At 43.2% G+C, this 72,089-nt stretch overlaps 2 protein-coding genes and 1 non-coding gene across 4 annotated transcripts; 1 reads left to right on the top strand and 2 right to left on the bottom strand.

Annotated features, from left to right (window-relative positions):
• Positions 1–36,517: 36,517 nt before the first annotated feature.
• On the bottom strand, positions 36,518–44,537 carry LOC127920355 (zinc finger protein 189-like). Of its 2 annotated transcripts, none has more exons than XM_052504423.1 (2): positions 43,755–44,537; positions 36,518–37,526 (listed from the first exon to the last, which is right to left on the bottom strand). In XM_052504423.1, exons 1-2 carry the CDS (start codon positions 44,254–44,256, stop codon positions 37,252–37,254), a joined length of 777 nt encoding a protein of 258 aa, XP_052360383.1. In that variant the 5' UTR covers positions 44,257–44,537; the 3' UTR covers positions 36,518–37,251. The 2 variants fall into 2 exon arrangements, with proteins under 2 accessions (XP_052360383.1, XP_052360384.1); XM_052504424.1 differs by having other exon boundaries at positions 43,751–44,535.
• A 16,756-nt stretch (positions 44,538–61,293) lies between these two features.
• On the bottom strand, positions 61,294–64,213 carry LOC127920354 (uncharacterized). Its single transcript, XM_052504422.1, has 4 exons — positions 63,280–64,213; positions 61,959–62,056; positions 61,463–61,643; positions 61,294–61,355 (listed from the first exon to the last, which is right to left on the bottom strand). Exons 1-4 carry the CDS (start codon positions 63,779–63,781, stop codon positions 61,294–61,296), a joined length of 843 nt encoding a protein of 280 aa, XP_052360382.1. The 5' UTR covers positions 63,782–64,213.
• Positions 64,214–64,249: 36 nt separating this feature from the next.
• trnal-aag (transfer RNA leucine (anticodon AAG)) lies at positions 64,250–64,331 on the top strand. The gene has a single exon. It is a non-coding gene; the product is annotated as a tRNA-Leu (tRNA).
• Positions 64,332–72,089: the final 7,758 nt, after the last annotated feature.

Raw genomic sequence — 72,089 nt, 5'->3', positions numbered from 1 at the left:
AGTTGATGACCTGGATGGAATCATGTGATACCTCCTTAACCAATGGGAAAGTCCCACCCAGTTGATGACCTGGATGGAATCATGTGATACCTCCTTAACCAATAGGAAAGTCCCACCCAGTTGATGACCTGGATGGAATCATGTGATACCTCCTTAACCAATAGGAAAGTCCCACCCAGTTGATGCCCTGGATGGAATCATGTGATACCTCTTTAACCAATAGGAAAGTCCCACATAGTTGATGACCTGGATGGAATCATGTGATACCTCCTTAACCAATAGGAAAGTCCCACCCAACCAATTGATGACCTGGATGGAATCATGTGATACCTCCTTAACCAATAGGAAAGTCCCACCCAGTTGATGACCTGGATGGAATCATGTGATACCTCCTTAACCAATAGGAAAGTCCCACCCAGTTGATGCCTGGATGGAATCATGTGATACCTCTTTAACCAATAGGAAAGTCCCACATAGTTGATGACCTGGATGGAATCATGTGATACCTCCTTAACCAATAGGAATGTCCCACCCAGTTGATGACCTGGATGGAATCATGTGATACCTCCTTAACCAATAGGAAAGTCCCACCCAGTTGATGACCTGGATGGAATCATGTGATACTTCCTTAACCAATAGGAAAGTCCCACCCAGTTGATGACCTGGATGGAATCATGTGACACCTCCTTACCTCCCACCCAGTTGAACCAATGGGAAAGTCCCACCCAGTTGATGACCTGGATGGAATCATGTGATACATCCTTAACCAATAGGAAAGTCCCACCCAGTTGATGACCTGGATGGAATCATGTGACACCTCCTTAACCAATGGGAAAGTCCCACCCAGTTGATGACCAGGATGGAATCATGTGATACATCCTTAACCAATAGGAAAGTCCCACCCAGTTGATGACCTGGATGGAATCATGTGATACTTCCTTAACCAATAGGAAAGTCCCACCCAGTTGATGACCTGGATGGAATCATGTGATACCTCCTTAACCAATGTGAGGAAAGTCCCACCCAGTTGATGACCTGGATGGAATCATGTGATACCTCCTTAACCAATAGGAAAGTCCCACCCAGTTGATGCCCTGGAAATCATGTGATACCTCTTTAACCAATAGGAAAGTCCCACATAGTTGATGACCTGGATGGAATCATGTGATACCTCCTTAACCAATAGGAAAGTCCCACCCAGTTGATGACCTGGATGGAATCATGTGATACCTCCTTAACCAATAGGAAAGTCCCACCCAGTTGATGACCTGGATGGAATCATGTGATACTTCCTTAACCAATAGGAAAGTTCCACCCAGTTGATGACCTGGATGGAATCATGTGATACCTCCTTAACCAATAGGAAAGTCCCACCCAGTTGATGACCTGGATGGAATCATGTGACACCTCCTTAACCAATGGGAAAGTCCCACCCAGTTGATGACCTGGATGTAATCATGTGACACCTCCTTAACCAATGGGAAAGTCCCACCCAGTTGATGACCTGGATGGAATCATGTGATACATCCTTAACCAATAGGAAAGTCCCACCCAGTTGATGACCTGGATGGAATCATGTGACACCTCCTTAACCAATGGGAAAGTCCCACCCAGTTGATGACCTGGATGGAATCATGTGATACATCCTTAACCAATAGGAAAGTCCCACCCAGTTGATGACCTGGATGGAATCATGTGATACTTCCTTAACCAATAGGAAAGTCCCACCCAGTTGATGACCTGGATGGAATCATGTGATACTTCCTTAACCAATAGGAAAGTCCCACCCAGTTGATGACCTGGATGGAATCATGTGATACCTCCTTAACCAATGGGAAAGTCCCACCCAGTTGATGACCTGGATGGAATCATGTGATACCTCCTTAACCAATAGGAAAGTCCCACCCAGTTGATGACCTGGATGGAATCATGTGATACCTCCTTAACCAATAGGAAAGTCCCACCCAGTTGATGCCCTGGATGGAATCATGTGATACCTCTTTAACCAATAGGAAAGTCCCACATAGTTGATGACCTGGATGGAATCATGTGATACCTCCTTAACCAATAGGAAAGTCCCACCCAGTTGATGACCTGGATGGAATCATGTGATACCTCCTTAACCAATAGGAAAGTCCCACCCAGTTGATGACCTGGATGGAATCATGTGATGGAAAGTCCCACCCAGTTGATGACCTGGATGGAATCATGTGACACCTCCTTAACCAATGGGAAAGTCCCACCCAGTTGATGACCTGGATGGAATCATGTGACACCTCCTTAACCAATGGGAAAGTCCCACCCAGTTGATGACCTGGATGGAATCATGTGATACATCCTTAACCAATAGGAAAGTCCCACCCAGTTGATGACCTGGATGGAATCATGTGACACCTCCTTAACCAATGGGAAAGTCCCACCCAGTTGATGACCAGGATGGAATCATGTGATACATCCTTAACCAATAGGAAAGTCCCACCCAGTTGATGACCTGGATGGAATCATGTGATACTTCCTTAACCAATAGGAAAGTCCCACCCAGTTGATGACCTGGATGGAATCATGTGATACCATCATGTGATACTTAACCAATAGGAAAGTCCCACCCAGTTGATGACCTGGATGGAATCATGTGACACCTCCTTAACCAATGGGAAAGTCCCACCCAGTTGATGACCTGGATGGAATCATGTGATACATCCTTAACCAATAGGAAAGTCCCACCCAGTTGATGACCTGGATGGAATCATGTGACACCTCCTTAACCAATGGGAAAGTCCCACCCAGTTGATGACCAGGATGGAATCATGTGATACATCCTTAACCAATAGGAAAGTCCCACCCAGTTGATGACCTGGATGGAATCATGTGATACCTCCTTAACCAATAGGAAAGTCCCACCCAGTTGATGACCTGGATGGAATCATGTGATACTTCCTTAACCAATAGGAAAGTCCCACCCAGTTGATGACCTGGATGGAATCATGTGATACCTCCTTAACCAATAGGAAAGTCCCACCCAGTTGATGACCTGGATGGAATCATGTGATACCTCCTTAACCAATGGGAAAGTCCCAAGTTGATGACCTGGATGGAATCATGTGATACCTCCTTAACCAATAGGAAAGTCCCACCCAGTTGATGACCTGGATGGAATCATGTGATACCTCCTTAACCAATAGGAAAGTCCCACCCAGTTGATGCCCTGGAAATCATGTGATACCTCTTTAACCAATAGGAAAGTCCCACATAGTTGATGACCTGGATGGAATCATGTGATACCTCCTTAACCAATAGGAAAGTCCCACCCAGTTGATGACCTGGATGGAATCATGTGATACCTCCTTAACCAATAGGAAAGTCCCACCCAGTTGATGACCTGGATGGAATCATGTGATACCTCCTTAACCAATAGGAAAGTCCCACACAGTTGATGACCTGGATGGAATCATGTGACACCTCCTTAACCAATGGGAAAGTCCCACCCAGTTGATGACCAGGATGGAATCATGTGATACTTCCTTAACCAATAGGAAAGTCCCACCCAGTTGATGACCTGGATGGAATCATGTGATACATCCTTAACCAATAGGAAAGTCCCACCCAGTTGATGACCTGGATGGAATCATGTGACACCTCCTTAACCAATGGGAAAGTCCCACCCAGTTGATGACCAGGATGGAATCATGTGATACATCCTTAACCAATAGGAAAGTCCCACCCAGTTGATGACCTGGATGGAATCATGTGATACCTCCTTAACCAATAGGAAAGTCCCACCCAGTTGATGACCTGGATGGAATCATGTGATACCCTTAACCATGGATTATTATTATATTATTATATTATGGAATCATGTGATACTTCCTTAACCAATAGGAAAGTCCCACCCAGTTGATGACCTGGATGGAATCATGTGACACCTCCTTAACCAATGGGAAAGTCCCACCCAGTTGATGACCTGGATGGAATCATGTGATACCTCCTTAACCAATAGGAAAGTCCCACCCAGTTGATGACCTGGATGGAATCATGTGACACCTCCTTAACCAATGGAAAGTCCCACCCAGTTGATGACCTGGATGGAATCATGTGATACATCCTTAACCAATAGGAAAGTCCCAAGTTGATGACCTGGATGGAATCATGGATACCTCCTTAACCAATAGGAAAGTCCCACCCAGTTGATGACCTGGATGGAATCATGTGATACCTCCTTAACCAATAGGAAAGTCCCACCCAGTTGATGACCTGGATGGAATCATGTGATACTTCCTTAACCAATAGGAAAGTCCCACCCAGTTGATGACCTGGATGGAATCATGTGATACCTCCTTAACCAATGGGAAAGTCCCACCCAGTTGATGACCTGGATGGAATCATGTGATACCTCCTTAACCAATGGGAAAGTCCCACCCAGTTGATGACCTGGATGGAATCATGTGATACCTCCTTAACCAATGTAAAGTCCCACCCAGTTGATGACCTGGATGGAACACCTCCTTAACCAATCCCACCCAGTTGATGACCTGGATGGAATCATGTGATACATCCTTAACCAATAGGAAAGTCCCACCCAGTTGATGACCTGGATGGAATCATGTGATACCTCCTTAACCAATGGAAAGTCCCACCCAGTTGATGACCTGGATGGAATCATGTGATACATCCTTAACCAATAGGAAAGTCCCACCCAGTTGATGACCTGGATGGAATCATGTGATACCTCCTTAACCAATAGGAAAGTCCCACCCAGTTGATGACCTGGATGGAATCATGTGATACTCCTTAACCAATAGGAAAGTCCCACCCAGTTGATGACCTGGATGGAATCATGTGATACTTCCTTAACCAATAGGAAAGTCCCACCCAGTTGATGACCTGGATGGAATCATGTGATACCTCCTTAACCAATGGGAAAGTCCCACCCAGTTGATGACCTGGATGGAATCATGTGATACCTCCTTAACCAATAGGAAAGTCCCACCCAGTTGATGACCTGGATGGAATCATGTGATACCTCCTTAACCAATAGGAAAGTCCCACCCAGTTGATGCCCTGGATGGAATCAGTTGATGACCTGTTGATGGAATCATGTGATACCTCCTTAACCAATAGGAAAGTCCCACCCAGTTGATGACCTGGATGGAATCATGTGATACCTCCTTAACCAATAGGAAAGTCCCACCCAGTTGATGACCTGGATGGAATCATGTGATACTTCCTTAACCAATAGGAAAGTCCCACCCAGTTGATGACCTGGATGGAATCATGTGATACCTCCTTAACCAATAGGAAAGTCCCACCCAGTTGATGACCTGGATGGAATCATGTGACACCTCCTTAACCAATGGGAAAGTCCCACCCAGTTGATGACCTGGATGGAATCATGTGATACCTCCTTAACCAATAGGAAAGTCCCACCCAGTTGATGACCTGGATGGAATCATGTGATACCTCCTTAACCAATAGGAAAGTCCCACCCAGTTGATGACCTGGATGGAATCATGTGATACCTCCTTAACCAATAGGAAAGTCCCACCCAGTTGATGACCTGGATGGAATCATGTGATACCTCCTTAACCAATAGGAAAGTCCCACCCAGTTGATGACCTGGATGGAATCATGTGATACCTCCTTAACCAATGGGAAAGTCCCACCCAGTTGATGACCTGGATGGAATCATGTGATACCTCCTTAACCAATAGGAAAGTCCCACCCAGTTGATGACCTGGATGGAATCATGTGATACCTCCTTAACCAATAGGAAAGTCCCACCCAGTTGATGACCTGGATGGAATCATGTGATACCTCCTTAACCAATAGGAAAGTCCCACCCAGTTGATGACCTGGATGGAATCATGTGATACCTCCTTAACCAATAGGAAAGTCCCACCCAGTTGATGACCTGGATGGAATCATGTGACACCTCCTTAACCAATGGGAAAGTCCCACCCAGTTGATGACCTGGATGGAATCATGTGATACCTCCTTAACCAATAGGAAAGTCCCACCCAGTTGATGACCTGGATGGAATCATGTGATACTGGAAAGTCCCACCCAGTTGAACCTGGATGGAATCATGTGACACCTCCTTAACCAATGGGAAAGTCCCACCCAGTTGATGACCTGGATGGAATCATGTGACACCTCCTTAACCAATGGGAAAGTCCCACCCAGTTGATGACCTGGATGGAATCATGTGATACATCCTTAACCAATAGGAAAGTCCCACCCAGTTGATGACCTGGATGGAATCATGTGACACCTCCTTAACCAATGGGAAAGTCCCACCCAGTTGATGACCTGGATGGAATCATGTGATACCTCCTTAACCAATAGGAAAGTCCCACCCAGTTGATGACCTGGATGGAATCATGTGATACCTCCTTAACCAATAGGAAAGTCCCACCCAGTTGATGACCTGGATGGAATCATGTGACACCTCCTTAACCAATAGGAAAGTCCCACCCAGTTGATGACCTGATGACCTGGAAAGTCCCACCCAGTTGATGACCTGGATGGAATCATGTGATACCTCCTTAACCAATAGGAAAGTCCCACCCAGTTGATGACCTGGATGGAATCATGTGATACTTCCTTAACCAATAGGAAAGTCCCAGTTGATGACCTGGATGGAATCAGTTGATGAACCAATGGAATCATGTGATACCCTTAACCAATAGGAAAGTCCCACCCAGTTGATGACCTGGATGGAATCATGTGACACCTCCTTAACCAATGGGAAAGTCCCACCCAGTTGATGACCAGGATGGAATCATGTGATACATCCTTAACCAATAGGAAAGTCCCACCCAGTTGATGACCTGGATGGAATCATGTGATACCTCCTTAACCAATAGGAAAGTCCCACCCAGTTGATGACCTGGATGGAATCATGTGATACTTCCTTAACCAATAGGAAAGTCCCAACCTGGATGGAATCAGGAAAGGAAAGTCCCACCCAGTTGATGACCTGGATGGAATCATGTGATACCTCCTTAACCAATGGGAAAGTCCCACCCAGTTGATGACCTGGATGGAATCATGTGATACCTCCTTAACCAATAGGAAAGTCCCACCCAATTGATGACCTGGATGGAATCATGTGATACCTCCTTAACCAATAGGAAAGTCCCACCCAGTTGATGCCCTGGATGGAATCATGTGATACCTCCTTAACCAATAGGAAAGTCCCACCCAGTTGATGACCTGGATGGAATCATGTGATACCTCCTTAACCAATAGGAAAGTCCCACCCAGTTGATGACCTGGATGGAATCATGTGACACCTCCTGGATGGAATCATAACCAATGGGAAAGTCCCACCCAGTTGATGACCTGGATGGAATCATGTGATACATCCTTAACCAATAGGAAAGTCCCACCCAGTTGATGACCTGGATGGAATCATGTGACACCTCCTTAACCAATGGGAAAGTCCCACCCAGTTGATGACCTGGATGGAATCATGTGACACCTCCTTAACCAATGGGAAAGTCCCACCCAGTTGATGACCTGGATGGAATCATGTGATACATCCTTAACCAATAGGAAAGTCCCACCCAGTTGATGACCTGGATGGAATCATGTGACACCTCCTTAACCAATGGGAAAGTCCCACCCAGTTGATGACCTGGATGGAATCATGTGATACATCCTTAACCAATAGGAAAGTCCCACCCAGTTGATGACCTGGATGGAATCATGTGATACTTCCTTAACCAATAGGAAAGTCCCACCCAGTTGATGACCTGGATGGAATCATGTGAACCTCCTTAACCAATAGGAAAGTCCCACCCAGTTGATGACCTGGATGGAATCATGTGATACCTCCTTAACCAATAGGAAAGTCCCACCCAGTTGATGACCTGGATGGAATCATGTGATACCTCCTTAACCAATAGGAAAGTCCCACCCAGTTGATGACCTGGATGGAATCATGTGATACCTCCTTAACCAATAGGAAAGTCCCACCCAGTTGATGCCCTGGATGGAATCATGTGATACCTCTTTAACCAATAGGAAAGTCCCACATAGTTGATGACCTGGATGGAATCATGTGATACCTCCTTAACCAATAGGAAAGTCCCACCCAGTTGATGACCTGGATGGAATCATGTGATACCTCCTTAACCAATAGGAAAGTCCCACCCAGTTGATGACCTGGATGGAATCATGTGATACCTCCTTAACCAATAGGAAAGTCCCACCCAGTTGATGACCTGGATGGAATCATGTACCTCCTTAACCAATGGAAAGTCCCAGTTGATGACCTGGATGGAATCATGTGATACCTCCTTAACCAATAGGAAAGTCCCACCCAGTTGATGACCTGGATGGAATCATGTGACACCTCCTTAACCAATGGGAAAGTCCCACCCAGTTGATGACCTGGATGGAATCATGAACCTCCTTAACCAATGGGAAAGTCCCACCCAGTTGATGACCTGGATGGAATCATGTGATACATCCTTAACCAATAGGAAAGTCCCACCCAGTTGATGACCTGGATGGAATCATGTGACACCTCCTTAACCAATGGGAAAGTCCCACCCAGTTGATGACCAGGATGGAATCATGTGATACATCCTTAACCAATAGGAAAGTCCCACCCAGTTGATGACCTGGATGGAATCATGTGATACCTCCTTAACCAATAGGAAAGTCCCACCCAGTTGATGACCTGGATGGAATCATGTGATACTTCCTTAACCAATAGGAAAGTCCCACCCAGTTGATGACCTGGATGGAATCATGTGATACTTCCTTAACCAATAGGAAAGTCCCACCCAGTTGATGACCTGGATGGAATCATGTGATACCTCCTTAACCAATAGGAAAGTCCCACCCAGTTGATGACCTGGATGGAATCATGTGATACCTCCTTAACCAATAGGAAAGTCCCACCCAGTTGATGACCTGGATGGAATCATGTGATACCTCTTTAACCAATAGGAAAGTCCCACATAGTTGATGACCTGGATGGAATCATGTGATACCTCCTTAACCAATAGGAAAGTCCCACCCAGTTGATGACCTGGATGGAATCATGTGATACCTCCTTAACCAATAGGAAAGTCCCACCCAGTTGATGACCTGGATGGAATCATGTGATACTTCCTTAACCAATAGGAAAGTCCCACCAGTTGATGACCTGGATGGAATCATGATACCTCCTTAACCAATAGGAAAGTCCCACCCAGTTGATGACCTGGATGGAATCATGTGACACCTCCTTAACCAATGGGAAAGTCCCACCCAGTTGATGACCTGGATGGAATCATGTGACACCTCCTTAACCAATGGGAAAGTCCCACCCAGTTGATGACCTGGATGGAATCATGTGATACATCCTTAACCAATAGGAAAGTCCCACCCAGTTGATGACCTGGATGGAATCATGTGACACCTCCTTAACCAATGGGAAAGTCCCACCCAGTTGATGACCAGGATGGAATCATGTGATACATCCTTAACCAATAGGAAAGTCCCACCCAGTTGATGACCTGGATGGAATCATGTGATACTTCCTTAACCAATAGGAAAGTCCCACCCAGTTGATGACCTGGATGGAATCATGTGATACTTCCTTAACCAATAGGAAAGTCCCACCCAGTTGATGACCTGGATGGAATCATGTGATACCTCCTTAACCAATGGGAAAGTCCCACCCAGTTGATGACCTGGATGGAATCATGTGATACCTCCTTAACCAATAGGAAAGTCCCACCCAGTTGATGACCTGGATGGAATCATGTGATACCTCCTTAACCAATAGGAAAGTCCCACCCAGTTGATGCCCTGGATGGAATCATGTGATACCTCTTTAACCAATAGGAAAGTCCCACATAGTTGATGACCTGGATGGAATCATGTGATACCTCCTTAACCAATAGGAAAGTCCCACCCAGTTGATGACCTGGATGGAATCATGTGATACCTCCTTAACCAATAGGAAAGTCCCACCCAGTTGATGACCTGGATGGAATCATGTGATACTTCCTTAACCAATAGGAAAGTCCCACCCAGTTGATGACCTGGATGGAATCATGTGATACTTCCTTAACCAATAGGAAAGTCCCACCCAGTTGATGACCTGGATGGAATCATGTGATACCTCCTTAACCATCCTTAACCAATAGGAAAGTCCCACCCAGTTGATGACCTGGATGGAATCATGTGACACCTCCTTAACCAATGGGAAAGTCCCACCCAGTTGATGACCTGGATGGAATCATGTGATACATCCTTAACCAATAGGAAAGTCCCACCCAGTTGATGACCTGGATGGAATCATGTGACACCTCCTTAACCAATGGGAAAGTCCCACCCAGTTGATGACCAGGATGGAATCATGTGATACATCCTTAACCAATAGGAAAGTCCCACCCAGTTGATGACCTGGATGGAATCATGTGATACCTCCTTAACCAATAGGAAAGTCCCACCCAGTTGATGACCTGGATGGAATCATGTGATACTTCCTTAACCAATAGGAAAGTCCCACCCAGTTGATGACCTGGATGGAATCATGTGATACTTCCTTAACCAATAGGAAAGTCCCACCCAGTTGATGACCTGGATGGAATCATGTGATACCTCCTTAACCAATGGGAAAGTCCCACCCAGTTGATGACCTGGATGGAATCATGTGATACCTCCTTAACCAATAGGAAAGTCCCACCCAGTTGATGACCTGGATGGAATCATGTGATACCTCCTTAACCAATAGGAAAGTCCCACCCAGTTGATGACCTGGATGGAATCATGTGATACCTCTTTAACCAATAGGAAAGTCCCACATAGTTGATGACCTGGATGGAATCATGTGATACCTCCTTAACCAATAGGAAAGTCCCACCCAGTTGATGACCTGGATGGAATCATGTGATACCTCCTTAACCAATAGGAAAGTCCCACCCAGTTGATGACCTGGATGGAATCATGTGATACCTCCTTAACCAATAGGAAAGTCCCACCCAGTTGATGACCTGGATGGAATCATGTGACACCTCCTTAACCAATGGGAAAGTCCCACCCAGTTGATGACCTGGATGGAATCATGTGACACCTCCTGAAAGTCCCACCCAGTTGATGACCTGGATGGAATCATGTGATACATCCTTAACCAATAGGAAAGTCCCACCCAGTTGATGACCTGGATGGAATCATGTGACACCTCCTTAACCAATGGGAAAGTCCCACCCAGTTGATGACCAGGATGGAATCATGTGATACATCCTTAACCAATAGGAAAGTCCCACCCAGTTGATGACCTGGATGGAATCATGTGATACTTCCTTAACCAATAGGAAAGTCCCACCCAGTTGATGACCTGGATGGAATCATGTGATACCTCAACCATGTGATACTTCATGTGATACTTAACCAATAGGAAAGTCCCACCCAGTTGATGACCTGGATGGAATCATGTGACACCTCCTTAACCAATAGGAAAGTCCCACCCAGTTGATGACCTGGATGGAATCATGTGATACCTCTTTAACCAATAGGAAAGTCCCACATAGTTGATGACCTGGATGGAATCATGTGATACCTCCTTAACCAATAGGAAAGTCCCACCCAGTTGATGACCTGGATGGAATCATGTGATACCTCCTTAACCAATAGGAAAGTCCCACCCAGTTGATGACCTGGATGGAATCATGTGATACTTCCTTAACCAATAGGAAAGTCCCACCCAGTTGATGACCTGGATGGAATCATGTGATACCTCCTTAACCAATAGGAAAGTCCCACCCAGTTGATGACCTGGATGGAATCATGTGACACCTCCTTAACCAATGGGAAAGTCCCACCCAGTTGATGACCTGGATGGAATCATGTCACCTCCTTAACCAATGGGAAAGTCCCAGTTGATGACCTGGATGGAATCATGTGATACATCCTTAACCAATAGGAAAGTCCCACCCAGTTGATGACCTGGATGGAATCATGTGACACCTCCTTAACCAATGGGAAAGTCCCACCCAGTTGATGACCAGGATGGAATCATGTGATACATCCTTAACCAATAGGAAAGTCCCACCCAGTTGATGACCTGGATGGAATCATGTGATACTTCCTTAACCAATAGGAAAGTCCCACCCAGTTGATGACCTGGATGGAATCATGTGATACTTCCTTAACCAATAGGAAAGTCCCACCCAGTTGATGACCTGGATGGAATCATGTGATACCTCCTTAACCAATGGGAAAGTCCCACCCAGTTGATGACCTGGATGGAATCATGTGATACCTCCTTAACCAATAGGAAAGTCCCACCCAATTGATGACCTGGATGGAATCATGTGATACCTCCTTAACCAATAGGAAAGTCCCACCCAGTTGATGCCCTGGATGGAATCATGTGATACCTCTTTAACCAAGGAAAGTCCCACATAGTTGATGACCTGGATGGAATCATGTGATACCTCCTTAACCAATAGGAAAGTCCCACCCAGTTGATGACCTGGATGGAATCATGTGATACCTCCTTAACCAATGGAAAGTCCCACCCAGTTGATGACCTGGATGGAATCATGTGATACCCTTAACCAATAGGAAAGTCCCACCCAGTTGATGACCTGGATGGAATCATGTGACACCTCCTTAACCAATGGGAAAGTCCCACCCAGTTGATGACCTGGATGGAATCATGTGACACCTCCTTAACCAATGGGAAAGTCCCACCCAGTTGATGACCTGGATGGAATCATGTGATACATCCTTAACCAATAGGAAAGTCCCAAGTTGATGACCTGGATGGAATCATGTGACACCTCCTTAACCAATGGGAAAGTCCCAGTTGATGACCTGGATGGAATCATGTGATACATCCTTAACCAATAGGAAAGTCCCACCCAGTTGATGACCTGGATGGAATCATGTGATACTTCCTTAACCAATAGGAAAGTCCCACCCAGTTGATGACCTGGATGGAATCATGTGATACCCTTAACCAATAGGAAAGTCCCACCCAGTTGATGACCTGGATGGAATCATGTGAAAAGTCCCACCCAGTTGATGACCTGGATGGAATCATGTGACACCTCCTTAACCAATGGGAAAGTCCCACCCAGTTGATGACCAGGATGGAATCATGTGATACATCCTTAACCAATAGGAAAGTCCCACCCAGTTGATGACCTGGATGGAATCATGTGATACCTCCTTAACCATGTATTATTATTATATTATTATATTATGGAATCATGTGATACTTCCTTAACCAATAGGAAAGTCCCACCCAGTTGATGACCTGGATGGAATCATGTGACACCTCCTTAACCAATGGGAAAGTCCCACCCAGTTGATGACCTGGATGGAATCATGTGATACATCCTTAACCAATAGGAAAGTCCCACCCAGTTGATGACCTGGATGGAATCATGTGACACCTCCTTAACCAATGGGAAAGTCCCACCCAGTTGATGACCAGGATGGAATCATGTGATACATCCTTAACCAATAGGAAAGTCCCACCCAGTTGATGACCTGGATGGAATCATGTGATACCTCCTTAACCAATAGGAAAGTCCCACCCAGTTGATGACCTGGATGGAATCATGTGATACTTCCTTAACCAATAGGAAAGTCCCACCCAGTTGATGACCTGGATGGAATCATGTGATACTTCCTTAACCAATAGGAAAGTCCCACCCAGTTGATGACCTGGATGGAATCATGTGATACCTCCTTAACCAATGGGAAAGTCCCACCCAGTTGATGACCTGGATGGAATCATGTGATACCTCCTTAACCAATAGGAAAGTCCCACCCAATTGATGACCTGGATGGAATCATGTGATACCTCCTTAACCAATAGGAAAGTCCCACCCAGTTGATGCCCTGGATGGAATCATGTGATACCTCTTTAACCAATAGGAAAGTCCCACATAGTTGATGACCTGGATGGAATCATGTGATACCTCCTTAACCAATAGGAATGTCCCACCCAGTTGATGACCTGGATGGAATCATGTGATACCTCCTTAACCAATAGGAAAGTCCCACCCAGTTGATGACCTGGATGGAATCATGTGACACCTCCTTAACCAATGGGAAAGTCCCACCCAGTTGATGACCAGGATGGAATCATGTGATACATCCTTAACCAATAGGAAAGTCCCACCCAGTTGATGACCTGGATGGAATCATGTGATACTTCCTTAACCAATAGGAAAGTCCCACCCAGTTGATGACCTGGATGGAATCATGTGATACCTCCTTAACCATGTATTATTATTATATTATTATATTATGGAATCATGTGATACTTCCTTAACCAATAGGAAAGTCCCACCCAGTTGATGACCTGGATGGAATCATGTGACACCTCCTTAACCAATGGGAAAGTCCCACCCAGTTGATGACCTGGATGGAATCATGTGATACATCCTTAACCAATAGGAAAGTCCCACCCAGTTGATGACCTGGATGGAATCATGTGACACCTCCTTAACCAATGGGAAAGTCCCACCCAGTTGATGACCAGGATGGAATCATGTGATACATCCTTAACCAATAGGAAAGTCCCACCCAGTTGATGACCTGGATGGAATCATGTGATACCTCCTTAACCAATAGGAAAGTCCCACCCAGTTGATGACCTGGATGGAATCATGTGATACTTCCTTAACCAATAGGAAAGTCCCACCCAGTTGATGACCTGGATGGAATCATGTGATACCTCCTTAACCAATGGGAAAGTCCCACCCAGTTGATGACCTGGATGGAATCATGTGATACCTCCTTAACCAATAGGAAAGTCCCACCCAATTGATGACCTGGATGGAATCATGTGATACCTCCTTAACCAATAGGAAAGTCCCACCCAGTTGATGCCCTGGATGGAATCATGTGATACCTCTTTAACCAATAGGAAAGTCCCACATAGTTGATGACCTGGATGGAATCATGTGATACCTCCTTAACCAATAGGAATGTCCCACCCAGTTGATGACCTGGATGGAATCATGTGATACCTCCTTAACCAATAGGAAAGTCCCACCCAGTTGATGACCTGGATGGAATCATGTGACACCTCCTTAACCAATGGGAAAGTCCTTGATGACCAGGATGGAATCATGTGATACATCCTTAACCAATAGGAAAGTCCCACCCAGTTGATGACCTGGATGGAATCATGTGATACTTCCTTAACCAATAGGAAAGTCCCACCCAGTTGATGACCTGGATGGAATCATGTGACACCTCCTTAACCAATGGGAAAGTCCCACCCAGTTGATGACCTGGATGGAATCATGTGACACCTCCTTAACCAATGGGAAAGTCCCACCCAGTTGATGACCTGGATGGAATCATGTGATACATCCTTAACCAATAGGAAAGTCCCACCCAGTTGATGACCTGGATGGAATCATGTGACACCTCCTTAACCAATGGGAAAGTCCCACCCAGTTGATGACCTGGATGGAATCATGTGATACATCCTTAACCAATAGGAAAGTCCCACCCAGTTGATGACCTGGATGGAATCATGTGATACCTCCTTAACCAATAGGAAAGTCCCACCCAGTTGATGACCTGGATGGAATCATGTGATACTTCCTTAACCAATAGGAAAGTCCCACCCAGTTGATGACCTGGATGGAATCATGTGATACCTCCTTAACCAATAGGAAAGTCCCACCCAGTTGATGACCTGGATGGAATCATGTGATACCTCCTTAACCAATAGGAAAGTCCCACCCAGTTGATGCCCTGGATGGAATCATGTGATACCTCTTTAACCAATAGGAAAGTCCCACATAGTTGATGACCTGGATGGAATCATGTGATACCTCCTTAACCAATAGGAATGTCCCACCCAGTTGATGACCTGGATGGAATCATGTGATACCTCCTTAACCAATAGGAAAGTCCCACCCAGTTGATGACCTGGATGGAATCATGTGATACTTCCTTAACCAATAGGAAAGTCCCACCCAGTTGATGACCTGGATGGAATCATGTGACACCTCCTTAACCAATGGGAAAGTCCCACCCAGTTGATGACCTGGATGTAATCATGTGACACCTCCTTAACCAATGGGAAAGTCCCACCCAGTTGATGACCTGGATGGAATCATGTGATACCTCCTTAACCATGTATTATTATTATATTATTATATTATGGAATCATGTGATACTTCCTTAACCAATAGGAAAGTCCCACCCAGTTGATGACCTGGATGGAATCATGTGACACCTCCTTAACCAATGGGAAAGTCCCACCCAGTTGATGACCTGGATGGAATCATGTGATACATCCTTAACCAATAGGAAAGTCCCACCCAGTTGATGACCTGGATGGAATCATGTGATACCTCCTTAACCAATAGGAAAGTCCCACCCAGTTGATGACCTGGATGGAATCATGTGACACCTCCTTAACCAATGGGAAAGTCCCACCCAGTTGATGACCTGGATGGAATCATGTGACACCTCCTTAACCAATGGGAAAGTCCCACCCAGTTGATGACCTGGATGGAATCATGTGATACATCCTTAACCAATAGGAAAGTCCCACCCAGTTGATGACCTGGATGGAATCATGTGACACCTCCTTAACCAATGGGAAAGTCCCACCCAGTTGATGACCTGGATGGAATCATGTGATACATCCTTAACCAATAGGAAAGTCCCACCCAGTTGATGACCTGGATGGAATCATGTGATACTTCCTTAACCAATAGGAAAGTCCCACCCAGTTGATGACCTGGATGGAATCATGTGATACTTCCTTAACCAATAGGAAAGTCCCACCCAGTTGATGACCTGGATGGAATCATGTGATACCTCCTTAACCAATGGGAAAGTCCCACCCAGTTGATGACCTGGATGGAATCATGTGATACCTCCTTAACCAATAGGAAAGTCCCACCCAATTGATGACCTGGATGGAATCATGTGATACCTCCTTAACCAATAGGAATGTCCCACCCAGTTGATGACCTGGATGGAATCATGTGATACCTCCTTAACCAATAGGAAAGTCCCACCCAGTTGATGACCTGGATGGAATCATGTGATACTTCCTTAACCAATAGGAAAGTCCCACCCAGTTGATGACCTGGATGGAATCATGTGACACCTCCTTAACCAATGGGAAAGTCCCACCCAGTTGATGACCTGGATGGAATCATGTGACACCTCCTTAACCAATGGGAAAGTCCCACCCAGTTGATGACCTGGATGGAATCATGTGATACATCCTTAACCAATAGGAAAGTCCCACCCAGTTGATGACCTGGATGGAATCATGTGACACCTCCTTAACCAATGGGAAAGTCCCACCCAGTTGATGACCAGGATGGAATCATGTGATACATCCTTAACCAATAGGAAAGTCCCACCCAGTTGATGACCTGGATGGAATCATGTGATACTTCCTTAACCAATAGGAAAGTCCCACCCAGTTGATGACCTGGATGGAATCATGTGATACCTCCTTAACCATGTATTATTATTATATTATTATATTATGGAATCATGTGATACTTCCTTAACCAATAGGAAAGTCCCACCCAGTTGATGACCTGGATGGAATCATGTGACACCTCCTTAACCAATGGGAAAGTCCCACCCAGTTGATGACCTGGATGGAATCATGTGATACATCCTTAACCAATAGGAAAGTCCCACCCAGTTGATGACCTGGATGGAATCATGTGACACCTCCTTAACCAATGGGAAAGTCCCACCCAGTTGATGACCAGGATGGAATCATGTGATACATCCTTAACCAATAGGAAAGTCCCACCCAGTTGATGACCTGGATGGAATCATGTGATACCTCCTTAACCAATAGGAAAGTCCCACCCAGTTGATGACCTGGATGGAATCATGTGATACTTCCTTAACCAATAGGAAAGTCCCACCCAGTTGATGACCTGGATGGAATCATGTGATACTTCCTTAACCAATAGGAAAGTCCCACCCAGTTGATGACCTGGATGGAATCATGTGATACCTCCTTAACCAATGGGAAAGTCCCACCCAGTTGATGACCTGGATGGAATCATGTGATACCTCCTTAACCAATAGGAAAGTCCCACCCAATTGATGACCTGGATGGAATCATGTGATACCTCCTTAACCAATAGGAAAGTCCCACCCAGTTGATGCCCTGGATGGAATCATGTGATACCTCTTTAACCAATAGGAAAGTCCCACATAGTTGATGACCTGGATGGAATCATGTGATACCTCCTTAACCAATAGGAATGTCCCACCCAGTTGATGACCTGGATGGAATCATGTGATACCTCCTTAACCAATAGGAAAGTCCCACCCAGTTGATGACCTGGATGGAATCATGTGATACTTCCTTAACCAATAGGAAAGTCCCACCCAGTTGATGACCTGGATGGAATCATGTGACACCTCCTTAACCAATGGGAAAGTCCCACCCAGTTGAACCTGGATGTCCCCTCCTTACCAATGGGAAAGTCCAGTTGATGACCTGGATGGAATCATGTGATACATCCTTAACCAATAGGAAAGTCCCACCCAGTTGATGACCTGGATGGAATCATGTGACACCTCCTTAACCAATGGGAAAGTCCCACCCAGTTGATGACCAGGATGGAATCATGTGATACATCCTTAACCAATAGGAAAGTCCCACCCAGTTGATGACCTGGATGGAATCATGTGATACTTCCTTAACCAATAGGAAAGTCCCACCCAGTTGATGACCTGGATGGAATCATGTGATACCTCCTTAACCATGTATTATTATTATATTATTATATTATGGAATCATGTGATACTTCCTTAACCAATAGGAAAGTCCCACCCAGTTGATGACCTGGATGGAATCATGTGACACCTCCTTAACCAATGGGAAAGTCCCACCCAGTTGATGACCTGGATGGAATCATGTGATACATCCTTAACCAATAGGAAAGTCCCACCCAGTTGATGACCTGGATGGAATCATGTGATACCAATGGGAAAGTCCCACCCAGTTGAACCAGGATGGAATCATGGAAATCCTTAACCAATAGGAAAGTCCCACCCAGTTGATGACCTGGATGGAATCATGTGATACCTCCTTAACCAATAGGAAAGTCCCACCCAGTTGATGACCTGGATGGAATCATGTGAACTTCCTTAACCAATAGGAAAGTCCCACCCAGTTGATGACCTGGATGGAATCATGTGATACTTCCTTAACCAATAGGAAAGTCCCACCCAGTTGATGACCTGGATGGAATCATGTGATACCTCCTTAACCAATAGGAAAGTCCCACCCAGTTGATGACCTGGATGGAATCATGTGATACCTCCTTAACCAATAGGAAAGTCCCACCCAGTTGATGCCCTGGATGGAATCATGTGATACCTCTTTAACCAATAGGAAAGTCCCACATAGTTGATGACCTGGATGGAATCATGTGATACCTCCTTAACCAATAGGAAAGTCCCACCCAGTTGATGACCTGGATGGAATCATGTGATACCTCCTTAACCAATAGGAAAGTCCCACCCAGTTGATGACCTGGATGGAATCATGTGATACTTCCTTAACCAATAGGAAAGTCCCACCCAGTTGATGACCTGGATGGAATCATGTGATACCTCCTTAACCAATAGGAAAGTCCCACCCAGTTGATGACCTGGATGGAATCATGTGACACCTCCTTAACCAATGGGAAAGTCCCACCCAGTTGATGACCTGGATGTAATCATGTGACACCTCCTTAACCAATGGGAAAGTCCCACCCAGTTGATGACCTGGATGGAATCATGTGATACATCCTTAACCAATAGGAAAGTCCCACCCAGTTGATGACCTGGATGGAATCATGTGACACCTCCTTAACCAATGGGAAAGTCCCACCCAGTTGATGACCAGGATGGAATCATGTGATACATCCTTAACCAATAGGAAAGTCCCACCCAGTTGATGACCTGGATGGAATCATGTGATACCTCCTTAACCAATAGGAAAGTCGCACCCAGTTGATGACCTGGATGGAATCATGTGATACTTCCTTAACCAATAGGAAAGTCCCACCCAGTTGATGACCTGGATGGAATCATGTGATACTTCCTTAACCAATAGGAAAGTCCCACCCAGTTGATGACCTGGATGGAATCATGTGATACCTCCTTAACCAATGGGAAAGTCCCACCCAGTTGATGACCTGGATGGAATCATGTGATACCTCCTTAACCAATAGGAAAGTCCCACCCAATTGATGACCTGGATGGAATCATGTGATACCTCCTTAACCAATAGGAAAGTCCCACCCAGTTGATGCCCTGGATGTAATCATGTGATACCTCCTTAACCAATAGGAAAGTCCCACCCAGTTGATGACCTGGATGGAATCATGTGATACCTCCTTAACCAATAGGAAAGTCCCACCCAGTTGATGACCTGGATGGAATCATGTGACACCTCCTTAACCAATGGGAAAGTCCCACCCAGTTGATGACCTGGATGGAATCATGTGACACCTCCTTAACCAATGGGAAAGTCCCACCCAGTTGATGACCTGGATGGAATCATGTGATACATCCTTAACCAATAGGAAAGTCCCACCCAGTTGATGACCTGGATGGAATCATGTGACACCTCCTTAACCAATGGGAAAGTCCCACCCAGTTGATGACCTGGATGGAATCATGTGACACCTCCTTAACCAATGGGAAAGTCCCACCCAGTTGATGACCTGGATGGAATCATGTGATACATCCTTAACCAATAGGAAAGTCCCACCCAGTTGATGACCTGGATGGAATCATGTGACACCTCCTTAACCAATGGGAAAGTCCCACCCAGTTGATGACCAGGATGGAATCATGTGATACATCCTTAACCAATAGGAAAGTCCCACCCAGTTGATGACCTGGATGGAATCATGTGATACTTCCTTAACCAATAGGAAAGTCCCACCCAGTTGATGACCTGGATGGAATCATGTGATACTTCCTTAACCAATAGGAAAGTCCCACCCAGTTGATGACCTGGATGGAATCATGTGATACCTCCTTAACCAATGGGAAAGTCCCACCCAGTTGATGACCTGGATGGAATCATGTGATACCTCCTTAACCAATAGGAAAGTCCCACCCAATTGATGACCTGGATGGAATCATGTGATACCTCCTTAACCAATAGGAAAGTCCCACCCAGTTGATGCCCTGGATGGATTCATGTGATACCTCTTTAACCAATAGGAAAGTCCCACATAGTTGATGACCTGGATGGAATCATGTGATACCTCCTTAACCAATAGGAATGTCCCACCCAGTTGATGACCTGGATGGAATCATGTGATACCTCCTTAACCAATAGGAAAGTCCCACCCAGTTGATGACCTGGATGGAATCATGTGATACTTCCTTAACCAATAGGGAAATCCCACCCAGTTGATGACCTGGATGGAATCATGTGATACCTCCTTAACCAATAGGAAAGTCCCACCCAGTTGATGACCTGGATGGAATCATGTGATACCTCCTTAACCAATAGGAAAGTCCCACCCAGTTGATGACCTGGATGGAATCATGTGATACCTCCTTAACCAATAGGAAAGTCCCACCCAGTTGATGACCTGGATGGAATCATGTGATACCTCCTTAACCAATAGGAAAGTCTCATCCAGTTGATGACCTGGATGGAATCATGTGATACCTCCTTAACCAATGGGAAAGTACCACCCAGTTGATGACCAGGATGGAATCATGTGATACCTCCTTAACCAATAGGAAAGTCCCACCCAGTTGATGACCTGGATGGAATCATGTGATACTTCCTTAACCAATAGGAAAGTCCCACCCAGTTGATGACCTGGATGGAATCATGTGATACCTCCTTAACCAATAGGAAAGTCCCACCCAGTTGATGCTTTTTAATGGTGGAAACCCTCAATGTTCATGCCAAAATGTGTTCCATGCGTCTTAGAGTCCGACATCTCACTCTGTTTCTCATCTCTCTTCCCCAATTTAGATCAATTAGTCCTCTGTGTTTAGTTCACATAATATCATTTAAAAGTTTGCGTGAAGGTGTCTGTGATAGAATACAACAAATGTAGACATGAATAAATACATTTCTATAGCTTCCTAAATAGTTTTTAGAATGGTAGTGGAGTACCAAAATGGAGGCGCAGTGGCTTCAAAACAGCACCCCATTCTTCTCATCTAGTGTGTATGTATATATATATATATATATATATATAGATATATATAAATCATTGGTACCAACCCCCTCCCCCCAAACACACATTTCTCAACTAACCCGAGCCAACCCCCCTCCCCCCTGTTCTATTACCCAGGTCTGGTATTGGAGGTCATTCCACACTCTGTGTTCTACTACCCAGGTCTGGTGTTGGACATTCCCCTCTCTGTGTTCTACTACCCAGGTCGGTTGTTGGACATTCCCCTCTCTGTGTTCTACTACCCAGGTCTGGTGTTGGAGGACATTCCCCTCTCTGTGTTCTACTACCCAGGTCTGGTGTTGGAGGACATTCCACTCTCTGTGTTCTACTACCCAGGTCTGGTGTTGGAGGACATTCCCCTCTCTGTGTTCTACTACCCAGGTCTGGTGTTGGAGGACATTCCACTCTCTGTGTTCTACTACCCAGGTCTGGTGTTGGACATTCCCCTCTCTGTGTTCTACTACCCAGGTCTGGTGTTGGACATTCCACTCTCTGTGTTCTACTACCCAGGTCTGGTGTTGGACATTCCACACTCTGTGTTCTACTACCCAGGTCTGGTGTTGGAGGACATTCCATTCTCTGTGTTCTACTACCCAGGTCTGGTGTTGGAGGACATTCCATTCTCTGTGTTCTACTACCCAGGTCTGGTGTTGGAGGACATTCCACTCTCTGTGTTCTACTACCCAGGTCTGGTGTTGGATATTCCACTCTCTGTGTTCTACTCCCCAGGTCTGGTGTTGGAGGTCATTCCACACTCTGTGTTCTACTACACAGGTCTGGTGTTGGACATTCCACTCTCTGTGTTCTACTACCCAGGTCTGGTGTTGGAGGACATTCCACTCTCTGTGTTCTACTACCCAGGTCTGGTATTGGACATTCCACACTCTGTGTTCTACTACCCATGTTTGGTGTTGGACATTCCACTCTCCGTGTTCTACTACCCAGGTCTGGTGTTGGAGGACATTCCACACTCTGTGTTCTACTACCCAGGTCTGGTGTTGGAGGACATTCCACACTCTGTGTTCTACTACCCAGGTCTGGTGTTGGATATTCCACTCTCTGTGTTCTACTACCCAGGTCTGGTGTTGGACATTCCACACTCTGTGTTCTACTACCCATGTTTGGTGTTGGACATTCCACTCTCTGTGTTCTACTACCCAGGTCTGGTGTTGGAGGACATTCCATTCTCTGTGGATCTACTGTGTGCAGGTCTGGTGTTGGATCATATCTCATTCTCTGTGGATCTACTTCTGCATTTTCACAGTGATGTTTAATCAGATCTCTTAAATCAGAGCAAAACTCTTCCCACATTGATAACAGCTATAAGGCTGCTCTCCTGTGTGAGTTCTCTGGTGTGATATCAGGTTATTTGACTGAGCAAAACTCTTCCCACATTGATAACAGCCATAAGTTTTCTCTCCTGTATGAATTCTCAGGTGTGATTTCAATGAATGTGATCTGGAGAAAGTCATGCCACACTGTGAGCAGCGATAAGGTTTCTCTCCTGTGTGGATTCTCTGGTGTATTTTAAGTTCTGACGAAGAGGTGCATCTCTTCCCGCATTGATCACAGTTGAAAAGCTTCTCACCTGTGTGAATTCTCAGGTGTAATTTTTGTGAATCTGATCTTGAGTAACTCTTCCCACATTGATCACAGTTGAAAAGCTTCTCACCTGTGTGAATTCTCAGGTGTAATTTTAGTGAATCTGATCTTGAATAACTCTTCCGACATTCAGAGCAGCGGAGTGGTTATTTCCTGTAGGTGTCCGCTGGTGTTTAATGAGGTGTTCTGATCTGGAGAGGCTCTTCTCTGCTTCCTCAGAATCAGGATGTTGTTGAGGCTCCCGGATGATCCACGGTAGTCATGTCTCTCTCCTGTGTGAACGACAAAGTCAGACGGTCAATGGAGTGAATGGTTAAATTATTTTACAAACTTTGGACAATTGTCTTCTAAGTATTTTTGGGGGGGTTCGCTTTTGGTCCACCAGTCACCGTGGCAGGCAGATTGGGAGGAAAACAAACGACCATCCAAAATATTTTCTTCCGATATGACTACAAAATAATAAATAAAAATGAATAAGCAATTCTTTGTCATTGTTGTAAAAACAAGAAATGTAAGTATGAAGTAATGTGGTATGTTAGTCAATGTCATTTTATTTTTAATGATATGAGTCTTTTAACCAATGTGGGTTAAAATAATTAATTTGGACACAATAGTAATGATGAACAGTTCACCAAGTGAACATCAAAAATCAGCAAAGTGCCTCCATATCACTACACACCACACTGTCCCGACAGATACATATCACTACACACCACACTGTCCCGACAGATACATATCACTACACACCACACTGTCCCGACAGATACATATCACTACACACCACACTGTCCCGACAGATACATATCACTACACACCACACTGTCCCGACAGATACAATGCTGATTGGTGCAGTTCTATAGTTCTATAGTTCTATAGTTCTTATAGTTCTATAGTTCTTATAGTTCTATAGTTCTATAGTCCTGACAGATACATATCACTACACACCACACTGTCCCGACAGATACATATCACTACACACCACACTGTCCCGACAGATACATATCACTACACACCACACTGTCCCGACAGATACATATCACTACACACCACACTGTCCCGACAGATACAATGCTGATTGGTGCAGTTCTATAGTTCTTATAGTTCTATAGTTCTATAGTTCTATAGTTCTATAGTTCCGACAGATACATATCACTACACACCACACTATCCTGACAGATACAATGCTGATTGGTGCAGTTCTATAGTTCTATAGTTCTATAGTTCTTATAGTTCTATAGTTCTTATAGTTCTATAGTTCTATAGTCCTGACAGATACATATCACTACACACCACACTGTCCCGACAGATACATATCACTACACACCACACTGTCCCGACAGATACAATGCTGATTGGTGCAGTTCTATAGTTCTTATAGTTCTATAGTTCTATAGTTCTATAGTTCCGACAGATACATATCACTACACACCACACTATCCTGACAGATACAATGCTGATTGGTGCAGTTCTATAGTTCTATAGTTCTATAGTTCTTATAGTTCTATAGTTCTTATAGTTCTATAGTTCTATAGTTCTATAGTTCTTATAGTTCTATAGTCCTGACAGATACATATCACTACACACCACACTGTCCTGACAGATACATATCACTACACACCACACTGTCCCGACAGATACATATCACTACACACCACACTGTCCCGACAGATACATATCACTACACACCACACTGTTCCGACAGATACATATCACTACACACCACACTGTCCCGACAGATACAATGCTGATTGGTGCAGTTCTATAGTTCTTATAGTTCTATAGTTCTATAGTTCTATAGTTCTATAGTTCCGACAGATACATATCACTACACACCACACTATCCTGACAGATACAATGCTGATTGGTGCAGTTCTATAGTTCTATAGTTCTATAGTTCTTATAGTTCTATAGTTCTTATAGTTCTATAGTTCTATAGTTCTATAGTTCTTATAGTTCTATAGTTCTATAGTCCTGACAGATACATATCACTACACACCACACTGTCCTGACAGATACATATCACTACACACCACACTGTCCCGACAGATACATATCACTACACACCACACTGTCCTGACAGATACATATCACTACACACCACACTGTCCTGACAGATACAATGCTGATTGGTGCAGTTGACTTATTATTATAGTTCTACGCTGACATGTATTACAAGGAGCACATGTGATCCTACGTTTATAGTTAGGAGCACAAAAAAATAGTTAGGAGCACACAAATATATTTAGGAGCACACAAATATATTTAGGAGCACATGTGATCCTACGTTTATAGTTAGGAGCACACAAATATAGTTAGGAGCACACAAATATATTTAGGAGCACAACTAAAGTATGAGTCTTTTAATGACATGTTTTTTTTTGTTGGGGTGATCCAGTTTCAGTGAAGCACATTTTCCCCTCAAATAGGTGTCATTAGGATAGACCAAAAATGTTCAACTGTCCCTTTAAGGTGTGGTCCGATACCGTGGTAACAGGGTACTGGGTGTGTCTTTAACTGATAGATGAGGATGGTGATCTCTGATGTCTCTTCAATGGGAGCAAACTAACTAACATTGAATGATAACCTCTGTTGTCTCTTCAGTGGGAGCAAACTAACTAACATTGAAAAGGCTGGGTATCTGTAGAAGCACTTTGTGAGATGTTATACGTGTTTGTTTCTACATCGTTGGTCTGAGGTTTTAGGTATCTGTAGAAGCACTTTGTGAGATGTTATAAGTGTTTGTTTCTACATGGGCATCGTTATTTTAGGTATCTGTAGAAGCACTTTGTGAGATGTTATAAGTGTTGGTTTCTACATGGGCATCGTTGGTCTGAGGTTTTAGGTATCTGTAGAAGCACTTTGTGAGATGTTATAAGTGTTTGTTTCTACATGGTTGGTCTGAGGTTTTAGGTATCTGTAGAAGCACTTTGTGAGATGTTATAAGTGTTGGTTTCTGAGGTTTTAGGTATCTGTAGAAGCACTTTGTGAGATGTTATAAGTGTTGGTTTCTACATGGGCATCGTTGGTCTGAGGTTTTAGGTATCTGTAGAAGCACTTTGTGAGATGTTATAAGTGTTTGTTTCTACATCGTTGGTCTGAGGTTTTAGGTATCTGTAGAAGCACTTTGTGAGATGTTATAAGTGTTTGTTTCTACATCAGCATCGTTGGTCTGAGGTTTTAGGTATCTGTAGAAGCACTTTGTAACACTTGCTGATGTAAAAAAAAATAGCTTTTTAAAATAGATTTGATTGATTGATGTCTTTAGAAAACATTACTTAGTGTATTAAAGTAGTCAATTTTTATTTTATTTTACCTTTATTTAACCAGGCAAGTCAGTTAATTAAGAACAAATTCTTATTTTCAATGACGGCCTAGGAACAGTGGGTTAACTGCCTGTTCAGGGGCAGATTTGTACCTTTTCAGCTCGGGGGTTTGAACTCGCAACCTTCCGGTTACTAGTCCAATGCTCTAACCACTAGGCTACCCTGCCACCCCTACACTCTACCCTGCTTGTGACTCTTTAAAGTTGTTGCACTTTCAGTTTGTTTTGGTTGTGTTTCGGTTTGACGTTTTTTATGCTGATAAGGACTGAATGGTAAATCATGTTGTTTTTATGCTGATAGGGACTGAATGGTAAATTATGTCGTTTTTATGCTGATAGGGACTGAATGGTAAATCATGTCGTTTTTATGCTGATAGGGACTGAATGGTAAATCATGTCGTTTTTATGCTGATAGGGACTGAATGGTAAATCATGTCGTTTTTATGCTGATAGGGACTGAATGGTAAATCATGTCGTTTTTATGATTATAGGGACTGAATGGTAAATCATGTTGTTTTTATGCTGATAGGGACTGAATGGTAAAATCATGTTGGGTTTTATGCTGATAGGGACTGAATGGTCAATCATGTTGTGTCATTTTGGAGTCTCTTTTCTCATTGGAAGTAAAAATGGAAGCAGCACTGAACATAAATCTAATCACGACATGTAAAGTGTTAGTGCCGTGTTCCATGAGACTATAATGTAAAGTGTTAGTGCCGTGTTCCATGAGACTATAATGTAAAGTGTTAGTGCCGTGTTCCATGAGACTATAATGTAAAGTGTTAGTGCCGTGTTCCATGAGACTATAATGTAAAGTGTTAGTGCCGTGTTCCATGAGACTATAATGTAAAGTGTTAGTGCCGTGTTCCATGAGACTATAACGTAAAGTGTTAGTGCCGTGTTCCATGAGACTATAATGTAAAGTGTTAGTGCCGTGTTCCATGAGACTATAATGTAAAGTGTTAGTGCCGTGTTCCATGAGACTATAATGTAAAGTGTTAGTGCCGTGTTCCATGAGACTATAATGTAAAGTGTTAGTGCCGTGTTCCATGAGACTATAATGTAAAGTGTTAGTGCCGTGTTCCATGAGACTATAATGTAAAGTGTTAGTGCCGTGTTCCATGAGACTATAATGTAAAGTGTTAGTGCCGTGTTCCATGAGACTATAATGTAAAGTGTTAGTGCCGTGTTCCATGAGACTATAATGTAAAGTGTTAGTGCCGTGTTCCATGAGACTATAATGTAAAGTGTTAGTGCCGTGTTCCATGAGACTATAACGTAAAGTGTTAGTGCCGTGTTCCATGAGACTATAATGTAAAGTGTTAGTGCCGTGTTCCATGAGACTATAACGTAAAGTGTTAGTGCCGTGTTCCATGAGACTATAATGTAAAGTGTTAGTGCCGTGTTCCATGAGACTATAATGTAAAGTGTTAGTGCCGTGTTCCATGAGACTATAATGTAAAGTGTTAGTGCCATGTTCCATGAGACTATAACGTAAAGTGTTAGTGCCGTGTTCCATGAGACTATAATGTAAAGTGTTAGTGCCGTGTTCCATGAGACTATAATGTAAAGTGTTAGTGCCGTGTTCCATGAGACTATAACGTAAAGTGTTAGTGCCGTGTTCCATGAGACTATAATGTAAAGTGTTAGTGCCGTGTTCCATGAGACTATAATGTAAAGTGTTAGTGCCGTGTTCCATGAGACTATAATGTAAAGTGTTAGTGCCGTGTTCCATGAGACTATAACGTAAAGTGTTAGTGCCGTGTTCCATGAGACTATAACGTAAAGTGTTAGTGCCGTGTTCCATGAGACTATAATGTAAAGTGTTAGTGCCGTGTTCCATGAGACTATAACGTAAAGTGTTAGTGCCGTGTTCCATGAGACTATATGTATGTAAAGTGTTAAAGTGTGTGCCGTGTTCCATGAGACTATAACGTAAAGTGTTAGTGCCGTGTTCCATGAGACTATAATGTAAAGTGTTAGTGCCGTGTTCCATGAGACTATCATGTAAAGTGTTAGTGCCGTGTTCCATGAGACTATAATGTAAAGTGTTAGTGCCGTGTTCCATGAGACTATAACGTAAAGTGTTAGTGCCGTGTTCCATGAGACTATAACGTAAAGTGTTAGTGCCGTGTTCCATGAGACTATAACGTAAAGTGTTAGTGCCGTGTTCCATGAGACTATAATAAGAGGCCGGTGAGATTTTCCATACGCACAAAAGAAAAAGCTTATTTCTCTCAAATTTGTTTACATCCTTGTTAGTGAGCATTCCCTCTTTTGCCAAGATAATCCATCAACCTGACAGGTGTGGCATTTCAAGAATCTGATTTAACAGCATGATCATTACACAGGTGCACCTTGTGCTGGGCCACTCTAAAATTAGCAGTTTTGCCACATCAACACAATGTCACAAGTTTTGAGGGAGCGTGCAATTGTCATGTTGACGGCAGGAATGTCCACCAGAGCTGTTACCAGAGAATTGAATGTTCATTTCTCTATGATAAGCCACCTTCAATGTTGTTTTAGAGAATTTGGCCTCGCAACCTCAAACCACATCTTTGGCGGCAGGTGGGTGAGTGGTTTGTTGATGTCAACGTTGTGAACAGAATGCCCTATGGTGGCGGTGGGGTTATGGTATGGTGTTATTATGGTATGGTGTTATTATGGTATGTTATTATGGTTTGGTGTTATTATGTTATTATGGTATGGTGTTATTATGTTATTATGGTATGGTGTTATTATGGTATTATGGTATGGTGTTATTATGGTATGGTGTTATTATGGTATTATGGTATGGTTTATTATGTTATTATGGTATGGTGTTATTATGGTATGGTGTTATTATGGTATGGTGTTATTATGTTATTATGGTATGGTGTTATTATGGTATTATGGTATGGTGTTATTATGGTATTATGGTATGGTGTTATGGGCAGGCATAAGCTACGGACAACTGACACAATTGCATTTTATCGATGGCAATTTAAATGCACAAAAATACTGTAACGAGATCATGAGGTCCATTGTTAGGCTTCTTTTTTTTTAAAGGTATCTGTGACCAATAGATGCACATCTGTATTCCCAGTCATGTGAAATTCATAGATTAGGACCTAATTCATTTATATCAATTGACTGAAACTGTTGCATTTTACGTTTATATTTTTGTTTAGTATAAATAACGTTCACTTCCAGCCATGAGACTATAATGTAAAGTGTCCCGTTGCCATGAAGAGGGGACAGTGGACGGTCCTCGCCTTGCTGTGTTCCTAGACTATAATGTAAAGCTGTTAGCTCCGTGGTGATGGCACCATACTGCAATGCTGCATTCAACTGCACCGGTGAAACATTAACTGTTAGTAGCTACCGTATAGCTGTGCTCCGTGGTGATGGCACCATGTAAGTGCTGCATTCAACTGCACCGGTGAAACATTAACTGTTAAGTGCTACCGTTAGCTGTGCTCCGTGTGGTGATGGCACCATAATGTAAAGTGCTGCATTCAACTGCACCGTGAAACATTAACTGTTAGTAGCTATAATTAGCTGTGCTCTGTGGTGATGGCACCATACTGCGATGCTGCATTCAACTGCACGGTGAAACATTAACTGTTAGTAGCTGTTCCGTTAGCTGTGCTCGTGGTGATGGCACCATAATGCGATGCTGCATTCAACTGCACCGGTGAAACATTAACTGTTAGTAGCTACCGTTAGCTGTGCTCCGTGGTGATGGCACCATACTGCGTTATGCTGCATTCAACTGCACTATAACGTGAAACATTAACTGTTAGTAGCTACCGTTAGCTGTGCTCGTGGTGATGGCACCATACTGCGTGCTGCATTCAACTGCACCGGTGAAACATTAACTGTTAGTAGCTACCGTTAGCTGTGCTCATGGTGATGGCACCATACTGCGATGCTGCATTCAACTGCACCGGTGAAACATTAACTGTTAGTAGCTACCGTTAGCTGTGCTCCGTGGTGATGGCACCATACTGCGTGCTGCATTCAACTGCACAGATGAAACATTAACTGTTAGTAGCTACCGTTAGCTGTGCTCCGTGGTGATGGCACCATACTGCGATGCTGCATTCAACTGCACCGGTGAAACATTAACTGTTAGTAGCTACCGTTAGCTGTGCTCCGTGGTGATGGCACCATACTGCGTGCTGCATTCAACTGCACCGGTGAAACATTAACTGTTAGTAGCTACCGTTAGCTGTGCTCCGTGGTGATGGCACCATACTGCGATGCTGCATTCAACTGCACCGGTGAAACATTAACTGTTAGTAGCTACCGTTAGCTGTGCTCCGTGGTGATGGCACCATACTGCGATGCTGCATTCAACTGCACCGGTGAAACATTAACTGTTAGTAGCTACCGTTAGCTGTGCTCCGTGGTGATGGCACCATACTGCGATGCTGCATTCAACTGCACCGGTGAAACATTAACTGTTAGTAGCTACCGTTAGCTGTGCTCCGTGGTGATGGCACCATACTGCGATGCTGCATTCAACTGCACCGGTGAAACATTAACTGTTAGTAGCTACCGTTAGCTGTGCTCCGTGGTGATGGCACCATACTGCGATGCTGCATTCAACTGCACCGGTGAAACATTAACTGTTAGTAGCTACCGTTAGCTGTGCTCCGTGGTGATGGCACCATACTGCGATGCTGCATTCAACTGCACCGGTGAAACATTAACTGTTAGTAGCTACCGTTAGCTGTGCTCCGTGGTGATGGCACCATACTGCGATGCTGCATTCAACTGCACCGGTGAAACATTAACTGTTAGTAGCTACCGTTAGCTGTGCTCCGTGGTGATGGCACCATACTGCGATGCTGCATTCAACTGCACCGGTGAAACATTAACTGTTAGTAGCTACCGTTAGCTGTGCTCCGTGGTGATGGCACCATACTGCGATGCTGCATTCAACTGCACCGGTGAAACATTAACTGTTAGTAGCTACCGTTAGCTGTGCTCCGTGGTGATGGCACCATACTGCGATGCTGCATTCAACTGCACCGGTGAAACATTAACTGTTAGTAGCTACCGTTAGCTGTGCTCCGTGGTGATGGCACCATACTGCGATGCTGCATTCAACTGCACCGGTGAAACATTAACTGTTAGTAGCTACCGTTAGCTGTGCTCCGTGGTGATGGCACCATACTGCGATGCTGCATTCAACTGCACCGGTGAAACATTAACTGTTAGTAGCTACCGTTAGCTGTGCTCCGTGGTGATGGCACCATACTGCGATGCTGCATTCAACTGCACCGGTGAAACATTAACTGTTAGTAGCTACCGTTAGCTGTGCTCCGTGGTGATGGCACCATACTGCGATGCTGCATTCAACTGCACCGGTGAAACATTGCAAAAAAAAAAAAATAATAATAATAAATTCCGTTTAAGTGTCACAGCAACCCGTAGCTAAGTTTTTTTGTTATTTGGAATTATTAAATACTTTTGATTAGGGTTGCTGGGGCTCCGTGGTGATGCACATCTGCAAGCATTGCAGCAAAGGACAGATTCTAGGAAATGTATCTCTTTTTGTTTTAATATGTTAAAAGGCTGTATACTGAATCCTGCATTCACATGCACCGGGAAACATTAAAAGGTTATGTTTTCTAATAAATCAGTTTGGACCAGTTATTTGAACCATTCACTGTTATAACAAACATAATAGGCTATGATAAATATTATAATATATAATATGGCAAATTAGTTGTTTTTATCAATATGTCATACTGTCTGCTGATTGACATCGTGCCTTAAAAACATCTCGGTGACAGGGGGGCGGGGCACCATTGAGTAGCATTCAACTGATGAATAACATTACTGTTACATTTACATTTAAGTCATTTCCGTGGTGAGGCACTCTTATCCAGAGCTGACTTACAAATGTTAGTGCATACACCTTATGACAACCAGTGGAACAGCCACTTGCATCTAAATCTTGTTGGGGGGGTGAAAGGATTACTTACCCTACTTACCTATCCTAGTATTCCTTGAAGGGTGGGGTTTCAGGTGTCTCCGGAAGGTGGTGATTGTACTCCGCTGTCCTGGCGTCGTGGTGATTTGTTCCACCATTGGGGGCCAGAGCTGCGAACAGTTTTGACTGGGCTGGCGGGAACTGCTTCCTCAGTGGTAGGGAGGCGAGCAGGCCAGAGGTGGATGAACGCAGTGCCCTTGTTTGGGTGTAGGGCCTGATCAGAGCCTGGAGGTACTGAGGTTAGCTGTGCTCCGTGGTGATGGCACCATGGTCTTGTGCGGATGCATTCAACTGGAAGCCAGTGGAGAGACGGAGGAGCTGGGTGACGTGAGAGCTGTGCTCCGGTTGAACCCAGACGGCTGCATTCAACTGCGGCGTTCTGGATGAGTTGTAGGGTTTAATGGCTCCGTGGTGGAGCCCAGCCAACTGCGAGCTGCAGTAATCAAGACGGGAGATGACAACATTAACCTGTTAGTAGCTTCCTGTGTAGCTGTGCTCTGCGGATGGTGATGGCACCATACAGCGAACATTCACACCGCCTTGATGTTAGTTGAGAGCGTCAGGGTGTTGGCACCAGGATGCGATGCGCATTCAAGGTTCTTAGCGCTCTGGGAGGACACAATGGAGTTGTCAACCGCGATGGCGAGATCATGGACCAGTCCTTCCCCCGGGAGGAAGAGGCTCCGTCTTGCTGAGGTTCAGCTTGAGGTGGTGATCCGTCATCCACACTGATATGTCTGCCAGACATGCAGAGATGCACCATTCTGCCACCTGGTCATCAGAAGGGGAAAGGAAAGATTAATTGTGTGTCGTCTGCTGTAGCAATGATAGGAGAGACCATGTGAGGTTATGACAGAGCCAAGTGACTTGGTGTATAGCGAGAATAAGAGAGGGCCTAGAACAGAGCCCTGGGGGACACCAGTGGTGAGATGCGCGTGGTGAGGTGAACAGATTCTCGCCACGCCACCTGGTAGGAGCTCCTGTCAGGTAGGACGCAATCCAAGCGTGCATTCAACTGCGCCGGTGAGATGCCCAACTCGGAGAGGGTGGAGAGGAGGATCTGATGGTTCACAGTATCGAAGGCAGCCGATAGGTCTAGAAGGATGAGAGCAGAGGAGAGAGAGTTAGCTTTAGCAGTGCGGAGCGCTCCGTGAATGACTAGTCTTGAAACCTGACTGATTTGGATCAAGAAGGTCATTCTGAGAGAGATAGCGGTAGAGCTGGCCAAGGACGGCACGCTCAAGAGTTTTGGAGAGAAAAGAAAGAAGGGATACTGGTCTGTAGTTGTTGACATCGGAGGGATCGAGTGTAGGTTTTTCAGAAGGGTGCAACTCTCGCTCTTGAAGACGGGAGGGACGTAGCCAGCGGTCAGGGATGAGTTGATGAGCGAGGTGAGGTAAGGGAGAAGGTCTCCGGAAATGGTCTGGAGAAGGAGGGGATAGGGTCAAGCGGGCAGGTTGTTGTTATTTGGCCGTCACAAGACGTTTTCATCTGGAGAGAGAGGGAGAAAGAGGTCAGAGCATAGGGTAGGGCAGTGTAGCAGAACCAGCGGTGTCGTTTGACTTAGCAAACGAGGATCGGATGTCATCGACCTTCTTTTCAAAATGGTTGACGAAGTCATCTGCAGAGAGGGAGGAGGGAGGGGGAGAGGATTCAGGAGGGGGAGGAGAAGGTGGCAAAGAGCTTCCTAGGGTTAGAGGCAGATGCTTGGAATTTAGAATGGTAGAAAGTGGCTTTAGCAGCAGAGACAGAGGAGGAAAATGTAGAGAGGAGGGAGTGAAAGGATGCCAGGTCCGCAGGGAGGCGAGTTTCCTCCATTTCCGCTCGGTGCCCGGTGCCCAGAGTAAACTGCCTGCTACTCTGTCCCGGATGCTAATATATGCATATTATTAGTAGTATTGGATAGAAAACACTCTGAAGTTTCTAAAACTGTTTGAATGATGTCTGTGAGTATAACAAAACGCACATGGCAGGTGAAACCCTGAGAAAAATCCAATCAGGAAGTGGGAAATCTGAGGCTTGTATTTTTTTAATTTTTTTAACTCAGCCTCTATTGCAGATACATTATTGGTTATATTATTATTATTGGATATTGGTTATATTGTGGTCACGACAGAGTTTTGTTCCAATGCTTTTCTACAGACAATGGAATTCTCTGTTTGGAACATTATTGAACATTTATGATAAAAACATCCTAAAGATTGATTCTATACTTAGTTTGAAATGTTTCTACGACCTGTAATATAACTTTTTGAGCTTTTCGTCTGACGTTCGGCTGGACCTGAATGAGCGTTTGGATTTGTGTACTAAATGCCCTAACAAAAGAAGCTATTTGGACATAAATTATGGACATTATCGAACAAATCAAACATTTATGGTGGAACTGTGATTCCCAGGAGTGCATTCTGATGAAGATCATCAAAGGTAAGTGAATATTTATAATATGAATAATATACTATAATAATATATATGTAACAATAATAATATTTATAACGCTATTTCTGACTAATGTTGACTACCCAATATGGCGGATATCTTTTTGGCTGATTTGTTGTCTGAACGCTGTACTCAGATTATTGCATGGTTTGCTTTTTCCGTAAAGTTTGTTTGAAATCTGACACAGCGGTTGCATTAAGGAGAAGTATATCTCTAATTCCATGTATAACACTTACATTTTTATCAACATTTATGATGAGAATTTCTGTGAGTTGATGTGACTCTCTGCACAATCACCGCATGTTTTAGAACTACTGAACGTAACGTGCCAATGTAAAATTAGATTTTTAAAAAAGCACTTTAGTGAACAAAACGTACATGTATTGTGTAACATTGTGTAACATGAAGTCCTATGAGTGTCATCTGATGAAGATCATCAAAGGTTAGTGATACATTTGTATATCTATTTGTGCTTTTTGTGACGCCTCTTTTGCTGGAAGAATGGCTGGGGTTTTCTGTGACTAGGTGGTGACCTAACATAATCGTTTGTGGTGCTTTCGCTGTAAAGCATTTTTGAAATCAGACACTGTGGCTGGATTAACAATAATTGTATCTTTAAAATGGTGTAAAATACTTGTATGCTTGAGGAATTTTAATTATGAGATTTCTGTTGTTTTGAATTTGGCGCCCTGCACTTTCACTGGCTGTTGGTGAGGTGGGACGCTCCCGTCCCACATGTCTCAGAGAGGTTAAAGCCACACTGTAAGATCAGCAGTGGGCCAACAATGCAAATGTAAACAATGGAACAAATGCATCACATCCAAATATCACTTGATTATCTGTAGTGCTGGAGGAATGACACACCCAGATAAACACACACAAAGAGTTTAAAAAAAGGACAATTTAAAACTAGGAACCTGATCTCCTTTATATTCAAACTGACATACTCCATATTCAATTCATGTTTTCTAATAAAAACAAACAAATATATGTTTGAGTATACCCTGTACCATTTAATTTCATCTGGTAAAGACAGGTAAACACATTGTCAGTCAACAATATAAGACAACAGGAGCACTGTGTATGTTCTCTGATGAATTTTAAGTTAATGTGAAGTGAAATATCAATATACCCGCTAGGAGAAGAAATTAAGTCAATGTGATGTGACATAACAATTTACAAACTAGGGTGAAGGCTTCTTCCCTCCTGAGTGGATTCTCACGTGACTTTTAAGTGACCGCGATGAGGAATAGGTCTTTCCACAGTCTGAGCATTGGTGAGGCTTTTCTCCCGTGTGGATTCTCCCGTGACTTTTAAGTGACCGCGATGAGGAATAGGTCTTTCCACAGTCTGAGCATTGGTAAGGCTTTTCTCCAGTGTGGATTCTCTCATGCACTTTCATGTGTGCTAACTGGGTAAAACTTTTTCCACACTGGGAGCACCGATGAGGCTTATCTCCTGTGTGTGTCCTCTCATGTCTTTTTAGGTTCCCTAACTCTGTAAAACCCTTCCCACACTGGGAGCAGTGGAAAGGCTTTTCTCCTGAGTGTATTCTTTTATGTTTTTTCAGGTTCCCTGACCGTGTAAAACTCCTTTCACACTGGGAGCAGTGGAAAGTCTTATCACCTGTGTGTATCCTCTCATGTCTTTTCAAGCTTGCTAACAAGGAAAAACTATTTTCACACTGGGAGCATTGGAAAAGTGCATCTCTTGTGTGGATCCTCTCATGTCTTTTCAGGCTTGCTAACAAGGAAAAACTCTTTCCACACAGAGAGCATTGGTAAGGCTTCTCCCCTGTGCATTCTCTCATGTGCTTTCAGGTGCCCTAACTCTGCAGAACTCTTTCCACACTGGGAACATTGGTAAGGCTTCTCTCCTGTGTGCAATGTCCTATGCACTTTCAGGTCCCTTAACCGGGTAAAACTCTTTCCACAGTGGAAGCAGTGGTGTCGTCTTGCTGGTTTGGACGTCTCTGGTTCCTCTGAATCTGGTCTTTCTCCTGCGAAAAGACAGAGTATTTATTTAAGTAGAGAGAGACCTGAATGAAACCTCCATGTGACAAAACTGACTTCCTTTGAAGTTTAATCCAAATCAGAGCCAGGTTTCCAATCATTTAATAATTTTAACAATTATTTGTTTTTAAAAACAACTGTAGAACATGGTGCTTGCACTGCCACAGGCCTGCTTCTATGTGTAATCAGGTCAGGTAGCCTACAGGCCTACTTCTATGTGTAATCAGGCCAGGTAGCCTAGAGGCCTACTTCTATGTGTAATCAGGTCAGGTAGCCTAGAGGCCTACTTCTATGTGTAATCAGGCCAGGTAGCCTAGAGGCCTACTTCTATGTGTAATCAGGTCAGGTAGCCTAGAGGCCTACTTCTATGTGTAATCAGGTCAGGTAGCCTAGAGGCCTACTTCTATGTGTAATCAGGCCAGGTAGCCTAGAGGCCTACTTCTATGTGTAATCAGGCCAGGTAGCCTACAGGCCTACTTCTATGTGTAATCAGGCCAGGTAGCCTAGAGGCCTACTTCTATGTGTAATCAGGTCAGGTAACCTAGAGGCCTACTTCTATGTGTAATCAGGTCAGGTAGCCTACAGGCCTACTTCTATATGTAATCAGGCCAGGTAGCCTAGAGGCCTACTTCTATGTGTAATCAGGTCAGGTAGCCTAGAGGCCTACTTCTATGTGTAATCAGGCCAGGTAGCCTAGAGGCCTACTTCTATGTGTAATCAGGTCAGGTAGCCTACTTCTATGTGTAATCAGGCCAGGTAGCCTACTTCTATGTGTAATCAGGCCAGGTACCTACAGGCCTTCTATGTGTAATCAGGCCAGGTAGCTCTACAGGCAACTAGCTACAGGAATCAGGTAGCCTAGAGGCCTACTTCTATGTGTAATCAGGTCAGGTAGCCTAGTGTAGGCCTACTTCTATGTGTAATCAGGCCAGGTAGCCTAGAGGCCTACTTCTATGTGTAATCAGGTCAGGTAGCCTACTTCTATGTGTAATCAGGCCAGGTAGCCTACTTCTATGTGTAATCAGGCCAGGTAGCCTACTACTCTATGTGTAATCAGGCCAGGTAGCCTACTTCTATGTGTAATCAAGGGTAGCCTACTTCTATGTGTAATCAGGCCAGGTAGCCTAGAGGCCTACTTCTATGTGTAATCAGGTCAGGTAGCCTACTTCTATGTGTAATCAGGCCAGGTAGCCTAGAGGCCTACTTCTATGTGTAATCAGGCCAGGTAGCCTAGAGGCCTACTTCTATGTGTAATCAGGTCAGGTAGCCTAGAGGCCTACTTCTATGTGTAATCAGGCCAGGTAGCCTACTTCTATGTGTAATCAGGCCAGGTAGCCTACTTCTATGTGTAATCAGGCCAGGTAGCCTACTTCTATGTGTAATCAGGCCAGGTAGCCTACTTCTATGTGTAATCAGGCCAGGTAGCCTACTTCTATGTGTAATCAGGCCAGGTAGCCTACTTCTATGTGTAATCAGGCCAGGTAGCCAGGTAGCCTACTTCTATGTGTAATCAGGCCAGGTAGCCTAGTGTAATCAGGCCTAGCTTCTATGTGTAATCAGGTCAGGTAGCCTAGAGGCCTACTTCTATGTGTAATCAGGCCAGGTAGCCTAGAGGCCTACTTCTATGTGTAATCAGGTCAGGTAGCCTAGAGGCCTACTTCTATGTGTAATCAGGTCAGGTAGCCTAGAGGCCTACTTCTATGTGTAATCAGGCCAGGTAGCCTAGAGGCCTACTTCTATGTGTAATCAGGCCAGGTAGCCTACTTCTATGTGTAATCAGGCCAGGTAGCCTACTTCTATGTGTAATCAGGCCAGGTAGCCTACTTCTATGTGTAATCAGGCCAGGTAGCCTACTTCTATGTGTAATCAGGCCAGGTAGCCTACTTCTATGTGTAATCAGGCCAGGTAGCCTACTTCTATGTGTAATCAGGCCAGGTAGCCTACTTCTATGTGTAATCAGGCCAGGTAGCCTACTTCTATGTGTAATCAGGCCAGGTAGCCTAGAGGCTTCTATGTGTAATCAGGCCAGGTAGCCTGCCTACTTCTATGTGTAATCAGGCCAGGTAGCCTAGAGGCCTACTTCTATGTGTAATCAGGTCAGGTAGCCTAGAGGCCTACTTCTATGTGTAATCAGGCCAGGTAGCCTAGAGGCCTACTTCTATGTGTAATCAGGTCAGGTAGCCTAGAGGCCTACTTCTATGTGTAATCAGGCCAGGTAGCCTAGAGGACTACTTCTATGTGTAATCAGGCCAGGTAGCCTACTTCTATGTGTAATCAGGTCAGGTAGCCTAGAGGCCTACTTCTATGTGTAATCAGGTCAGGTAGCCTAGAGGCCTACTTCTATGTGTAATCAGGCCAGGTAGCCTACAGGCCTACTTCATGTGTAATCAGGCCAGGTAGCCTACTTCTATGTGTAATCATGCCAGGTAGCCTACTTCTATGTGTAATCAGGCCAGGTAGCCTACTTCTATGTGTAATCAGGCCAGGTAGCCTACTTCTATGTGTAATCAGGCCAGGTAGCCTACTTCTATGTGTAATCAGGCCAGGTAGCCTGCTTCTATGTGTAATCAGGTCAGGTAGCCTAGAGGCCTACTTCTATGTGTAATCAGGTCAGGTAGCCTAGAGGCCTACTTCTATGTGTAATCAGGTCAGGTAGCCTAGAGGCCTACTTCTATGTGTAATCAGGTCAGGTAGCCTAGAGGCCTACTTCTATGTGTAATCAGGCCAGGTAGCCTAGAGGCCTACTTCTATGTGTAATCAGGCCAGGTAGCCTACTTCTATGTGTAATCAGGACAGGTAGCCTAGAGGCCTACTTCTATGTGTAATCAGGTCAGGTAGCCTAGAGGCCTACTTCTATGTGTAATCAGGCCAGGTAGCCTACAGGCCTACTTCATGTGTAATCAGGCCAGGTAGCCTACTTCTATGTGTAATCAGGCCAGGTAGCCTAGAGGCCTACTTCATGTGTAATCAGGCCAGGTAGCCTACTTCTATGTGTAATCAGGCCAGGTAGCCTAGAGGCCTACTTCTATGTGTAATCAGGTCAGGTCAGGTAGCCTAGAGGCCTACTTCTATGTGTAATCAGGTCAGGTAGCCTAGAGGCCTACTTCTATGTGAAATCAGGCCAGGTAGCCTAGAGGCCTACTTCTATGTGTAATCAGGCCAGGTAGCCTACTTCTATGTGTAATCAGGTCAGGTAGCCTAGAGGCCTACTTCTATGCGTAATCAGGCCAGGTAGCCTACTTCTATGTGTAATCAGGTCAGGTAGCCTACAGGCCTACTTCTATGTGTAATCAGGTCAGGTAGCCTAGAGGCCTACTTCTATGTGAAATCAGGTCAGGTAGCCTAAAGGCCTACTTCTATGTGTAATCAGGCCAGGTAGCCTAGAGGCCTACTTCTATGTGTAATCAGGTCAGGTAGCCTAGAGGCCTACTTCTATGTGAAATCAGGCCAGGTAGCCTAGAGGCCTACTTCTATGTATAATTAGGTGAGTGTCTTTACGCAAGATCTCTAGATTGACAGGAGCGCTTCAAAAAAAACTCGTAAAGGCAATGAAATAAACACTAACTAGCCCAGACAGTGCTCTCGGCAACCAACGTGTCCATGACAACGGTAAGACTGTAGTGACATAGTGACATACAGAAATGACCGTAAACCAAACTAACATTGTATACTAGAAATGATGGTAATTAACGGTAAATGTACTACTGGTGATACTAGCGTGACATTAATACCATGCAGTCAGTCTCTCTTGGCTGAGAGTTGAGGAGAGACTGACTGCATCACTTCTTCTTTTTATAAGAAACATGAATGTGTTGAAAATCCCAAATTGTTTGCATAGTCAATTTACACACAGCTCTGACACACACACTTATCCCACCAGACATGCCACCAGGGGTCTTTTCACAGGCCCCAAAATCAAGAACAAATTCAAGAAAATGTACAATGGACTAATCCATTGTAGAGGCCTGTCTGAGTGGACTAATCCATTGTAGAGGCCTGTCTGAGTGGACTAATCCATTATAGAGGCCTGTCTGAGTGGACTAATCCATTGTAAAGGCCTGTCTGAGTGGACTAATCCATTGTAGAGGCCTGTCTGAGTGGACTAATCCATTGTAGAGGCCTGTCTGAGTGGACTAATCCATTGTAGAGGCCTGTCTGAGTGGACTAATCCATTGTAGAGGCCTGTCTGATGGACTAATCCATTGTAAAGGCCTGTCTGAGTGGACTAATCCATTGTAGAGGCCTGTCTGAGTGGACTAATCCATTAATCCATTGTAGAGGCCTGTCTGAGTGGACTAATCCATTGTAGAGGCCTGTCTGAGTGGACTAATCCATTGTAGAGGCCTGTCTGAGTGGACTAATCCATTATAGAGGCCTGTCTGAGTGGACTAATCCATTGTAGAGGCCTGTCTGAGTGGACTAATCCATTATAGAGGCCTGTCTGAGTGGACTATTGTATGTCTGAGTGGATAATCATTATAGAGGCCTGTCTGAGTGGATCTAATCCATTATAGAGGCCTGTCTGAGTGGACTAATCCATTATAGACCTGTCTGAATAATCCATTATAGAGGCCTGTCTGAGTGGATCAATCCATTATAGAGGCCTGACCCCATTTAGTCGTCTGGTCAATTGTTTGGTCGAAAGACTGTTGGACGACCGAGATTATTTTAGTCAAGCAGTGGCAAGTATATATATGGCACATGAGACACCTGGCTCGGTATCCAACCGTAAGGCGCTACAGAGGGTAGTGCGTAGGGCCCAGTACATCACCGGCGCCAAGCTTCCTGCCATCCAGGAACTATATACCAGGCGGTATCAGAGGAAGGCCCAAAACATTGTCAAAGACTCCAGTCACCCAAGTCATAGACTGTTCTCTCTGCTACCGCACGGCAAGCTGTACCAAAACGCCAGGTCAATGTCCGAAGGGCTCCTTGGCAGCTTCCACCCACAGGCCATAAGACTGCTGAACAATCAATCAAATGGAAACCCAGACTAGTAGAAAAAGTAGGAAGGAAGCGCTACTAAGGTACACAATAGTACATTTTGGTAGATAAAAGGTGCTCTTTGGTAAAAGGGGTAAATTGGTCATCAAAAAAGAAAGGAGGACCAAGGCGCTCTTCATGTAATCGATTAAAATGCCTTTTTATGGCATGTTCAATAGAAATAAAGTTTTAAAAATCTGACGCGTTTCGGCTGCATGGCCTTCGTCAGGGAGTACAAAGAAATAAACCCAGACTATTTACATTGACACCACCCCCTACCTACATGTACATTTACACTGCTGGTGCTCACTGTTTGTCTATGCATGGTCACTTTACCCCTACCTACATGTAGAAATTGCCTGGACTGGCCTCCGCACATTGACTCGATGCCGGTGCCTCGTTAGTTATTATATATATATTTTTACCCCATTTTCTCCGCAATTTCGTGGTTTCCAATTGGTAGTTACAGTGTTGTCTCAGCGTTGCTACTCCCATACCGCCCCGGAGAGGTGAAACAACCAAGCCGCACCGCTTCTTGACACAATGCCCACTTAACCCGGGAAGCACCAACGTGTCGGGAGGAAACACTGTGCACCTGGCTACCGTGTCAGCGTGCACTGCGCCAAGACTGTCACAGGAGTCGCTAGTGCGCGATGTGACCAGGACATCCCTGCCAGACAAAACCTCCCCTAACCTGGACAACACTGGGCCAATTATGCGCCGCCCCAGGGGTCTCCCGGTCGCCTGGACTCGAATCCAGAATCTCTATCGTTATTGTTATTTTATTGTGTTACTTAGAAACATTTTTTTTTTTACAATTGTTTATTTTCTAAATATTTTCTGAACTCTTTTTCTTTTACTTCATTGTTTGTTAAGGGCTTGTCAGGAAGCATTTCACGGTAAGATCTACCTTTTGGGAATCGGCACATGTGACTAATAATATTTGATTTGATTCCGTCTGTGTTGTTTGCTGTTAAAGAAAATAAACAGCGAGTAGCAGAAGTGGAAAAACAAGGGGGGGAGGTCGAAGTTTGGTGTAAGTTTGTGGTAGGCTATATACAATTAATTATATATTTATACAATTAATTTAAAAGTAAAAAATGCATGTCCCTTTAACAAGTCCTACAGTACTGAACAATACAAGTGTAGAACTCCAGTAGAATTGCCCCTTTAAAACCACACATTAGTTTAACAAGGGTAGTTTATGCCCCTGTTTTTAATCCAATACTCACTGGCGTTAATCAGATCGTCTGTCTCCTCCTCCTCTCCTTCCTCGTCTTTTATTGAGAGAGCCCCCTCCTCCTCGTCCTCTCTAAAAGGTTCTTCCTCTTCCTCCTTTTTGATTCTTAAAGATTCTACCCCCTCTTCCACGCTGATATCCTCATCTTCCTCCTTTTTAATTCTGAAAGCTTCTACTTCCTCTTCTTCCACTGTGACAGCCTGTATCCCCTCTTCCTCTTTCACTCCTAAAGTGTCTTTCTCTTCTTTAACTGTAACATCCTCCTCTTTCAATGTGAGAACCTCCTCTTCCCGTTTCATTCCACAAGGTTCTTTCTCTTTTTTAAATGATATAGTATTCTCTTCCTCCTGCTTAAATCTAAACACGTCTTCATCTCCTTTCACTGCAATATCCTCATGTTCTTCTTTCACGACAAAGTTCAGCCCCAGAGATTCTTTCTCCGCGCAACAGACCTCTTCTTCTTTAGCAGGGGTGGAGTAGCAAAGTGAGCTCATGGTCAGGGCATGTCAGCTAGCGACTGGCCTAGTGCTTGGCTCAGAAATAACCTTAACCTTATTTGCCAATGTAACAAGTAAATTATGTTCATTTAACCAGTAGATACTCAAACAGAATTGTGTTTAAAACACTGAGATGAATATATATACAAACAATGACAAAATAAGCGTCAATATTACGTTTTGTGTTGTCGAGCGAGAAAGTTGAGTCAGGAACCGTGTTGTTATTGAAGCGCCCTTTCCCGTCCACTAGATTATACGTCACGGCGAGAGGCACAATCTGAAAGACTCACCTCGCCATCTGCTGACCGGAGTGGGTAACGCAGTTTAGAAAAATATTCACGACAATTGTTTATTCTGTCGTAAGTCATTGCAAAACAACCAGAGCTCATGTTTTCTCTTACTTCTTAGCAGTACTTTACTCTATGCAATTAAATTGTTTATTTTATTTGTAATGTAATATTATCTTATGTTGTTGTTGTCTATATCAGTTTTGTAAACTGTCATGTATTTTTATGTTTGTGCATTTAAAAAAACGCATTTTCCAAGTTTGCCCCTTTAACAATTCCTATAGTACTGAGCAACACATTAGTTCAACAAGTGCTGAGTTTGTGCCCCTGTTTTTATGAGACAACTAACTGGTGTTAATCTTCCTCTCCTCCTGCTCCTCTTACACTCCCAAAATATATTTCCCCTTCTCTTTCATTGAGATGTCCTCCTCTTCCTCTTCAAAAGGTTCTTCCTCTTCTTTCACTACAACATCCTCCTCTTCTTCTTTCACTACAACATCCTCCTCTTCTTTCAATGTGATATCTTCTTCCTCCTTTTTCATTCGGAAAGCATCTCCTCTTCCTCGTCCACTGTAACACCCTCTATCTCCTCGTCCTCGTCCTCGTCCTCTTCCACTGTAACACCCTCTATCTCCTCTTCCTTGTCCACTGTAACACCCTCTATCTCCTCTTCCTCGTCCACTGTAACACCCTCTATCTCCTCTTCCTCGTCCACTGTAACACCCTCTATCTCCTCTTCCTCATCCACTGTAACACCCTCTATCTCCTCTTCCTCGTCCACTGTAACACCCTCTATCCCTTCTTCCACTGTAACAGCCTCTATCCCTTCTTCCACTGTAACACCCTCTATCCCTTCTTCCTATTCTACTGTAACACCCTCTATCCCTTCTTCCTCTTCCACTGTAACAGCCTCTATCCCTTCCTCCTCTTCCACAGTAACACCCTCTATCCCTTCTTCCACTGTAACACCCTCTATCCCTTCCTCCACTTCCACTGTAACACCCTCTATCCCTTCTTCCACTATGACACCCTCTATCCCTTCTTCCTCTTCCACTGTAACAGCCTCTATCCCTTCCTCCTCTTCCACTGTAACACCCTCTATCCCTTCTTCCACTGTAACACCCTCCATCCCTTCTTCCTCTTCCTCTGTAACACCCTCTATCCCTTCTTCCTCTTCCACTGTAACACCCTCTATCCCTTCTTCCTCATCCACTGTGACAGCCTATATATCCTCTTCCTCTTCTTTCAATGTGACAGCCTCCTCTTCCTCCTTTTTTTGTTCTGAAAGCTTCCTCTCCTTTCAATATTTGGTAGCGCCTCATTTGAATGTCTGTTTTAGTACAAATATTGTAATACATTACAATAATTCATAGTTATGCTGTAATAGTAACATCTAACTGGTGGTAATTGCTGTCTGTAATTACAGGGGTGTAACAATGAATGTTTGTCACCGTGCTCATTACAATGTTAAAGTTTCCACTAGCATCCCAATGCTAATGTTTCCGCTAGCATCCAATGCTAATGTTAATGTTTCTGCTAGCATCCCAATGCTAATGTTTCCGCTAGCATCCAATGCTAATAATTCATGTTTCTGCTAGCATCCCAATGCTAATGTTTCCACTAGCATCCCAATGCTAATGTTTGTTTCCGCTAGCATCCCAATGCTAATGTTTCCGCTAGCATCCCAATGCTAATGCTAGCATCCCAATGCTAATGTTTCCGCTAGCATCCCAATGCTAATGTTTCCCGCTAGCATCCAATGCTAATGTTAATGTTTCTGCTAGCATCCCAATGCTAATGTTAAAGTTTCCGCTAGCATCCCAATGCTAATGTTTCCGCTAGCATCCCAACGCTAATGTTTCCGCTAGCATCCCAATGCTAATTTTTCCGCTAGCATCCCAATGCTAATGTTTCCGCTAGCATCCCAATGCTAATGTTCCGCTAGCATCCCAATGCTAATGTTTCCGCTAGCATCCCAATGCTAATGTTTCCGCTAGCATCCCAATGCTAATGTTTCCGCTAGCATCCCAATGCTAATGTTAAAGTTTCCGCTAGCATCCCAATGCTAATGTTAATCCCAATGTTTTTCCGCTAGCATCCCAATGCTAATGTTATCAAAACATGGGAGTTTTTGCCGCTAGTGACATCCCAATGCTAATGTTAAATGGCGATTTTTCACAAGCATCCCAACTCTAATGTTTTTCCGCTAGCATCCCAATGACATTCAAAAAATAGAATTCTAATGGAGGACGGAGTTCGCTGGCATCCCAATGCTAATGTTTCCGCTAGCATCCCAATGCTAATGTTTCCGAACCAGGCATCCCAATGCTAATGTTCCGCAAGCATCCCAATGCTAATGTTTCCGCTAGCATCCCAATGCTAATGGGGAACCACTACTTCATCCCAGATGCTAACGTCACCGATTGAAACGCTATTTAGCGTGAACATCCCAATGCTAATGTTTCCCATCCGTTACATCCCAATGCTAATGTTTGCAGTAGCATCCCAATGCTAATGTTAAAGTTTCCGCTAGCATCCCAATGCTAATGTTTCCTTACAAAGTCAGTAATGCATCTTTTTTCGACCAATTGAAATGATCTGATCAAAACATGGGAGTTTTGCCAATATCATCACTATTTATTACTCATAGTGTATTTTCACGTCTTCAAAACGACTGTCACATGGGACAGGAATGATGGAATGGGTCGATTTTTAGCAAAGTAATTGACAGACTCTAGCATGTTTTCATTCCAAGAGAAATAGAATTCTCAAAAAAGCACAACGTGCACCACAGCAGGGACTGGAGGACGGAGTTGGGGAAACGCTGGGCTGAAAATCAAATACCAATATGGGAGCCACTGTGACGGTATAACTTTAGACCGTCCCCTTTAAGCCCATACCCGGGCGCGAACCAGGTGTGTTCCCTCTGCACACATCAATCATATTTAGTCACCCACAAATCATCGTTACCAATCGCACCACAAAATCATGCCGCGGTTCTTGCAGAGCAAGGGGAACTATCATATTTATGTTCAAGGTCTCAGAGCAATCTATCATATTTATGTTCCTACCGATTGAAACGCTATTTATGCGTGAACCACCAGTGAAACAAAGTTCCTAGCCGTTTCCCATCCGTTACACCACAGTGATATCTATCATATTTGTTCAGTACCCAGTGTTTATCCACTAGATGGCGGCCGTGCTCCAACAGTGATAATCATATTTTGTTCCACCTCTGCACGAGTCTCTCAGCAGTTCACTGCAATGTGGGAACTTACAAATGTCAGTTGTCATGCAATGTTTTTCTTCGCTCCAACAGTAATGACAATTCTCCATGCCAACACTTATTATTGGGACTCTTTGCTGTGTGTTCCTAGCTGATATCTATCATATTTATGTTCCTAGCTAATATCATCACTATCACTTATTACTCATAGTGTATTTTCCCTCCTTTGTAAAACCTTTGACTGTTCTACTCTGGGCATACTAATATACACATAATCACTTTTTATGTTCCTAGTCAACAGTCCCTATCGTTTTAGCAGATAACATTGAATCTAGATATTCCGCCGAGTGAAAACGTGCAATACGCAGTTTCTATTTTCTATTTCTATGTGGCCCTTTGATTTAACTAGTCAAGTCAGTTAAGAACCAACTCTTATTTACAATCACGGATATCTATCATATTTATGACTCCAACAGGGATATCATCATGGTGTTCGTCAACAATATACATGGTGGGAAATGATAGATCATATTGTTCCTAGAAATTAAACAATTTATGCCTTTTTCCACGGAAATATGGATATTTATGTTCCTAGCTCCAACAGTGATATCTATCATGGTGAATTTTAGCTCCAACAGTGATATCATCATGTTTATGTTCCTCTCCAGTGATATACATGATATCTATCATGATATATATCATGTGTTCCTATGTTCCTAGCTCCAACAGTGATATCTATCATGTTTATGTTCCTAGTCCAACAGTGATATCCATGTTTATGTTCCTAGCTCCAACAGTGATATCTATCATATTTATGTTCCTAGCTCCAACAGTGATATCTATCATATTTATGTTCCTAGCTCCAACAGTGATATATATCATGTTTATGTTCCTAGCTCCAACAGTGATATCTATCATGCTTTATGTTCCTAGCTCCAACAGTGATATCTATCATGTTTATGTTCCTAGCTCCAACAGTGATATCTATCATGTTTATGTTCCTAGCTCCAACAGTGATATCTATCATGTTTATGTTCCTAGCTCCAACAGTGATATCTATCATGTTTATGTTCCTAGCTCCAACAGTGATATCTATCATGTTTATGTTCCTAGCTCCAACAGTGATATCTATCATGCTGTGTGTTCCTAGCTCCAACAGTGATATCTATCATGTTTATGTTCCTAGCTCCAACAGTGATATCTATCATGTTTATGTTCCTAGCTCCAACAGTGATATTATCTTTATGTTCCTAGCTCCAACAGTGATATCATATCATGTTTGTTTAACAGTGTTCCATATGTTATCATGTTTATGTTCTAGCTCCAACAGTGATATCTATCATGTTTATGTTCCTAGCTCCAACAGTGATATCTAACATGTTTATGTTCCTAGCTCCAACAGTGATATCATGTTTATGTTCCTAGCTCCAACAGTGATATCTATCATGTTATGTTCCTATGTGATATCATGTTTATGTTCCTAGCTCCAACAGTGATATCATGTTTATGTTCCTAGCTCCAACAGTGATATCATGTTTATGTTCCTAGCTCCAACAGTGATATCTATCATGTTTATGTTCCTAGCTCCAACAGTGATATCATGTTTATGTTCATGTTATCATGTTCCTAGCTCCAACAGTGATATCTAACATGTTTATGTTCCTAGCTCCAACAGTGATATCATGTTTATGTTCCTAGCTCCAACAGTGATATCTATCATGTTTATGTTCCTAGCTCCAACAGTGATATCATGTTTATGTTCCTAGCTCCAACAGTGATATCATGTTTATGTTCCTAGCTCCAACAGTGATATCATGTTTATGTTCCTAGCTCCAACAGTGATATCATGTTTATGTTCCTAGCTCCAACAGTGATATCATGTTTATGTTCCTAGCTCCAACAGTGATATCATGTTTATGTTCCTAGCTCCAACAGTGATATCATGTTTATGTTCCTAGCTGTTATCATGTTTATGTTCCTAGCTCCAACAGTGATATCATGTTTATGTTCCTAGCTCCAACAGTGATATCATGTTTATGTTCCTAGCTCCAACAGTGATATCATGTTTATGTTCCTAGCTCCAACAGTGATATCATGTTTATGTTCCTAGCTCCAACAGTGATATCATGTTTATGTTCCTAGCTCCAACAGTGATATCATGTTTATGTTCCTAGCTCAACAGTGATATCATGTTTATGTTCCTAGCTCCAACAGTGATATCATGTTTATGTTCCTAGCTCCAACAGTGATATCATGTTTATGTTCCTAGCTCCAACAGTGATATCATGTTTATGTTCCTAGCTCCAACAGTGATATCATGTTTATGTTCCTAGCTCCAACAGTGATATCATGTTTATGTTCCTAGCTCCAACAGTGATATCATGTTTATGTTCCTAGCTCCAACAGTGATATCATGTTTATGTTCCTAGCTCCAACAGTGATATCATGTTTATGTTCCTAGCTCCAACAGTGATATCATGTTTATGTTCCTAGCTCCAACAGTGATATCATGTTTATGTTCCTAGCTCCAACAGTGATATCTATCATGTTTATGTTCCTAGCTCCAACAGTGATATCATGTTTATGTTCCTAGCTCCAACAGTGATATCATGTTTATGTTCCTAGCTCCAACAGTGATATCATGTTTATGTTCATGTGATATCATGTTTATGTTCCTAGCTCCAACAGTGATATCATGTTTATGTTCCTAGCTCCAACAGTGATATCATGCTGTATGTTCCTAGCTCCAACAGTGATATCATGTTTATGTTCTAGCTCCAACAGTGATATCATGTTTATGTTCCTAGCTCCAACAGTGATATATCATGTTTATGTTCCTAGCTCCAACAGTTATCATGTTTATGTTCCTAGCTCCAACAGTGATATCATGTTTATGTTCCTAGCTCCAACAGTGATATCATGTTTATGTTCCTAGCTCCAACAGTGATATCATGTTGTGTGTTCCTAGCTCCAACAGTGATATCATGTTTATGTTCCTAGCTCCAACAGTGATATCATGTTTATGTTCCTAGCTCCAACAGTGATATATATCATGCTGTGTGTTCCTAGCTCCAACAGTGATATCATGTTTATGTTCCTAGCTCCAACAGTGATATATCATGCTGTGTTTCCTAGCTCCAACAGTGATATCATGTTTATGTTCTAGCTCCAACAGTGATATCATGTTTATGTTCCTAGCTCCAACAGTGATATCATGTTTATGTTCCTAGCTCCAACAGTGATATCATGTTTATGTTCCTAGCTCCAACAGTGATATCATGTTTATGTTCCTAGCTCCAACAGTGATATCATGTTTATGTTCCTAGCTCCAACAGTGATATCAGCTCCAACAGTGATATCATGTTTATGTTCCTAGCTCCAACAGTGATATCATGTTTATGTTCCTAGCTCCAACAGTGATATCATGTTTATGTTCCTAGCTCCAACAGTGATATCATGTTTATGTTCCTAGCTCCAACAGTGATATCATGTTCCAACAGTGATATCATGTTTATGTTCCTAGCTCCAACAGTGATATCATGTTTATGTTCCTAGCTCCAACAGTGATATCATGTTTATGTTCCTAGCTCCAACAGTGATATCATGTTTATGTTCCTAGCTCCAACAGTGATATCATGTTTATGTTCCTAGCTCCAACAGTGATATCTAACTTGTGCTTGAGTTCCTAAAGAGTCAGATCCACTCCATGTATTATTATGACCTGCTCTGGAGGAGCCAGGTTGACGTCATGACCAGGGTCCCTTTAACCAAAGCAGACCTACTGGGCATCTACATCGGCTACGTATCAAATCAAATCACGTTATTGGTCCATACACATGTTGTAGCAGATGTTATTGGTCCATACACATTTTAAGCAGATGTTATTGGTCCATACACATTTAAGCAGATGTTATTGGTCCATACACATGTTGTAGCAGATGTTATTGGTCCTGACACATGTTGTAGCAGATGTTATTGGTCCATACACATTTAAGCAGATGTTATTGGTCCATACACATGTTGTAGCAGATGTTATTGGTCCATACACATGTTATTGGTCCATACACACGTTGTAGCAGATGTTATTGGTCCATACACATTTTAAGCAGATATTATTGGTCCATACACATGTTGTAGCAGATGTTATTGGTCCATACACATTTTAAGCAGATGTTATTGGTCCATACACACGTTGTAGCAGATGTTATTGGTCCATACACATTTTAAGCAGATATTATTGGTCCATACACATGTTGTAGCAGATGTTATTGGTCCATACACATGTTGTAGCAGATGTTATTGGTCCATACACATTTTAAGTAGCAGATGTTATTGGTCCATACACATTTTAAGCAGATATTATTGGTCCATACGTTGTAGCAGATGTTATTGGTCCATACACATGTTGTAGCAGATGTTATTGGTCCATACAGATGTTATTGGTCCATACACATGTTGTAGCAGATGTTATTGGTCCATACACATGTTGTAGCAGATGTTATTGGTCCATACACATGTTGTAGCAGATGTTATTGGTCCATACACATGTTGTAGCAGATGTTATTGGTCCATACACATGTTGTAGCAGATGTTATTGGTCCATACACATGTTGTAGCAGATGTTATTGGTCCATACACATGTTGTAGCAGATGTTATTGGTCCATACACATGTTGTAGCAGATGTTATTGGTCCATACACATGTTGTAGCAGATGTTATTGGTCCATACACATGTTGTAGCAGATGTTATTGGTCCATACACATGTTATAGCAGATGTTATTGCGGGTGTAGTGAAATGCTGGTGTTCCTAGCTCCAACAGTGCAGTAGTATCTAACAATTCACAACAATTCCACACAAATCTAAAAGTAAAAGAATGTAATTAAGAAATATATAAATATTAGGACGAGTAATGTCGGAGTGGCATTGTCTAAAATACAGGAGAATAAAATACAGAATATATACATATGAGATGAGTAAAGCAGTATGTAAACATTATTCAAGAGACCAGTTGTAAGACCAGTTCTGGAGTCTGTTTTCCCTGGCTGTCACCCTCGTATACCATGATCACATCCTGTGTTTTCCCTGGCTGCCACCCTCGTATACCATGACCACATCCTCTGTTTTCCCTGGCTGTCACCCTCGTATACCATGATCACATCCTGTGTTTTCCCTGGCTGTCACCCTCGTATACCATGACCACATCCTGTCACCCTTGTATACCATGATCACATCCTGTCACCCTCGTATACCATGACCACATCCTGTGTTTTCCCTGGCTGTCACCCTCGTATACCATGATCACATCCTGTGTTTTCCCTGGCTGTCACCCTCGTATACCATGACCACATCCTGTGTTTTCCCTGGCTGTCACCCTCGTATACCATGACCACATCCTGTCACCCTCGTATACCATGACCACATCCTGTCACCCTCGTATACCATGACCACATCCTGTCACCCTCGTATACCATGACCACATCCTGTGTTTTCCCTGGCTGTCACCCTCGTATACCATGACCACATCCTGTGTTTTCCCTGGCTGTCACCCTCGTATACCATGATCACATCCTCTGTTTTCCCTGGCTGTCACCCTCGTATACCATGACCACATCCTGTCACCCTCGTATACCATGATCACATCCTGTCACCCTCGTATACCATGACCACATCCTGTCACCCTCGTATACCATGATCACATCCTGTCACCCTCGTATACCATGACCACATCCTGTCACCCTCGTATACCATGATCACATCCTGTGTTTTCCTGGCTGTCACCCTCGTATACCATGATACATCCTGTGTTTCCACATCCTGTCACCCTCGTATACCATGACCACATCCTGTGTTTTCCCTGGCTGTCACCCTCGTATACCATGACCACATCCTGTCACCCTCGTATACCATGATCACATCCTGTGTTTTCCCTGGCTGTCACCCTCGTATACCATGACCACATCCTCTGTTTTCCCTGGCTGCCACCCTCGTATACCATGACCACATCCTCTGTTTTCCCTGGCTGTCACCTGGCTGTCACCCCCTCGTATACCATGACCACATCCTGACCTCACTCAAACCCTGACCGTTCAAGCTGGAGAGTCCAGAAGAGACCCCTGCAGCAGAATCATTCTAGGCCGGTCGGAACTGTACACCAGCTACCGGGAAGCACTCATGTAAGACAGGAGCAGATCTGCCTGACATTTTGTTTTAAAAAAATGTTTTATTTTTTTATTTCACCTTTATTTAACCAGGTAGGCAAGTTGAGAACAAGTTCTCATTTACAATTGCGACCTGGCCAAGATAAAGCAAAGCAGTTCGACAGATACAACGACACAGAGTTACACATGGAGTAAAACAAACATACAGTCAATAATACAGTATAAACAAGTCTATATACGACGTGAGCAAATGAGGTGAGATAAGGGAGGTAAAGGCAAAAAAAGGCCATGGTGGCAAAGTAAATACAATATAGCAAGTAAAACACTGAAGAACTCCCAGTTTACAGACTGGCTCCCTCCAACCAGAGAGCAAACTGAACACTCTCTGTCTCCGTGACAACAAACAGGCTGCTCTCAGACTCTGCCGTTCCGTACTTCACTAAACGGACCGATTGATAAGGCGGCACACACCACATCGCCCAGAGCCTTCCTAACAACTCTAAAGATGGACTGTAATTTTCTCAAGCTGCCAACCAAAAAAACCTTGTCGTTGATTTGTATTAAAATGTGTTTTGCTAGTTTAGAATGTTACTATTTGATAATTATATATGATTGACGTTATGATTGTAGATTGGTGTACAATTCAGTCTATGACTGTGAGAAAGGAAAAGCTACTGCTACTACCACCACTACTGATACTACTACTATTATTGATGCTGCTACTACAGCTACTACTACTACTACTACTATTATTATTGATGCTGCTACTACAGCTACTACTACTACTACTACTACTGCTGCTACTATGACTACTGCAGCTACTACTACTGCTACTACTACTACTGATACTACTCCTACAATACTCAGTCTGACTGTGAAAGAAAAGGAAAAGCTACTACTACTACTAGAGACAGACATGATTACCAGACTGCTACTAGAGACAGACATGATTACCAGACTGCTACTAGAGACAGACATGATTACCAGACTGCTACTAGAGACAGACATGATTACCAGACTGCTACTAGAGACAGACATGATTACCAGACTGCTACTAGAGACAGACATGATTACCAGACTGCTACTAGAGACAGACATGATTACCAGACTGCTACTAGAGACAGACATGATTACCAGACTGCTACTAGAGACAGACATGATTACCAGACTGCTACTAGAGACAGACATGATTACCAGACTGCTACTAGAGACAGACATGATTACCAGACTGCTACTAGAGACAGACATGATTACCAGACTGCTACTAGAGACAGACATGATTACCAGACTGCTACTAGAGACATACATGATTACCAGACTGCTACTAGAGACATACATGATTACCAGACTGCTACTAGAGACAGACATGATTACCAGACTGCTACTAGAGACAGACATGATTACCAGACTGCTACTAGAGACAGACATGATTACCAGACTGCTACTAGAGACAGACATGATTACCAGACTAATCAATATTCAGACTATCGGCCAATAAAACAAAGTCTGTAACAGTAATTTTAAAAAATGGCGTTTTGTCATATATTATCATAAAATATAGTCTGAAGATGGGGGAAACGTGGTGGAAGAACCTAGTCCATTTGAAATTCAAGAAAGCCATTTTGTGTGACTACTACTGTATCCACTAGCTGGAAAAACACATACATTTCACTGTACTGTATCCACTAGCTGGAAAAACACGTACATTTCACTGTACTGTATCCCCTAGCTGGAAAAACACATACATTTCACTGTACTGTATCCCCTAGCTGGAAAAACACGTACATTTCACTGTACTGTATCCCCTAGCTGGAAAAACACGTACATTTCACTGTACTGTATCCCCTAGCTGGAAAAACACGTACATTTCACTGTACTGTATCCACTAGCTGGAAAAACACGTACATTTCACTGTACTGTATCCCCTAGCTGGAAAAACACGTACATTTCACTGTACTGTATCCCTAGCTGGAAAAACACATACATTTCACTGTACTGTATCCCCTAGCTGGAAAAACACGTACATTTCACTGTACTGTATCCCCTAGCTGGAAAAACACGTACATTTCACTGTACTGTATCCCCTAGCTGGAAAAACACGTACATTTCACTGTACTGTATCCACTAGCTGGAAAAACACGTACATTTCACTGTACTGTATCCCCTAGCTGGAAAAACACGTACATTTCACTGTACTGTATCCCCTAGCTGGAAAAACACATACATTTCACTGTACTGTATCCCCTAGCTGGAAAAACACATACATTTCACTGTACTGTATCCCCTAGCTGGAAAAACACATACATTTCACTGTACTGTATCCCCTAGCTGGAAAAACACAATTTGATTTAAATGTGGCATAAACAAAAAAAAACATGATTTTTCAGTCAAAAATATGAGATAAGGGCGGGAGCACTGTGTGTGTTCTCTCATGAAGACTAAGTGCATGTGATGTGAAATAGGTCTTTCCACACCGGGAGCAGTGGTAAGGCATCTTCCCTGTGTGTGTTACCTCGTGGTCTGTCAGGTGCCTAAACTGGGTAAATATCGTTCCACACTGGGAGCAGCGAAAAAGCTTCCCGCCTGTATGGCATTTCTCATGCACTTTCAGGTTCCCTAAATTCTTAAACGTTTTTTCACAATGAGAACAGTGGAAAAGCCTCTTTTCTTCTGTGTGAGTTCTCTCGTGTGATTCCAGGTTCCCTAACTGGATAAATCTCTTTCCGCACTGAGAGCAGTGATAAGGTTTCTCCCCTGTGTGTATTTTCGTGTGTGCTTTCAGGCTCCCTGAATGGGTGAATCTCTTTCCACACAGGGCGCAGTGGTACGGCTTCTCTCCCGTATGTGTCCTGCCATGCGTTTTCAGGTTCCCTAAATGGTTAAAACTCTTTCCACACTGGGCGCAGTGGTGCCGTCCAGCTGGTTTGGGCGTCGCTGGGTCCGGATCCCCCGGAGGACTCTTACCGCTGTCAACGTGAGAGTCTGATCTCTCTCCTGCCAAAGACAGTGTTTAGTTAGACAGACATGTACGAAGTCCACATGATGAAACCTCCTGCTAAGTCTTTGTATGGGGTTTAATATAGATCCCTTAGAGCAGAGTGGATGTAGAGAACTGTAGGCTAATAAAAATAAATCCTATTGAACTTTACATGTTGTCTTTTTTTGTTGACGTCCTACATCTGATCTAGATTTATGACATCCTAATCTGATCTAGATTTATGACATCCTAATCTGATCTAGATTTATGATATCCTTATTACATCTTGACATCCTTATTGATCAAAAATGACATAAATGACTATCCTTAAAGGGAATTTATCTGATCTAGCTCTATAACCTCCTTATTGACTCCACATCCAACATCTGATCTAATGGAATTTGTCATTAAATGACATCCTTTGGAAGTCTGACATCAAAATAGGTAAATAAACAAAAACAGGAAGTTTTTTCTCCACTTCCTGTCTGAATGACGTGCCCAAAGTAAACTGACTGGTCAATGCCCTTAGGGATAGGGCCCCCTAGACTTTATGACGTGCCCAAAGTAAACGGACTGTAACATCCCTTAGGGATAGGGCCCCCGCCACTTTGTCTGAATGACATGCCCAAAGTTGACTGTAGCTATGCATATTAATTTTCCATTGAAATCTATGTTGAAGTTTTATGCCCATAAACTGATTGACATTGGAAATAAAAAAATGTTGAAGTTTGTAGAAATGTTACAATAATGTAGGAGAATATAACACAATAGATGGTAGGAGAAAATAACCGATTTATGAGAGACCATCCTCTTAAAATGCAAGAGAAAGGTCATATTGTAAAATTCTCCCTGATGCACATCCACAGGGGGTCAACAGTACGTCCTGATCAAACTCAGACAACTTTTGACAACTTCCTGGACATCCTTGACATCTGACTCTTCACGATTTGAATGCCCCTCTACTGAAGAGGTCATGTAAATGCTACATGGTCAAGTAGAATGCCCCTTATTCTGACATCCTGTAAATGCTACATGGTCAAGTATGAATGCCCTTCTACTTCTGAAGAGGTTTAAATGACATGGTCATTTTGAATGCTGAAGAGGTCTATCACTGTAAATGCTTAAGTATGAATGCACTCTGAAGAGGTCGTATCACTGTAAATGCTACATGGTCAATGCAGCCGTCAGATTAACTATGCAGCGCCCAGACGCACAATTCACCTCACCGCCAATTTGACATCTGATTGGCTTAATGCACCACCACTATTTAATTTTATTTTTTTAATATATTTTTTAAACCTTTATTTAACTAAGTCAGTTAAAGAACAAATTCTTATTTTCAATGACGGCCTAGGAACAGCGGGTTAACTGCCTTGTTCAGGGGCAGAACGACAGATTTGTACCTTGTCAGCTCGGGGGGTTTGAACTTGCAACCTTCCGGTTACTAGTCCAACGCTGTGGACCTGTGGAGCTTCTCAATGTAATGTTTTCTTCACCTAAAACAGCTAGCAAAACAAAAGTGTGTTTTTACATCCATTGAGAATTACAATAGTTCCTCAATGTATATAAAATAATATTTTCCAGCTCTCTCCCTTTTCGATGAACCACTCAGCGGGAAACAAGTAAATGCTCTGGTCCAGTGGAAATGTCATGAAATAGACCTGATTACTTCTCATCAGTGTTTGACTTGGGCTGGAATAGATTCCGGTACTCATTTTGGGAGCTGGTACTGTTTATATGTAGGTGCAGGAGCTCCACTATACTTCTGAGCTAATATTCTATGAGAGGAACATTTGAGGTTTCATTTTGGGTGCTGGTACTGTTTATATGTAGGTGCAGGAGCTCCACTATACTTCTGAGCTAATATTCTATGAGAGGAACATTTGAGGTTTCATTTTGGGTGCTGGTACTGTTTATATGTAGGTGCACTAGCTAATAAAGCAAATTTTAAAGAGGAACATTTGAGGTTTCGCTAGCCCAGTGAGCGCCTGTCCAAGTCGAGCATTTTCTCATCTCTTGCACCTTCTGTCTGTCTGAATGACGTGTTATACAATGTTGCTAGGTTACTAAACTGACTGTAATAGTTGATACAGTGTTTCATGCCCTTAGGGATTTTAGGATATTTATTTTTAAAATCAGGATATTTTCTACATTCAGGTTGCAATGTTTTTATTTGTTGACTTTATGTCGGCTATTTTTACATAGTTGGAAACAGAAAATACTTTTTAGGTTTTTTATAATTTTCATTTAGATTGAATTTTGATGAACAACATGAGAATGATTTTGAGATATGAAGACGTTTATTATAAATGAAATTAAAATGTTCCATGAAAATGTGCATATGAAAACCATAACTGGCACGCAGATCATTAGAAATTGTAAGAAATTGGCATTCCACATAAGAAAAGGCAGAATGGTGTCTATATATGGAGAAATACACACTAAAAAAAAAAAAAAAATCGACCAAGATTCCCTACTGGGACCAGATACAAGCTCTACTGGGACCAGATACCAGCCCTACTGGGAACAGATACCAGCCCTACTGGGAACAGATACCAGCTCTACTGGGAACAGATACCAGCCCTACTGGGAACAGATACCAGCCCTACTGGGAACAGATACCAGCCCTACTGGGAACAGATACCAGCTCTACTGGGAACAGATACCAGCCCTACTGGGAACAGATACCAGCCCTACTGGGAACAGATACCAGCTCTACTGGGAACAGACACCAGCCCTACTGGGAACAGATACCAGCCCTACTGGGAACAGATACCAGCCCTACTGGGAACAGACACCAGCCCTACTGGGAACAGATACCAGCCCTACTGGGAACAGATACCAGCCCTACTGGGAACAGATACCAGCCCTACTGGGAACAGATACCAGCCCTACTGGGAACAGATACCAGCCCTACTGGGAACAGATACCAGCCCTACTGGGAACAGATACCAGCCCTACTGGGAACAGATACCAGCCCTACTGGGAACAGATACCAGCCCTACTGGGAACAGATACCAGCCCTACTGGGAACAGATACCAGCCCTACTGGGAACAGATACCAGCCCTACTGGGAACAGATACCGGCCCTACTGGGAACAGACACCAGCCCTACTGGGAACAGATACACCAACAGATACCAGCCCTACTGGGAACAGATACCAGCCCTACTGGGAACAGATACCAGCCCTACTGGGAACAGATACCAGCCCTACTGGGAACAGATACCAGCCCTACTGGGAACAGATACCAGCCCTACTGGGAACAGACACCAGCCCTACTGGGAACAGATACCAGCCCTACTGGGAACAGATACCAGCCCTACTGGGAACAGACCCTACTGGGAACAGATACCAGCCCTACTGGGAACAGCCCTACTGGGAACAGATACCAGCCCTACTGGGAACAGACCCTACTGGGAACAGATACCAGCCCTACTGGGAACAGATACCAGCCCTACTGGGAACAGACCCTACTGGGAACAGACCAGCCCTACTGGGAACAGACCCTACTGGGAACAGATACCAGCCCTACTGGGAACAGATACCAGCCCTACTGGGAACAGACCCTACTGGGAACAGATACCAGCCCTACTGGGAACAGATACCAGCCCTACTGGGAACAGATACAGCCCTACTGGGAACAGACCCTACTGGGAACAGATACCAGCCCTACTGGGAAACAGACCCTACTGGGAACAGATACCGGCCCTACTGGGAACAGACACCGGCCCTACTGGGAACAGATACCAGCCCTACGGGAACAGATACCGCCCTACTGGGAACAGACCCTACCCCCTACTGGGAACAGACCCTACCCTATTGGAACAGACCCTACTGGGAACAGACCCTACTGGGAACAGATACCGGCCCTACTGGGAACAGATACCAGCCCTGGGAACAGATGGGAACAGATAGACCACTGGGAACAGACCCTACTGGGAACAGACCCTACTGGGAACAGATACCCCTACTGGGACCAGATACCAGCCCTACTGGGAACAGACCCTACTGGGAACAGACCCTACTGGGAACAGATACCAGACCCTACTGGGAACAGATACCCTACTGGGAACAGATACCAGCCCTACTGGGAACAGACCCTACCCCTACTGGGAACAGATAGACCCTACTGGGAACAGACCCTACTGGGAACAGATACCGGGAACAGCCCTACTGGGAACAGATACCAGGCCCTACTGGGACCAGATACTGGGACCAGACTACTGGGAACAGATACCAGCCCTACTGGGAACAGGGATACCAGCCCTACTGGGAACAGATACCAGCCCTACTGGGAACAGATACCAGCCCTACTACCAGCCCTACTGGGACCAGATACCAGCCCTACTGGGAACAGACCCTACTGGGAACAGATACCGGCCCTACAGACTGGGAACAGATACAGACCCTACTGGGAACAGCCCTACTGGGAACAGACCCCCTTCTGGGAACAGATTCCGGGGGAACAGGATCCAGCCCTATTACCAGCCCTATTTGTTCAAAACAGCCCTACAACAGATAACAGCCCTACTGGGAACAGACCCGAGTTACTTTGAAACTGTGTCAAATCTGATCCTTTCTTCTCTTCTCCTCCTCTCACAGTTCCACTCAGCCCCGTTGTTTTCCTGCAGTCCACCAGCAGCACAGACAACCTCTTCATACCCAGCAGTAAGGTGCTACCGGGAGAGGCACGATACAGGGACTCCGGGAGGGAGGAAGGGCTAGCGTTGTCCTGGTTGTCCTGGTAACCATAAAGAGGAGACACAGACACATATCATTATGGATGCTGATGTCACTGTTGACATAAAGTGCTTTAGACCAGAAACCTGTATGCTAGACCAGACCAGATGCTAGACCAGACCAAGCTGTATGCTAGACCAGACCAAGCTGTATGCTAGACCAGACCAAGCTGTATGTTAGACCAGACCAAGCTGTATGTTAGACCAGACCAAGCTGTATGCTAGACCAGACCAAGCTGTATGCTAGACCAGACCAAGCTGTATGCTAGACCAGACCAAGCTGTATGCTAGACCAGACCAAGCTGTACCATCTGGTGTTCTGATCTGGAAAGACTCTTCTCTTCCTCGTCAGCGTCAGGATGTTGTTGAGGCTTCCCAGAGGATCCATAATAGTCATGTGTCTCTCCTGTGTGAATGACAACATCAAAACAGATGGTAAACTTATGACTTTTTATTGCAATCACAGATGGTAGAGAATTCGATTTGGTTGGACCTCAACTCACAACAGTGAGTGGGGTAAAGTGGCCTGTAAAGTGGGGTTAGCCTACCCCCTGATTGGTCCTCAACTAGCCTGCCCCGGAGCAGGTTTTTTTAATTTTTATTTTTAACCTTTATTTAACCAGGCAAGTCAGAACACATTCTTATTTTCAATGGCCTGTTCAGGGGCAGAACGACAGATTTGTCAGCTCAGGGGTTTGAACTCGCAACCTTCCGGTTACTAGTCCAACGCTCTAACCACTAGGCTGCCGCCCCACAGGTTAGAGATGAAGGATTTGTTGCCATAGAAACTTACATGGTTAATTGGTAAGAGACCTTCAACAGTTATCCTGAGTTGAATTCAGTGAGTCAAATTCAGAATTGAAGCAAAGTCAGCTCACTAACTCCTCTATCCCACTACATAGTATATTACCCCTCAGAGTTAAACAGGCTGTTGTGGGTTCTGATGGGAAATCAAAGTTGAGCAGGTGTTCATAATGTTTTGTAAACTCGGTATATATCGGGTTCAGATGGGGTATGACCGTTGAACTGAGGTCGTTGGGCATTTAGAAGTTATATTCTTCAAGAATCAATGGCTACAACTCTCTCTTGTGTGTCATCAGGTTCTAGGACTTCTTCTCTGCTTTTAAACAACTGTGAGATGTGAAGTTGTGGACTGGTTCCGAGTGACATTATTGGTGTATAGAGCGCTCTGTGAATTTCATAGGTTCCCATGCCTTATAGTGTCACAACGCCCCATGTCAGCTCTCTGTTTCCACTCTCTCAGCGGAGCAGACCTGAACTGCCAGGTTTCACATCCCACATTTAGATAGGGAGTAACATGTCACATTTTCTGGCCATTCCAGAAAAATGTTCTCTTCCTCTGAGAGAGTGAGCCCAGCTTGGGAGACCAGCACCCAGTGTGGAAAGATGTTTACCCGCTGACTAAACTAAATACATGTAAATGGACAATAAAGTATCAATCATTTAAAAGTAAAAACAAAATGTATGTACCAATCTCAGATTGGCCCTTTATCAATTCCTCCAGTACTGAACAACATATTTGAGAGCATAACTTCAGTGGAATGCCCCTTTAAAACCACACCGTAGCCTAGTTCAACAACTGCTGAGTTGTTTTTAGACAATACTCACTGCTGTTAATAAGATCTTCTGTCTCCTCCTCTTTCACTCCCAGAACGGCTTCAACCTTCTCTTTTATTGAGACAGCCTCCTCTTCCTCCTCCCAAAAAGGTTCGTCTTTCACTCTAACAGCCGCCTCTTCCTCCTCTTTCATTCTGAAAGCTTCTACCTCTTTTTCCACTGTGACAGACTGTATCCCCTCTTCCTCTTTCACTCCTAAAGTGTCATTCTCTTCTTTCAATGTGATTACCTCCTCTTTCATTCTGAAAGCTTCTACCTCTTTTACCACTGTGACAGCCACTCCAAAATGCTCCTCCTCTTCTTTCAATGTGATAGCCTCCTCTTCCTCCTTTTTCATTCTGAAAGCTTCTTCCTCTCCTTTCACTGTAATATCATCCTCTTTTACGACAACGTTAAGCCCTAGAGCTTCTTTCTGAGTCCAGCAGACGTCTTTAGCAGGGGAGAAGTAGCTTAGTGAGCTCATGGTCGGGGATATTAGTTCGCTAAATAGCATTAGCTGGTTAGCATTAGAAACTAGCCTAGTGCCGGGCTCAGTATCAATCTTAACAAGTTAACACATTTAACATGCAAATGACGTTACATTTAAGCAGTTGATACGTTAACACAATTGTGTTTAAAATACTGAGACTAATATACACAAGAATGGCCTAAAAGAGCTTCAATATTTCGGTTTCATGTTGCCTAGCAAGCTATCGAGGTGGATGAATACGGAGCCGTGTTGCTCTTCCCGTCCACTAGATTATACGTCACGTAAGAATGACTCACGTCGCCATCTGTTGTCTGAATTGGGTGACGCAAAGATAATTCTGTCAAACAACGTCATAACAGATCATTTAAAGGTTTTTCCATACTATGAAATATATATACACTACCCAACTCTGCGGAGTTGATAAAAACCGGAAACATCCGGTATTGATGGATATCAATATGTTGTATCATGTGGAAGATATATACGTTCATCGGTAGCGTGGCCGAGCGGTCTAAGGCGCTGGATTAAGGCTCCAGTCTCTTCGGAGGCGCGGGTTCGAATCCCGCCGCTGCCAGATATTTTTGGCTCTTGAGTGGCGCTGCATCTCAGTGCTAAAGGCGTCACTACAGCCCTTGGTTCGATACTAAACTGTATCACAAACGGTCGTGATCGAGTAAACATTTCACCGTGTCATTGGATTTAAATTGGGTGAAAATGCTTTATGTTAATCCTAAATCTTCAGCAATGCGTGGGCGAGTCAGTGCCACATGTTCATTTTTGCCGACATCAAGAAGTTATCCTGAAAAACCTATGTGGCAAATAATGTAAAATGTCGTCTTCCATGTCAGAATAGCTGCAGTGTAGTACAAGGTTCATTTGATTGTACTAAATAAATGCGTTGTTTGGTTTCCATGACAATGAACTGTTTTTCCTTCCCTCCTATTGATGAAGACCATTTTAATAAAAGGCATCTGTGCTGCATGTGTGAAGTGTCATTCTGTCATTAGCCCACAACATGTTAGGTTTGTATTTGCACAACAATGATTTTAATGTTAGTATTTTTCTTTTTAAATAAAACACATCTGATAAATACATTTAAAAATATGTCTGTCATCTACCTAGTCACTTTAACCCCTACCTACATGTACACATTACCTCAACTACCTCGTACCCCTGCACATTGACTCTGTACAGGTACGTCTTGTATATAACCTCCTGCACATTGACTCTGTACAGGTACGTCTTGTATATAAACCTCCTTATTGTTATTTTATGTTACCATTTCCTTTTTTCTTCTTTTTAACTTGTCATTTCAGGGTAAAAGTCCACACCTGTTGCATTCGGTGTTTGTGAGAAATACAATTTGATTTGATTTAAAAAAATACAGCGCACATGGGGAAAATATTGATTTCAGCCATTTTGCTACAGCAGGAAAATACTCCCGAAACAACAGGACATGCGATTACAGGCAACATCTGCACCGAGCTACAGGCTAGATGGGGGATGGGGGAAAAAAGTGTGACAAAAAGCCCTACATTAAGGATACAACAGACCTTTAATCTAGAACAACCAAGACCTACAGTAGGATACAACAGACCTTTAATCTAGAACAACCAAGCCCTACAGTAGGATACAACAGACCTTTAATCTAGAACAACCAAGCCCTACAGTAGGATACAACAGACCTTTAATCTAGAACAACCAAGCCCTACAGTAGGATACAACAGACCTTTAATCTAGAACAACCAAGCCCTACAGTAGGATACAACAGACCTTTAATCTAGAACAACCAAGCCCTACAGTAGGATTACAACAGACCTTTAATCTAGAACAACCAAGCCCTACAGTAGGATACAACAGATACATCAGAAGCCTGAATGAGGAGTAGCCAGTGTGCATAAAGATCACGATTACAAAAAGGTTCAAAATCATCACATTGAATGACTGGACCAGACTCTAATGTTTTGGACAATCGGTAGGCTACGTTTTACGTGTCTTTCAGGAACTTTGACTCATAATTTAAATTAGAATAATGATTGAACCTACACATCGATTACACAATCAATACGCTTCTTATTCCGTCTTCAGCCTCAATGAATAATTGACTTAGCATATTTCAGAACTCGCTATGGTAACAAAGGAAATAAATCCCCACAGTGGAGGTGTCATAGAGATTTACACGGTTCTTAAAACGTCACACCAGGGTCACGCCCACACAAAACACAGCCCTTAATAAGGATCAAACCCCCAAATTCCTCCCAGAAAATGACCCAAATCTAACTGCCGGTAGCTCAGGACCTGAAGCAAGGATATGCATATTCTTCATACCATTTGAAAGGAAGTTGAAGTTTGTGGAAATGTGAAATGAATGTAGGAGAATATAACCCATTAGATCTGGTAAAAGATAATACAAAGATATATATATATATTTTTGCATCATCATCTTTTAAATGCAAGAGAAAGGCCATAGTGTACTATTCCAGGTTAGGCACAATTTAGATATTGGCCACTTGATGGCAGCAGTGTATGTGCAAAGTCTTAGACTGATTCAATGAACAATTGCATTTCTGTATGTACAGGTATTAAATGGAGGAGTTGTGCCCCTGATAGGACAGACACAGACACAGCGTCTTGTTGGTCTGACCTACAACAGGTATTAATGGAGGAGTTGTGCCTCTGATAGGACATGTAGAGACACAGCTTCTTGTTGGACTGACCTACAACAGGTATTAATGGAGGAGTTGGTTACCATAGAATAGAATATGCCTTTTGGGTTTAATCAGTAGCAGTTATTTGTTATTTTAAGGGGTAGATCAGCTTTAATATAAAATCTAATTTTTATTAGTCAAATGCAACAAAAGACTTTACAGTGAAATGCTTATGAGCCCCGAACCAACAATTCAGTAAAAATAAAAAATAAATAAGAAAAATAAATAAAAGTAACAAGTAATTAAAGAGCATCAGTAAAATAACAATAGTGAGACCATATAAAAGGGGGTACCAGTACAGAGTCAATGTGGAGACTATATACAAGGGGGTACCAGTACAGAGTCAATGTGGAGACTGTATACAAGGGGGTACCGGTACAGAGTCAATGTGGAGACTGTATACAAGGGGGTACCAGTACAGAGTCAATGTGGAGACTGTATACAAGGGGGTACCAGTACAGAGTCAATGTGCGGGGGCACCGGTTAGTCGAGGTAATATGTACATGTAGGTAGAGTTATTAAAGTGAATATGCACGGACGATTGTAACAGGGAGTAGCAGCAGTGTAAAAGGGGGGTAAAAATCGTCTGGGAAGCCATTAAATGTTCAGGAGTCTTATGGCTTGGACCTAGACTTGGCGCTCCGGTAAGGCTTGCCATGTGGTAGTAGAGACAACAGTCTACGACATGGGTGGCTGGAGTCTTTGACAATTTTTTGGTCCTTCCTCTGACACCGCCTGGTTTAGAGGTCCTGGATGGCAAGAAGCTTGGCCCTGGTGATGTACTGGGCCGTACTGCCCTCTGTAGTGCCTTGCGGTCGGAGGCCGAGCAGTTGCCATACCAGGCAGTGATTCAACCAGTTAGGATGCTCTTGATGGTGCAGCTGTCGAACCTTTTGAGGATCTGAGGACTCATGTCAAATCTTTTTCAGTCTCCTGAGGGGGAATAGGCTTTCAATGCCCTCTTCACGACTGTCTGTTCTATGTCCTACTGTTCAGCAGCCTACATCCTTATCTCCTGTGTGTACTCTCTTATGTCTTCTCATGTGACCCAACCAGGAAAAACTCTTTTCACATTGGGAGCAGTGGTACGGCTTCTCCCCTGTGTGGATTATCTCATGCTGTTTCAATTGTCCTTTCAGCTTAAAACTCTTTCCACACTGGGAGCAGTGATGAGGCTTCTCCCCTGTGTGTATTCTATCATGTATTTTCAGGCTCGCTAACAAGGAAAAATTATTTCCACACTTAGAGCATTGGAAAGGTTTATCTCGCTTCTCCCCAGTGTGTATTCTCTCATGCTCTTTCAGGTATTCTTTCCGGTTAAAACTCTTTCCACACTGGGAGCAGTGATGAGGTTTTTCCCCTGTGTGTATCATCTCATGTCTTTTCAGGCACCCTGATGAGAAAAAACTCTTTCCACACTGGGAGCAGTGATGAGGCTTCTCTCCTGTGTGCGTCCTCTCGTGTCTTTTCATGCTCGCTAACAAGGAAAAACACTTTCCGCACTGGAAGCATTGGAAAGGCTTCTCCCCTGTGTGTATTCTCTCATGTCGTTTCAGACACCTTAACTGGTTAAAAATCATTCCACAGTGGGAGCAGTGGTGTCGTCTTGCTGGTTTGGACGTCCCTGGCTCTGGTTTCTCCGAGTCTGGTCTTTCTCCTGCCAAAGACAGAGTGTTTATTTAAATAGAGACCTGAATGAAACCTCCACAACCTCCACAACTCTCTTGCTAGGAGGTTGAATCCAAATCACATCCCTCAATAACCATAGGCCAGTTTACAAAAAATGTCTAATTTAAAAGATTATTGGTGTAATTTGAAAATCAAATGATGTAGAGTTCCAACTAGAGTCCTGCTCTCATGGATTGTCATGTTGAGGCTGAGCAGAGCTCTATAATAATAGATAATGTCATGTTTATAGGCTGAGCAGAGCTCTATAATAATAGATAATATCATGTTTATAGGCTGAGCAGAGCTCTATAATAATAGATAATGTAATGTTTTAAGGCTAAACAGAGCTCTATAATAATAGATAATGTCATGGTTACAGGCTGAAGAGAGCTCTATAATAATAGATAATGTCATGTCTTCAGGCTGAATAGAGCTCTATAATAATAGATAATGTCATGTTTATAGGCTGAGCAGAGCTCTATAATAATAGATAATGTCATGTTTATAGGCTGAACAGAGCTCTATAATAATAGATAATGTCATGTTTATAGGCTGAGCAGAGCTCTATAATAATAGATAATGTCATGTTTACAGGCTGAACAGAGCTCTATAATAATAGATAATGTCATGTTTATAGGCTGAGCAGAGCTCTATAATAATCAATAATGTCATGTTTACAGGCTGAGCAGAGCTCTATAATAATAGATAATGTCATGTCTATAGGCTGAACAGAGATCTATAATAATAGATAATGTCATGTTTATAGGCTGAACAGAGCTCTATAATAATAGATAATGTCATGTTTACAGGCTGAACAGAGCTCTATAATAATAGATAATGTCATGTTGAGGCTGAACAGAGCTCTATAATAATAGATAATGTCATGTTTACAGGCTGAACAGAGCTCTATAATAATAGATAATGTCGTTTACAGGCTGAACAGAGCTCTATAATAATAGATAATGTCATGGTTACAGGCTGAGCAGAGCTCTATAATAATAGATAATGTCATTTACAGGCTGAACAGAGCTCTATAATAATAGATAATGTCATGTTTACAGGCTGAACAGAGCTCTATAATAATAATAGATAATGTCATGGTTACAGGCTGAACAGAGCTCTATAATAATAATAGATAATGTCATGGTTACAGGCTGAACAGAGCTCTATAATAATAGATAATGTCATGGTTACAGGCTGAGCATAGCTCTATAATAATAGATAATGTCATGGTTACAGGCTGAACAGAGCTCTATAATAATAGATAATGTCATGGTTACAGGCTGAACAGAGCTCTATAATAATAGATAATGTCATGGTTACAGGCTGAACAGAGCTCTATAATAATAATAGATAATGTCATGTTTACAGGCTGAGCAGAGCTCTATAATAATAGATAATGTCATATTTACAGGCTGACATAGCTCTATAATAGATAATGTCATGTTTACAGGCTGAACAGAGCTCTATAATAGATAATGTCATGTTTATAGGCTGAGCAGAGCTCTATAATAATAGATAATGTCATGTCTTTAGGCTGAACAGAGATCTATAATAATAGATAATGTCATGTTTATAGGCTGAGCAGAGCTCTATAATAATAGATAATGTCATGTTTATAGGCTGAGCAGAGCTCTCTAATAATAGATAATGTCATGTTTACAGGCTGAGCAGAGCTCTATAATAATAATAGATAATGTCATGGTTACAGGCTGAACAGAGCTCTATAATAATAGATAATGTCATTTACAGGCTGAACAGAGCTCTATAATAATAGATAATGTCATTTACAGGCTGAACAGAGCTCTATAATAATAGATAATGTCATGTTTACAGGCTGAGCAGAGCTCTATAATAATAGATAATGTCATGGTTACAGGCTGAGCAGAGCTCTATAATAATAGATAATGTCATGTTTATAGGCTGAGCAGAGCTCTAATAATAATAGATAATGTCATGGTTACAGGCTGAGCAGAGCTCTATAATAATAGATAATGTCATGTTATAGGCTGAGCAGAGCTCTATAATAATAATAGATAATGTCATGGTTACAGGCTGAGCAGAGCTCTATAATAATAGATAATGTCATGTTTATAGGCTGAACAGAGCTCTATAATAATAGATAATGTCATGTTACAGGCTGAGCAGAGCTCTATAATAATAGATAATGTCATGTTGAGCAGAGCTCTATAATAATAATAGATAATGTCATGTTTACAGGCTGATCAGAGCTCTATAATAATAGATAATGTCATGTTTACAGGCTGAGCAGAGCTCTATAATAATAGATAATGTCATGTTTATAGGCTGAGCAGAGCTCTATAATAATAATAGATAATGTCATGTTTATAAGCTGAGCAGAGCTCTATAATAATAGATAATGTCATGTTTATAAGCTGAACAGAGCTCTATAATAATAGATAATGTCATGTCTTCAGGCTGAGCAGAGCTCTATAATAATAGATAATGTCATGTTTACAGGCTGAACAGAGCTCTATAATAATAGATAATGTCATGGTTACAGGCTGAGCAGAGCTCTATAATAATATAATTGTTAACTACAGTATTTCAATCAATGTCATCGGCTGCATTTGATCCATTGTTATGAATGTAGGTTCGCCAGGTCCCAGGCTGTCCGAGGAGAAAATAAAGGAAACCAACACTGCCAATATAAAGGAAACCCCAACATAAAGTGTGTTGAGCGTTGAGCCCCGACAACGGCTTCGGTGTGCCTTGACAACGGCTTCGGTGTGCCTTGACAACGGCTTCGGTGTGCCTTGACAACGGCTTCGGTGTGCCTTGACAACGGCTTCGGTGTGCCTTGACAACGGCTTCGGTGTGCCTTGACAACGGCTTCGGTGTGCCTTGACAACGGCTTCGGTGTGCCTTGACAACGGCTTCGGTGTGCCTTGACAACGGCTTCGGTGTGCCTTGACAACGGCTTCGGTGTGCCTTGACAACGGCTTCGGTGTGCCTTGGCCTTTAGGACATTAAACCCTTCATTAGAATTGTTTGGAAAATACTCGTCATAACTTGCATTTGTCCGAATGCTTTCATGATATTTAAATGACTAGGGATTAGGCTTTTGGTTCCCAAATGGCAAGGAGGGATTTTTCTGATGGGCCTTGTCATTTCTGTCTTCATAATGCTTTGCTCAACTGTAAGGTTTGTTCAAATTTCACATCTGATTTTTCAATATTGCTATTGTTCCTTCTCTCTCTCTCATTATTACTAGAGGGTTCCCATGTTTCAGAAACAACGTCTAACTTTCTGATAAAGCCTAGAACTCAAAGTACTGAGTAAAGGGTCTGAATACTTTCCGAATGTACAGTAAACTAGTGTTTTTCCAATGTTGTAGCTGTCATATGGGCACGTTATACATTACAATGTTAATGACAGTGGAATAGGGATGTACTGGTGGCAGACGTGACACATTTTCTATCATCCGATTTCGCTTCAACATTAACTGTAATATAGAAGTAGCAATTATGTTAACCCATATTTTAAATTGGCAGAATATGGTCATTACACTGGATAAATAATATACTGAAAACATATCAGACTCAATTAGATCGTCCTGTGTGTCATGACATCATAAACACATCTTGGATTGATAATGTAACATTTCCTAAACATTATTTCCTAAACAGCACCAACATTATTAGGCTACTGCAGCCTCAGTCTACCCGTGATGTCAAAGCAATTTTATGATAAGGTACGGAAATGAACTAAACGATTTGGTATCACTTTGATTATGGAAGATTGAATAAGTGTGAGTCAAACTGTTTGTTTGTTATAATTCGTAGCTGTCGTTTCTTTCTGAGCATTAGAAAACATCCTACACGCGGAAGTTTGGCGAATGACGGCTCACTTGACCGCAGTCTTTAACATGACACATTACTTCAACAACTACAGAGTTTGTTCCACTGTTTTTAAAACAGCACTTACTGGTGTTA

Source organism: Oncorhynchus keta, unplaced genomic scaffold (assembly GCF_023373465.1).
Source record: "Oncorhynchus keta strain PuntledgeMale-10-30-2019 unplaced genomic scaffold, Oket_V2 Un_contig_19136_pilon_pilon, whole genome shotgun sequence".
NCBI classification, from domain to species: domain Eukaryota; kingdom Metazoa; phylum Chordata; class Actinopteri; order Salmoniformes; family Salmonidae; genus Oncorhynchus; species Oncorhynchus keta.
The sequence above is the reverse complement of the archived record's forward strand: the minus strand, read 5'-3'. Positions and strand labels throughout refer to the sequence as shown.

What these genes read in the sequence shown, in the direction of transcription:
- LOC127920355 (XM_052504423.1), bottom strand. Translation starts at nt 44,256, where the DNA reads ATGAGCTCACTTTGCTACTCCACCCCTGCTAAAGAAGAAGAGGTCTGT. An exon ending in AGACGATCTGATTAACGCCA is followed by an intron (nt 37,527 to 43,754) that starts GTGAGTATTGGA and finishes GTCTTTTCGCAG; the next exon opens with GAGAAAGACCAGATTCAGAG.
- LOC127920354 (XM_052504422.1), bottom strand. Translation starts at nt 63,781, where the DNA reads ATGCTATTTAGCGAACTAATATCCCCGACCATGAGCTCACTAAGCTAC. An exon ending in CCAGATCAGAACACCAGATG is followed by an intron (nt 61,644 to 61,958) that starts GTACAGCTTGGT and finishes CAGGACAACCAG; the next exon opens with GACAACGCTAGCCCTTCCTC. An exon ending in AGATTTGACACAGTTTCAAA is followed by an intron (nt 61,356 to 61,462) that starts GTAACTCGGGTC and finishes ATCTGTTCCCAG; the next exon opens with AAGGGGGTCTGTTCCCAGTA.